General features: G+C 37.9%; 2 protein-coding genes across 2 annotated transcripts; both read right to left on the reverse strand.

The window, feature by feature from the left end:
- Positions 1 to 14,926: 14,926 nt before the first annotated feature.
- Positions 14,927 to 22,440, reverse strand: LOC140244817 (divergent protein kinase domain 2A-like). The gene is made up of 6 exons (XM_072324431.1): positions 22,291 to 22,440; positions 21,153 to 21,647; positions 19,671 to 19,811; positions 18,891 to 19,050; positions 16,757 to 16,903; positions 14,927 to 15,105 (listed from the first exon to the last, which is right to left on the reverse strand). The coding sequence occupies exons 1-6, from the start codon at positions 22,438 to 22,440 to the stop codon at positions 14,927 to 14,929; spliced, it is 1,272 nt and encodes a 423-aa protein (XP_072180532.1).
- A 6,206-nt stretch (positions 22,441 to 28,646) lies between these two features.
- Positions 28,647 to 39,554, reverse strand: LOC140244818 (G-protein coupled receptor GRL101-like). The gene is made up of 10 exons (XM_072324433.1): positions 39,507 to 39,554; positions 37,609 to 37,680; positions 37,017 to 37,088; positions 34,534 to 34,605; positions 34,065 to 34,136; positions 33,428 to 33,499; positions 32,584 to 32,655; positions 31,742 to 31,813; positions 30,959 to 31,030; positions 28,647 to 29,745 (listed from the first exon to the last, which is right to left on the reverse strand). The coding sequence occupies exons 2-10, from the start codon at positions 37,674 to 37,676 to the stop codon at positions 28,647 to 28,649; spliced, it is 1,671 nt and encodes a 556-aa protein (XP_072180534.1). The 5' UTR covers positions 37,677 to 37,680; positions 39,507 to 39,554.
- Between the last annotated feature and the right edge of the window lie 21,394 nt (positions 39,555 to 60,948).

A 60,948-nucleotide genomic window follows, 5' to 3' on the forward strand; every position in this document is an offset into this window, starting at 1 on the left:
TTATTGATTTGATAGTTGTTATACTACAATATGTCATCGATAAATGAAATAATATTCATGAACTTGTTGCCTGATTTTCCTCACTCTACAGTCACCTTTCTCGCAAATGTGTTCACCGAAAAGTGTTACGACATGAGCTCAGGGTTAATGTAGGGACTAATTGTTACTCACTCCTGTTAATGAATCTCCGTAGGCACACGCATAACGAATGAATAATTTTTCAAAAAATGCTACAAAATACACGAGAATGTCTTCCATATAAGAAACCATCCTGCATCTCTTCAATCTCGAAATTTGCAAATTAGTTTGCTTTGTTCACGTTCTCCGTCTCTTTAAACTTCCCTCACTGGCCCTTAACAACAACAAAAAAGAAAAAAAAAGCGGTTTCACCCCTCAAGAATCGCACCTTTTTTGTTTCTATACCGGTACCAACAAGTTTCTTCAAAATCATATCGTGGTCAGCTTTCAAACGAAGTTCTTTTTTTAGAGATATTCTTTTTCTGTTTTCCTTTTAGTAAGCCGATGTCAATAGTTTTTTGGGTTTTTTTTAATGTTCCAATTCATCTTAGCGTGATTGCAATGATAAAATGACTGGGGAGCAACTGATCGACAATTGCCCTATGATCGACGTAAGTAATGAATTTCATGAATGTGAATGACTGAGATGGGTCCATAGTGTAAAACATGTGGAGTAGATGGCTTTTCCAAAGGTCTTTTCATCTCCCGCTGAGCGTACACGTGTCATGTTCCTTGCGCAATCATTATCGGCAGAGTTCAATGTGCCTTTATAATGAGGCTACTACGGGTGAAACGGGTGAGGATCATCGTTATGTCTACATTTCAGCGTATTCATTATCCATCCGGGCGTGTATCTATCTATTTATCTATTCGCCTATCTACCATCGCAACTCTATCCCTATCTGTCTTTCTATATAAATGTTACCTTTGATCTTTAGCTTGCAGAACCACTGTTACTATTCAGTAGAGCACCGACGTGCAGATCAAAGTCAGATCTTCTTTCCAAATACCTTAAAACGACATTGAGTGCGTGAGAGAAAATCCAGCGGGATAGAAGCGGCGGAGAAACGGCGCTGCCATGGTAGTTTGTATAATGCGTCACGACGGCAAATTACCGCATAAATCCGATGTGTTTATCTGTCTGCAGTTGAAAATCAAACGAATTAATTTGGGCAAGTTTGGTCACATGGGTCGTCAGTAATCTTTTACATTCGTCCTGGCGTCTCTTTTGGACATTTCAGGAATCCTCTGCGATGCACATTCCTGTGTGAATGCTGTAATTACGTAATCAGGCAGTGAACACCGAAATAAACACCTTTTCGTATTTCTACCAGAAACAATGTCGACAGAGGTTTATAGCCAAAACTACACGTACATATACAATTTGAGCATGAAATGGATTTGAGCTGATGACAAAGAAAAGAGAAACCTCATACACGAACCCCACGACCACCATCGCTCACGTTTCTACGTGCCAGCAGATATCAAATACAGCAGATGCCATATAGGTAAGGTCGACGTAAAACCTGTCCGATATGATATTAAATCAATATGCTTAAGAAAGAACATCATCCAGCAATTTTTCAGTAACCATTGTAATGAGATTTAAACCCCTAGCTGTATCGATCGTCAGTAATTTAAAAAAACCTATTTTCATGATCATGAATATTTCTGTTCTTGCGATACCCACTACCATGATTACCAGTGTTTCTTTGTTTTGTTTGTATGTTTATTAAGTGTTTCCATGTCTTGAATTCATTGGCTTTGCGTAGTTAACTACTGCTAATTGTATTTTACTTCTATCTACTTTTCACTCATATCACTGGTTTCTCTACCTCTACTGCTCGTTCTCCAGCTCCCCCCCCCCCCCCCCCTCCGTTTGTTACACATCATTACATAGTAATCTTCATTATGGTTTTGTGATATACAGTTCCACCTCGATTATCCGGCCATGTCGGGACCGGCGCTCATCCGGATAAGCGAATTGGCCGGTTATGGGAGACACAATGTTAATTATAGCTGCCGTCCCAGTGCACTGGCGGATAGGCAGGTAGCGTACCCCGCAACAGTGGTGTAATCTATGCTAGCCTGCGCAAAATTGTAGTCCCTTCTTCACAAAAATAAAGTATATCTTTATGTGAAAATCATACATGTTTTACGTCATTAGATATTGAGAAACCTATCATGCACATCTTACGAAATTAGTGAAATAGATCTATGAAAAGATGAAAAAGTCACTGTTTTTCTCAATTTTTGGATGAAAAAAAAAGTCCTTCACTGCGTGAACGCGTCCGGATAATAGAGATTTCCGGATAAAAGGAGGCCGGATAATCGAGGTCGCTGTACATGTAATAGTATGTTTTATTTTCAACACAAACAGCATTTTCCGAAGACAGGTGTCACGTTGGAAGGTTGGTACAACCATTAAACGTTACTGGCCGCAAAGGCCGCTGATAATGTAATGTTGTCTTTTCTTTTCATCTTGTATGTATGTATGTATGTGTGTATGTATGTATATATATATATATATATACATGTATATATATATATATATATATATATATATATAACTTATTCATATTGTGTGAGATAGTGTATGAGGAAATAGAAAATTGTGTGTATTATATATTTTGTTATATACATAGGTAATATATATATATATATATATATATGTATATACAGTCAAACTCGGATACCTCGAATTCGTCGGGACTGAAGAAAATGGTTCGACGTACGCGAATTTCGAGGTACGCGTACGTCGAATTTTCTTCGACTTATCCGATGTTTATCGATGTTCGACGTTTATTGATGTTCAACATGGTGTCTGTTATAGTGCCTACTGATTGTTTGCATGTTTGTCAATTTGAATTGAATCAACTTTTATATGAATGAATTGAGTGAAAATCGGAAGTGAAATCAAAATTTCAGAAATAAAGATTTTGGTGGCCCGATCGCGCCACCAAAAAAAAAAAAAAAAAAATCGGATGTTTGCCTTTACTTTTGAAAATGAAAAGCGGTAACAATCGGCTACGTAAGATGCTAAAATAAATGTCAGTGGTTTGCGTTTAATTGTGGAAATGAATGACGGCAATATTCGACTCGGTATGATACTAAAATAAATGTCGGATGTTTGCTCATACTTTTGGAAATGAATAACGATAAGACTCAGCCCCGTATGGTGCTAAAACTAATGTTAGATATTTGATTTTGCGTTCGGAAATGAATAAGGATAACATTCGGCTCCGGAAGACGCTGAAATAAATGTCGAATTTTTGCTATGACGTTCGGAAATGAAAAACAATAACATTCAACTCCGAACGATGGTTAAATAAAATGTCGGATGTTTCCTCATACTTTCGAAAGTAAATGGCAATAGCATTCGGCTCCGGAAGATGCTAAAATAGATGTCAGATGATCGTTTTTATGTTCGGAAGAAAATAGCAGTAATATTCTGCTCCATCATGTCCATTGATGCTAAAATAACTGTCTGCTGTTTGCTTTTAAATTTCGAAATGAATAACAGTAACATTCAGCTGCGTTAAATGGTAAAATTAATGTTTGATGTTTGCTTTGGCGTTCGGAAAAGAGTAACAATAATATTCAACTCCTGACAATGATGAAATAAATGCTGGATGTTTGCTTTTACGTTCGAAAGTAAATTGCGATAACATTTAGCTCCGGAAGATGCTAAAATAAATGTCGAATGTTTGCTTTGATGTTCTGAAGTGAATAACAATAATATTCAACTCCGTACGCTGATAAAATAAATGCCGGATGTGTGCTTTTACGTTCGAAAGTAAATGTCAATAGCATTCAGCTCCGGAAGATGCTAAACATGTCGAATGATTGCTTTTACGTTTGGCATGTTTGGAAGTGAACAGCAGTAACATTCTGCCCCATACGATGATAAAAAAAAAATATTGGATATTTGCTACGGTACATTTCGAAATAAATATCAGTAACATTCAGCTATACGTTTCATGGTCCAAAATGTCTGATGTCTGCCTTGACGTTCAAAAATGAAAAACAGTAACATTCGGCTCCATGCGATGATAAAATAATTGTCAGATGATTCATTTCACTTTCGGAAGTGGACAGCAGTAACATTCGGCTCCGTTCGATAATGAAATATATGTCGGATGTTTGAAATGAATAACGGTAATATTCTGCTCCTTACGATGCAAGAATAAATAACAGATTGTTGCTTTAACATTTGGAAATGATTAATGGTATTAATCCGCTCAGTTAGATGCTAAAACAAATAGCGGATGTTTGCTTTCACGTTTGGAAATGGATTAGGATAGTATTCAGCTCCGTAAAATTCTAAAATGAATGTCGGTTGTTTGCTTTTACATTTAAAAATGAATAACGGTAACTTTCGGCTTTTTACAATGCTAAAACAAATGTCGGATGCTAACAAATGTCAGCAAATGCTCCCATTTTCTCATTTCAAACGTAAGTTTTGACCTCCTCAATATAATGGGCATCAACTTTTTAAATAATCTCTACGCCTATTTGTCAAATCTTTAAACACAGAGTAAGATGATTGAATTTTCTATTCATTTGTTTTAGACATGGGCATCTGTATCACTTCAATAATGCTTAATATTAATTTGTCTCTGTTTCGTAGGACCGATTTAGGTTTTGTAATGTTCTTCCTGATTTTTTTTTTTTTTTTTTTTTTTTAGTTACCAGATTTTACTTTCGACCACCAGAAAATAAAAATCAATGATATTGATGGCCCGATAAAACTTATAAGTGCGGAGCCCTGTGTATTCTATTCTTCATTGTGATCGGCCTATACTTCCAGATTTTCATAATCGCATTGCTGGGGGAAAAAAAGTTTCAGTGCTTGCGTTCTCGGGGAAGTAAACTTCGTGAAAGGCAAAAAAAAAAATAGTTTTAAAAAAGGCACTACGAGGGAGATTGATGTTTTGACAGTGGAGCGTGATTAATGGCAAAGATATAACTGTCAACGTAAGCAGGTGCGCCCCGACGGTTGAGAAATCTACGCGCACGGTATGACTGTCTCGATCAAAAATCAAAACACAGTGGTTAAAGAAAAGCAAATGATGGGCAGCGCGTAGTGCTATCGTAAAGCACTCCATTGGCACGGGTGCTATGTGCATACCATGTACGTGTGTTGGTAGGTGTTGGGGATTTTCCTTGTCAGCTGTGTATCGAGTATTTCTTCTTGGGCGCGCGATTGTTCTGGTCTCAGAATATTTACAATCGAGTGTGAAAACATTTGTGACATGTCTTCGCTGTCCACGCGCGCTTAATCGGAGATGCTGAGTGATGTTTGCAATTTCGATTCGAGCAACATGCTGGGAAAAACAATAAGTTAATTAAGATCGGGATATTAGATTTCCCTTCGAGGTAACCGAACTTCGAGTTATCTTTTTCGAGCTACGCGAATTTTAATACACGGAAACTCCATAGGAACAATCGGGACTTTCATTTTGCCCCCGAGGTAAGTGATATTCGGCTTATCCGACGTCGAGGTATCCGAGTTTGACTGTATATATATATATATGTATATATATATATATATATATATATATATATAGAGAGAGAGAGAGAGAGAGAGAGAGAGAGAGAGAGAGAGATAAACTATAAAGACCGGTAACTCGGTCGAAAGCTCGGGAAAATTAAAGGCTATCAGTGAACATACTGCAAGAGAGAGAGAGAGAGAGAGAGAGAGAGGGAAGAGAAATGGGAACATTTACATAGATAAATAGGTCGGCCGCCTACGTGAGGTGTGTGTGTGTGTGTGTGCGTATGTTGACCTTTATCTCAGTTCTTTGTGACAAAAGTAATCACTATCATCACGTAATCAAACCACACCTCTCTGGTCAAACTAAAGCAGTAATATCATGACACGTTCCACACAGGGAGATCGATTTATGGTATCATCACATAAATTTATGAGATTTAATGTAACGTTGTTAGATTACAAAATTCATAAATCAAGCAGAGTTTAGTTGTTCTATTTTTAACATGAAACAGCATGGAATGGAAAGCAACGTTGTGAAAATGACACAGTTCTCGTTTGAAGAAACCTGGGTATCTTGTCACTAGAAATTGAAATGTATGTATCGCTACTTCTACTTCTCCACTGGTACTCGACATACAGGATCCACCGCTATGAGTGTTTAGCGTTACTACTAATGCCCCATGAGGAGGTAAATGTAGGTATTAAATGGTTACCATAGCAACGATTATTCCCACAAATACAAAATTATGATTCACAAATTCATACATCGAGGGCATCTTATGTAGCTTATCATCGTCTAAAGAACAGAAGGACTGGAAACTATGCGAGAAGTATAGGTTCTCTTCAAGGTTTTGTAACCATGGTAACGGACAGACTAACAGACATATTATGATGAAAACCGATCAAGTAAACGTCAGCTCTCTTTAAACTTTCTTCGGAGGACATGATAATAATCAACAAGAGAAAGCAAGACTAAAGAGAATGCACAACAGCATCATGAAATTCACATGCCATATAGCTATTGACTTATATCAAAATAATACTTATAACCATAGATTTCTGTTACATTTACAACAGAGAATTTTCCTGTTCTGCAGAGTGATAGCAGATAGCTGTCAGTTGTTGCTGTTGTTGTTGCTTTGCAATCACACAAATTACATTTCCAGCGAGAACGTGTTACATTCTCCTCTGTGATATCAAATAACTATGCACATTATTATAATAAATCGTCTACAATTTATAGGGGGCTATGGCGAACCCGTACGATGAATTATTGCACGATCGTGCTTGGAATTAATCACACAATTAAATGCACAACAAGCTACAATAGCGAAGAAGGAAGACATGGCTTATCCAAACATAAAATATTATTTTTCTTTTCTTTCTTTCTTTTTTTTTTTTTTTTTTTGGGGGGGGGGGTCAACTGGCATCGTTGTGTTGGCGTGAAAGGGTTAAGTTTTCCGGTGTGTATGCTCAATGTGGCGTTCCATCATCAATACTTAAGAAGCAACCAGTAGGCATTACTCAGACGATCACACAGATTACGTGAAATACTAATAGAATGCATGATATCATAATTACTTGAAAGCAAATTTCCTCCATGAACAAAAGAAGTGATACCACACCACAAGTAAGACTTTATCACGAAATGTCAGATTCTGATTTTTTTACTATGGACCACTGGCCTTCGGTGGATGTAACCAAAACTAAAACAAAGACGTGTCTTACAATGGTCCATCCTTGAACTTCATAGAATCTATGAAGTCTCAAATTCCAGACGGTGAGCTTTGACCCCCTCCCCCCCCCCCCCTCACCTATCCTTGAATCAAACAATCAAACAAAAATAGTTACCAGCATCAGCCTCCAGAAAGGCATGTCAAATGAAGAGAAACCGTGTGAGTACAGCTCTAGACCTACAAACTGGCATGCATGCAGGCCTTTGCCATAATGCAAACAATGGACCTGCCCTGCCATAATTGCCACACCCTTGTTGCAATTTTAGCAAAACCTTGTCTGATGCTTCTTGGTTCCATGACAACTAACAAACAAAATCATTTACTTTACAAGATCTTGACCACTGACCGATGACGTAATGCCTCTTTATCATGACCAGGTCACCATGGCATACTATAGTCACAAAATCAATCTCAGTCTGGCTACAGTAGGTCATTTTCATGTGATTGTTGGAACAGGACATGAATATTCATGAGCTAATAAGCAACTCCATAACATACTTCTGACCAAATCAACAGAAATCTAGTCCATGACTTATGCAAATTACAATGCATAAATATGCGTGACACATCGCATAGGCCTATATGTCAACACTGGCAATAAATGCACGCTGGCATGCACACTCGACCATGCGCAATGTGCACTTATCAGTTTTGGGTGTGTGTGTGTTTTGGGTTTGTTTGTTTGTTTGTTTGTTTGTTTGTTTTCTCTCTCTCTCTCTCTCTCTCTCTCGTTTTAGTCCATGGATTAAGTTTGACACCATGGGCCAGAATTCACGAAGGTGGTACAAATGAAACCATGGTTTAAACCACGGACAAAAACTATGGAGCGCCAAGTGTCGCGTGGAATATATATTTCATTACGAAATCTGTCATTTCGTCGATGAAATGATTATTTTGTTACGAAATGACAACATTTTGTAACTAAATGAACGTTTTGTCCACGAAACGGTCATTTTGTCGACGAAATGACCAATTTCGTAACGAAATATTCCGTGTGACACTTGGCGCTCCATGGTTTTTATCCATGGTTTAAACCATGGTTTCATTTGTACCACCATCGTGAATTCGGGCCCATGGGTTTAATTTTAAAACGCTACCTTTGTGACTTCAGGCAGAGCTTGCGGTAGTAAGTGTGTTTGTACGATGAACAAGCAGGAGAGAAGTAAAAGTTGTTCAACAGCACGTTAAACCATATACCCGTTAAGTGATCACCATTTCTGAGTGGCTACACAATGTATTTCATGAGTTTCAACAGATCTACACATACATACTTTCTATGTAAAAAAGCACAATCAAAGGTAACTTATCTTGTTTGATAATGTATTAGAATGCAACATACAGTTTGGACAGAAGTTAGTTTCCATGTTAACCTTGAAGCGATTACATAACTATAATTTTACGGTGCCTCCAAATCTCATACACATGTCTCTAAATGAAGTAATTTACGACAGCATGCAGTTTGCTGGAGGCTTGCCCGACTTAGCAACAATCAATGTGTGCAATGTGTATCTCACTAGATTGAAACAAGGGAACTGCAATTCCATGTAACCATTGTATTAAGTTACAAACTGTATCATTTTTTTTTTCTTATCCTTCCTGATTTTGTGGAAAAGAAACACTGCACAGCGATAACTGTACTACCATGGGCCAGAAATATTCACCATGATTACAAATGCATCTAAGCTACCTAGTCAACTATAACATGTTGACTTTGTAATTTCCACACTAGTACACCCTACACCTGCAGAAATTGAAATAATGAAAGGCCACAAATTCTGTCACATCAGAATATTATGCATTGCACCTTGATTAGATGATTTAGTACTGATCAGAAATATACAACAGATAATCAGAAAATGTCAGATTTCTTTCGATAAGACACATATAATAATACTAGTATATATACACACAGATACAAAAACCAGGGCCATGCTCCCTTACACGAGGAATAACAGGTGCAAGAAGAACATTTTCGCCCTGCAGATTTACAAATACCGAGCAGAAATTCACAAGGTTCGTACATGGAACTGAATAATGCAATTTACATAGTGTAACTGTATGCGAATAAGTATGGGTGGTATGACAATGGTAGCTGTCATATCCGTGTATTACCTAAGGCACTTTCACTCAGCTGAAATCCACGTCAATAAACACATGACTCAGCAGTAGGTATATTTCAGCTAATCCTACACTTTAAGTACAAAATGACATACAGCATAACATAATCATGTTCCCTTCTCGGTGGTGTATGCAAGGCAAGCTCATATCAGGAAACTTTAAGTCTGTACTTATAGATAGGTGTCCAACATTTAAGGTTTCAAAACGCATAATAGCAAAAGGCTCAAAATTTTAAGTAAATGTCTGCAAAAAAAAAAAAAAAAATGAAAACTTCAGTCTTAAACAGAATGCAGTCATCATCTCCATGGAAATTAGAGTACTTCTACATTCACTCAAATTGAATGAGTCAGATGACATCACAATGCAGAAAACATAAGTGACAAAAAAAAAATTACAACGTACATGTATATCCACTATCATGATATACACTCAATCATGATTTTCCTCACCAATGGAAGTAGGTGTACAAAGCTCTTTTAAAAAAAGAACAACAAAACAAACAAAACAACTGTTTGGTGCCATGTGTACTCCAATCCTAACTGTGACTAAAAACTACACAGTAAACTTCAAATGCCTACAGTACAAACGTCTATACTGTTCTCATGTGGATCTACAAGGTAAACTGCAAATTTATGCTTGATTGCCCCCATTGGATCCATCGTGTAAAATAACAGTGCATCATACACAGGGGCGGGTCCAGGAATTCCGTAAAGGGGAGGCGCCTTTGCAAAATTAAAGGGGAGCGCACTCATCCCCTTTTTTTTCTTTTTATTTCTTCTTTTTTGAACATAGATAAAGAGGGGGGGTGCACCCCCCTCTGGATCCGCCACTGATACACATTTGATCATCTATGAGAGCTGACCCTTTTTAGTCCTGTAGTGAAATTCTTGCTGCAGAACTAATCGTCTCAGCATCACTAAACTGGCACCTCTGAATTTCATCATGTGCCTTACACCAGAGAAAATTTAAGATGGAATGGATTTCATTTGTTCAATCTGCACTGCATCAGAAAGAATTTAAAAGTAGAGTACTTTGACTGCCATGCAGTGGCCTTGGATTCCTCTACTTCTCATGCAGATGCGTGCTATACATGTGACTGTACATGGCCCTTCCTTTACACTCTGATTGAGTTCATTTATCTTGACCACCAATCATGGATTGACTTTTCACCCTCTCTGCACAAATGAAATAATTCAACTTTATTTTGATCCCCTTTACCTCATGAAATTTTGTCAGAAAGTGCCTTTTCACTTAATTTTGGTGACCTTTGACTTCAACCTTTGACCTCTAAATCCTAACAGGATTCCCTGCCATAATTATGGCTGGAATAATTACTTTTATCCCAGCTGAAGTACAGTGGCCTCTGACCTTGAACTCTGACCTTTCATCCCTGAGTGTTCACGAAAAAAAATGTCTAAATAATTGTTTTCACGACATGAACCAATTTCCATCACTGCTGGACATTCCTAACAGAAGTAATGGCATGTGCAGGAAATGACAGGTTTGTTTGTTTATTTGTTTGTTTGTGTGTTATTGTTTTATGGGGGGGGGGGGTTCCAAGAATGCAGCGACCTGTGGCATTGACCTTGAAAATCCTCCCTATCATTTCATACAGATAAATGTGTATCTATTTCTATCCTTCCTACCAAATCAATTCACCGCTAAACATTTCTAGATGAAGATTCAGCTTAAAAGTGCCAACTGCTGACAAAGATCAATGAAGGATCTTGCCAAAAATCTCAGCAGCACATCCACACCCCATGTAACATACCTGAGGCACCTAGTGAGAAAATGCATTGAGCCCTTTTCCGTGAATCTGTGATAACGAGCTGTGGGACAGACATTCAGACAGGTGGACAAACAGACAACACAAAAACATGCCTCCAGCATCTTTTGGGATGAGGGCATAAACATTTGCCATTTTGAGAGAAAGGCAGATGTTCTAATATTCAATACTGTGCTGCTCATTGAAGATTCAGTTATGAATTAAGTAATTATGAAGCTTTAGAAAATTATGCAACTGAAACAAACAATGATTATAAATATCAGCAAAAATGGGCTCAATGAAAGATATTTTTACTCTTCAATATGACACACTTACAACGAATAGTAAGTAGTATAAATAATTATATACCTCATAAATAGATTCCTCTCATCTGATTGGTTAAAAGTGGAGTCATGAAAATAGCTGTGCCCCATTTTTGATCAAAATGACGTCATGATTTACTATGCCCGGGGCATAGAATCAACTGTGCCCTGTAAATAGGTTTGGAGACAGTCGCAACCCCGTACACATAGATCACTCATATGTACGCACCAATGATACGACCGCCGCGCTGTCGATCAGCGTTGATTAAGAGTGCTGTAAAAGAGACCAGCATCTATATTTTCGGTATCTATATTTCGGAATCTATATTTTCGGTATATAAAACAAATAATGACAGCTTGATATTCGGGGCACAGTTAAAATTATGTAGGCCCTCGGTGATGTGAAAACCATAACTATGCCCTCAGCTTCGCTTCAGGCATAGTTATGGTTTTCACATCACCTTGGGCCCATAATTTCAACTGTGCCCCTCATAGCAGTCATTATTTGCATACTAGTATAACTAAAGGAGTGATAGTATACCTAATGAACACATCACCAAACCACAGAAATGTGGCTAATGGGAGTCTAGGGGGGAAGATCATGGCAACATAAGGTCGAACCAATCAGTGAGAAACGACAGATATGAGTCACAATAAAGGATAAACTGTACCATTATAGAGGCAGGTTCAAATCAACAAATAATAATGTCATGAAAACGGAATGTATGAAAAAGACATGTCAAGAGCATAAGTCATGAATCATATTTTCCTCTGTTCAGTAGACAAAATGCTCAGCGTCCAAAGATACGATATCAAAGGGAAATGAAACCCAAATATATTACAAGTCTGTGGATTGAGGGAATGCAGCAATGTGAGCAGACATATCCGCGAAGTTTGAGGCAAATTGGACAATCCTCTGTACAGTTTTACATTTTTAATATTTTCAGCACTGCCATGGCTGGATGAAGAAACTACTAACAATTTGTGACGCCACATATGGACATCATGATATAAGGTCTCAAAGTTCCCTTGCTATTGCATCTGATAATTACTGCAAGTAATGGTCACGGGGTAAACAGAAAACAGTCTTGCGTGTACGGGAGGGGCACAAACCAAGCACATGAATGACCCAATAACAGTCTTACACTCATAGCAAGCAATGTAGATATTATCGGAGAACTGGTCTCCAAATGCGTCCAAAAACAAACTCAATCTTTACAAAGGACATGGCAAACAAACAAGCCCCTGTTCTCAAATCCAAGCTGAGCAGTTAACATATTGGCAAACAAATTAAGCAGGTCACCTCACTGCATACATCAGAGGAAAATCTCTCGGGTACGTATCAATGATAGAGCAGAAAACATCATTGTCCTGTGGAGTGACGGCAGATTGGAAGAAATTAGCAAAAAAAAACCAAACAAATTTTATCCCTATTTTCTTTGGTCTGAACAGTGTGAGTTGATAATTTTGCAACAGTATTTATAATCCTGCATCACAAAACCCACAAAAAAGTCACCTGAAAAGATTTTGCAGTTATGATCAAATTATAATAGAAGGAATTCTCAGCTTTGAAAATGATACACAACTAATCAAAACTAAAATTTCCTTACAAACAAAAACAAAACAAAAACAAACAAGGCAAGTGCCAAAATGTGTCTTGCCCTTGTGGTGACCATCCACTCCCCAAGGGACATCTACCATCCAAGTTTGGTCACAAGCGGACCTATGGATCAAAAATTATGACCCATAATAGAAACGCGCCATAAAAACTTAACATTGGGCTCTAAAAGTTTGTTGACCCATGCTTGTGACCATTGACCTTGTGGTGACCACCCACTCCCCAAGGGACATCTACCATCCAAGTTTAGTCACAAATGGAGTTATGGATCAAAAGTTATGACCCATAATAGAAACACGCCATAAAAACTTAACATTGGGCTCTAAAAGTTCGTTGACCCATGCATGTGACCATTGACCTTGTGGTGACCATCCACTCCCCAAGGGACATCTACCATCCAAGTTTGATCACAAATGGAGTTATGGATCAAAAGTTATGACCCATAATAGAAATGCGCCATAAAAAAGATTGGGCCCTAAAGTTCATTGACCCCTGCCTGTGAGCTTTGACCTTGAGGTGACCTTCATATATGGTAAAATGTGAGACTTTGTATGACCCCTCTTCCCTCGAAGTTTGATTGCAATTGAAACCCAGAGTAAAGAGTTATTGAAGTTTTTGTAGTGTTACGGACAGACGACGACGGACGGACGGACGGACGACGGACGGACGATGGACGGACGACTGATGGACGACGGACGGACAGACGCCGCAGGCGATCCCTTAGTCTCCCCTCACCTCCGGTGGGCTCGACAAAAATCAATAGAAACTTGAATGTGTAGAAATGCTATTCTTCATGAGGGGGCTTTGTTAAGGGTTTATTCAAATGTAATTGGTCACCCTGTATTTCATCTGGAATAAAAAGGGGATTTGAAGCTGTATGTAAACAACGGTGACTATTATTACATTGGTCTATGACTTGCAAGTCATCAACTAAATTCCATTCACAACTCTGTCCACGTATCAAAGCTACAGCTGATTATTTTGAAATTTCTGTTGTTGTTTTTTTCAAAATCGATTTCATAATCATATCTCATGGATGGTAAATGGATTAAACTAATTCAAAGAGAAAAAAAAATGGTCAAAAAAAAAATGTTTATACACACTAATTATACTTTATTGTATGATTCTAGACTTTGTATTGAGGTGCAAAGATGGTGACTCTGTCAGACAAAGCCCAATGCCCAAAATCTGCCAATCTGGCCCGAAAAGTTATTTTCAGGAATGCTGGAAAAATCAACTGCTGCTACTCTCTGTGGGTCTCACTTTAACCCATTGAGGACGAGTCCTGAGTATACTCAAGCAGGTGTCTATGGGAGATATGTGTTGTAGCAAAATCAGCCCATCCTCAACAGGTAAATGATAGGATATTTCATCCTCACTTTGGCAGTGTCATGCTACTTTGCACACTTTACTATCACTTCAGCACAGGAAAGACCAAATGGGTTGTTTTCTTTTGCTTTGTTTTGTCTCTAGAGCACAGGAGCTTTACATCAGAATGAAAATATCAGAGAACATTGCAACGGTTAAGAAGAAGAACTAAAAAAGAACAACAAAAACACCTGTTTCACACCCAATACATTTACCTGCACATCACTATGACAACAAGTGACTGCTCATCACTCCAGAATGTAATGTCAACTTCTAAAGAAAACAAAGTTTTTGCAGGTCCCGCATCATGTGGATGAAAAAGAACATAAATAGAATAAGAGAGTGGTTCGGTCCTTGATCATAAGAATGGGGGATGTTTTCTACATCGCAAAAAAAGGAGCGTACAAAAAAGAAATAAAAACATACGTATATGAATGCTGTAAAGGGCGAACTCAGTTCACAAAATCTTGGAACTCTTCACGGTTACACAATAAGTTTTTTCAGTATTGATTTCAGCTGCTTAACCGCAACGAAGCGGCCCCCTTTTGACGCCGGAATACGGCACTCGGCTATGAGATCTTTCACCAGCGTCGTCATGCGGGGTGAAAGGTCAGCGGGAATGGAGTGAAGGAGGCCACCAGATCCATACTTTGGGTCGTCACCTGGACAGAGGGAAGAGGGTAATAACAGGTGGTTGGCAATGCAATGAGCTGTATGTAATCTCATGCGAATACAGTTTGACTTCTCCTATCCGGACATGTCGGGACTGGCGCTCATCCGAATTAGGGATTTGGCCGGACATGGGTAACTCAATGTTAAATAAACGCAGCTGCCTATCCAATGGTAGCTACACATGTACACTGTACTTCCCTGACTCTACATATACATGTAACCTATTGAAGGTAGCGTACACTGAAACTCTTTCTTTGATATCAGTGCAAAATTATGGGCATTTTTTTTTTTTATCAAAATGGAATCAATTTGTTGTGAATGATGTGTTATTCATGTGAGTTTGTGTAGGAATTTTGTTTGAGTTTAAAATCCCTTTCCCCCCATAATCATTAGATTGAAAAAAAAAAAAATCAAGCCAAGATCGCATCCAGATAATAGAGAGATCCAGATGAAGGTAGGCCAGATAGGAGAGGTGAGACTGTATTTGGTGCTGATATGTTAAGCATGTCCAGTGTAGGTCTCTGTATTTGAGTTGAATACATAAAATGTTTTGACACTCAATGAGAAACACACAGGTATACATGTAGTTGCTTGGCTGCATCCCATTGGGCAACAGAAATGGACGGTTGGCGTGAGCTCATGCATGTCACAGCAGTGCTTATTTGTGTCAACTGGGGTATATCAAATTGCAAGGCTGAACATGTTATACGTAACCCACTGCTCAGGGGGAACGATGTGATACATGTATCAAATCTATGAGCAATCTTTCACAACAGTTTTGTTTTGTAACACTTTGTAAATCACTTGCCAGAAAATCATTTGCCAGAAAATCTCAGCATGAGATGAAAACAAAAAGTCAGTGAAGGACTTCACCTGATTGTATCACTCTGAGATTCTTTTAGTAGGTCGCAGTTCGTGCTTCTATTTTGTAACCTCCCTTGTCTGTTTTTGCTTTGTACATACAGCCTTCTTGAATATTGTAGAAATACATGAAATGAAATTATTATAAAGTTATGCTTTTAAAGAAGAGAAGAATTTGAACCTTTGAGGGTCAAATGGACCAGAAAATCCCATAGTATTATATACACTGTCCAAAGTCCATGGCATAGAATGGGTTAAGTGCATGAAATCAAAGACAAAATGACCAGTAGAGAAGCTTCTGCTATGAAGCATACTGTTAAAACCAGAAAAATATTCATGGCATAAAACTTTCACGATTCTTTTTTGGAAGGGGCAGCCATTTCAGCAGCATGAAACTTTCATGAACTTGCCTTCAATGCATTGTGTGGAACTATTTTTTTTCAATTCATGTGCATTTTACTTTCGCTACTCTTGGCTCCTCACGAAATTCACGAAAGTTTCATGCACAAGAAAATTTTTGGTTGCACACAAGTAGTTTTGCTGAAGGCAGGCTAACCTTAAGCACAGAGACTAGGCAAATAAAACGCTGCCTGACCATTGAAGGAAACCAAACAGTACAATTAATCAGAGTGAGACTTGACGCTCTCATGTTTCCATGTCAATAAATCGCAGACACTGTGTGACAGTCATTAATTTACCATGTGGTTTAGAAAATAACAATTCGTCAGTTTTGATGGGGAAACAAAAGGAATGGGGGGAAAAAAAGGACTGTATATCTACCAAAGAGCCCCTGGCAGATGGCGTAGTAGTTGTGGTCACTGCTGTAATGATTGCACAGATCCGTGTGTGAGAATATGAGACATTCTTTCCTGCTACCGCATCCAGTGTGCTCCGACTGATGCTGTACATCCCAACCAGGCTTGGCCTCTGTAAATGTACACATATCACCAGAAAATGGTTATCAACTCCTTCCTAATCAAATTCAGTCAAACAGAATATTGCTGATTCATATGCATTTTTTTTTTCGCACAATAGCACACGCATCTATGCACACATGAGCAAGTTACATCAGTAATGTCTATACACATCACACATGAAAATACAATATTATTCAAATATATATACTGTACATTCAAATGCTACTATCAAATTTGATTATCAACTGCATATTGCATATATGTGAATTAAAGAGAGATATTGAAAGTTCATCTGACCCTTAATTAGGTTCAGCTTGGTTAACTCCCCTCATCTACTGTATATATCAAGCTTCAATGATTAAAAGGCTGTGTTCTAAACCCATTATATACCCATCAAGTTTTCAGTAAGTGCATTATAGTACCAGCTAACAGAACACCATTTATTTGGTATATTTGTTGACTCCAGCAAAACATCTCATGAGGCACACAAGTGAACTCAACCCATTGAGGACAAGTCCCGAGTATACTCGGACAAGCATCTATGGGAAATGTATGTTCTAGCAAAATCAGCCCATCCTCAGCGGGTTAAACAATGAAAATAGTTGTGCCCCTGGTGCAATCCAACTAGTGAATTATCAGTTTAAGACACTGGCTGTACGTTACAAGTGTATGGGTATGCTGACCCAGGATTCAAGAGGGCGCTGTTGCATGGACCAGACATCCAAAGTAAATCCATTTTTATGGTATGTCAAAAATGGTCAAAATCATGTCCATCTCAGATCATCTCTTGACTTGACCATTGTTCCTTGGCTGGTTCTGCCCACATATCGATCCCTCAAAGACAAAGATTGATTCCTAGCTTGCCGCAGTAACTTGTGCGTAAATTAGATTCATTGACAACTATCCAGCTTTACATTATTGATCTTTTTAACCCATTGTGGACAGGGTAATTTTGGAATAACACACATTTCCACGAGACGCCTGCCCAAATAAACTTGGGACTAGTATTCGATGGGTCAATGAAGATGGCAGCAATCATCACACCATCCATCAGTCATGGGACTGTATACCTTCAAGAGTCAGTAAACACAACCATGGCACATAGTGCTGATTAGCATACATACACCGGGTTACATTTTTACGTACAATCTCAATAAAAGTTCTGGGATGGAGATCTCAACAGAGGTTACCCTTTCTGCTCTTTCCTCCCCAATCAGAACAGATGTTGGAAAACTGTTGATTAAGTACAGATTACCTAATCCCTCTAATCCCTATTGTGTCACTATGGCCCTCATGTTGGACTAATGCCCCAGTCACATAAAAACACGGATGCTCAAGGATCTACACGGTGATCAGGGGACGTCCGGGGAGATCCGGGGAGATCCGGGATTTTGGTATGACTGTACACACGGTATCAACACGGCAACTACACTGATAAGGTCGAAAGAGCGCGGCATGTACACCGATAATCACGGCATCTACACGGATCAACACGGCAGCTACACAGCAGCCACACAGACCACCCCGGATTGCTCTGCCAACACGGCAATCCCCGGATGACGCCGGATGTTTTTGACCCCCAAAAGTTGCCGTGTTGGCCTCCCGGCGTCAACACGGATCTCTCCCCGGATCAGATCCGGGGTGGTCCGGGATGATCCGGGATGTCTATGTGACTGGGGCATTAGGCATATCGCTATACCTTAGTGGGCTTGCTAATTTTACAAGTAGGTCAATTTTGGCTGGATAACTGAATTTGATGCTAACGAAAATGTCTGGACATCCAAGCTAAATGCCAGAGTACATAAGAAGTAGTAAAGGGGGATGGGGGTGTCAATGAATTAATAGTACAAAGTTTTTGCGAGACAGATGCGCAATGAAAAACTCTAGCACTGGATGAGGTGAATAGCATTAAATGACGAATGACAATACACAGAAAGCTCAATGAAGAACCGTACAACAAAATCAGGAACAAAAGACAAGCTGAATACTTCACTCACCTTCACGTATTCTTCTCCTATCAACAACTATGATATTCTCGGCATCTATGATGAGAAGTTCGCCTTTATTGGAGACGGAAAAGTTATCAGAGGACACGTCGGTGAGGTAGAGTGCAAAGTCCTCTCTGTTCTCGGACAGCTCAGTGGCAATGTTCAGGGCCTGCAACATAGGGTCAAGATGACGCAGAGGTGATTAATGCGCAGCAGTTTTCTACAATAGCAACGGTCACACTATGCACAACTATGCATAGTTTCGACACTAAAGAACACTAAAGACATTCATACAAGGTGGTATATGCTAGCTATCATTTTTTTTTTCTCCAATGAAATGTACTTGTTTACTACATTGTGAAAAATATGGAACTACTCCTATTGAAGGTTTTCTTGTATGACTGTTCCATGTTAATATCTTGTTTTTCTTCAGAGAGGTGCCTACCATGTTACAGATCACTGAGAAATTGATGTGCCCTGTCAAGACAAAATTGTTATGCTGCCCTCTCAAGTCTGTTCTTGTATTCATTCACAACAGCCTCTGACTACATCTCTGTAATGGTTATGAACTAATCATATTTATGATGCAATAAAGCAGACATATGATTAATCAGAACCAGAAATGATAACTTACAAGATATCTATTTGACAATGTCATTTGTAAAAATGATTAAGTTTGAGGGGGAAAAATGCTTAGTTTAACTACTTTACTTATCTATCATTTCATTAAGATTTTTGTCTGCACAGAATAAAACACACCAAGTCCTCAAATTTTCTGGAGGAGCTTACCTGAACAGCTAGGGCTGCTCGTGTGCCAAACTTGAAGCTGTAGAAATGGCTGAGTGTTTGCCCACCGTACTCTTGGACTGTGAACCTGCCACAAGCCCCCAAGTAGACTGGGAAGGGCCAGCCCTCTCCGTTGGGAAAGATCTGTGTGGGAGGTAGGAGTATTTATTGAACTACAGTGCACTCCCATTATAATGAATTCCAGTTACAACGAAGTAAAAATTCAGGCCGAAAAATTATCTGCTCTTTGTTCTTTATTACCTCCGCCAAGGGAGGAGGTTATGTTTTCGTTACCGTTGGTTTATGTGTTTGTTAGTTAGTTAATTAGTTTGTCCATGTGCAAAATAACACAAAAAGTAGTTAACAGATTAGGATGAAACTTGCAGGAAAGGTTGAGAATGACACAAGTAACAAACAGTTAACTTTTGGTAGTGATCAAGAATTTTGGGGGAATTTATGAAGGATTTTTGATATTTTGGCAGGTAGGGTCAATGAACTTGGGAGTTCAGGCTGCGCGTATTTGAGGTTTGCATGCCCGCACTAAAGTGCATGCTCTAGTTTCTGCTAAGCGAGGCGCGCCGTGCAGCTTAGGGTTTATGATGTAACAACGGCTTCTATATTGGGAAATCGGGCGACTTTCAGCACACTATAAACACTGTCAGCATGCTATAAGTACGTGTGGGTGGAAATCACTGATATCTCTATGGAAGAACAAGATCAGTGGTGGAAATGAGCTGCATGCTTGGTGGAGGTCTGCGCTCTCAGACGCTTCTCTAGTTGTTTATTTGTTCGGTTATAACGAAAGTTCGATATAACGAAAGAAAATTGCCTGTCCCAAGAATTTTGTTATAACAGGAGCCCTCTGTATTGAGTTCCGAGGTAATTTTGTTCCAGGAATAATCATTTTGTCATACCTGAATTGGCACCTCTAAATTTCGCTGCATACCTTCAACTGAGAAAGATTAGCCAGAAGTGGTTATTCGTGGCACAAAACATTGCAAATTGGAGCTGATGGCCTTTTATGCTGCATGACACTGTCGTGAATTGCCACTGATATTCAATGCATTGTGCAGACAAAAAAATTTCCTGTGCATTATACTTTTACAAATCTTGAATTTCTATAAAATTCATGAAAGTTTCATGCATGCAAAAAATGTCTGATTTCTATAGTATTTTGCACAAAATCACAGAAAGAAATCTACCACTTGTTACTGCCCAAGTATGAGCAATTTGCCGAGAGAAACAGAAATTTTGAGCTTCTAAAATGAGATTTAGATTTACCGATTAAGATGCTTATGAAAATTCTGCAACAAACACAGACAATAAAATATAAAAACACAGAGCTCAAAACGAAAGAGGATCTTTCACACTACCTTATGAAATATGAACATTACAAAATGAAAATTAATGATAAAAAGATATGAAATGAAGTTGCATGTGTTTCTCTGACTTAGTGGCTTCTAATGCAAGTCTTCATTCCTTCACCTTGAAAATGATGGGCTCTGGGTTGAAGGCAAGTGTGGTGGCAAGCATCAGTTTGTTGTCCCTGCCCAGCTTGCCGTCCATCTTCCGCTCGCCGTACCGGTCCCAGATGCGGTCCAGCAGCCGCCGGGACGGGCAGCGCACCAAGTCTGACAGACCCATCACGTCCGTCTCCAGCAGGCTCTCCCGGTAGCTGATGTCCGACAACTTGGACTGATACACCTGCTGCGCGACGTCACACCTCTTCCCCGGCTGCCCCTTGTCATGCGTGCACAGGTCCCTGTCCAGCTGACGGTGCTCGTCATTGTGGCCAAGCTTCTTTAGAACTACTGGCTTGCGGTCCAGGAATGTGGCAAAGTAGACGTTTTTGAGATTGACGTAGTCCAGGAGACGAATGGAGGAGTAGGAGTGAAAGCGATACTCTCCTCGACTGAAACGATCACACAGGCTTGTTCCGAAACATGCAGGACACTTGTCAACTTCCGTAAAATATTCATTCTGAAGGGGCACAGGAATGAAAGTATCACAAAGAGATGAATATGGAATGAATATCTTCAAATTGTACTCTTACTTGTCCATCAGTAGTGTTATTCTAGCCAATTATCCATTGCACTTTCGCCAGCACTTCTTAACCCGTTGAGGACGAGTCCCGAGTATACTCGGGCAGGTGTCTATGGGAAATGCGTGTTGTAGCAAAATCAGTCCGTCCTCAATGGGTTAAAAAAGGAAATTACAGCTCATTGCACAGGCATTTTTTCCCCTATGACATGATAAATGAAATTGTGTGAAGTACAGGAATATCTGACCTCTTTACTGTATTCTGTTTATATCGTTTCAGCCAACAAAACAGCAGTTTGCTAACAAAAGCTGATGTTAACACGTACATTTACTTCCACCAACACTAGACGAATACGATTTGAGATTGCAGACCTCCCAACTTTTCTGAGATAAAAAAAAAAAGGGATGATTTGGCTCACAAGAAGGAAAAAAAGAGCATGGTGAGTAGTAAATTTATCAAGAAAGATAGGAAATTCCTATTGAAAGAAGAGCTGGGAATGGTCAAAATTCAGATTCTTTCCTTTAAATTCAGAATGATTGGGAGGTCTGAGATTGTAAGTCAGAATACAACTGGCTATCACACCTGGAGATGGTTGACGGTAAATTGCTGGTAGAGGTGGTAGTAGACAAAGAGGCAGGCTGTGGCTAAAACTGCCAGCCAGCACAACTGTTGTCCAGTTGTGGCGCAGCAGCGGTTTCCAAACTGATGCATCAATCGTCGCATTGTTGCCATGGCACTGCCCATCCAGACCAGGTGACATTGGCTCTGTGTCAATAAGGTGTTGATAGTGCCTGCAAAAATGACGATCAAAAAAATAAAAAATATGTGTATTCTACAATATCCCTAACCTCACGGTACATCACGAAAGAAAAGAATATCTAATACAATGTACATGTATGTGCCATATGTTTAATGATAATATTTCTACTATTTTCCTTCAGATTACTAAGATACATACAAAAAAAAAAACAACAACTTCCAAACCCATTTCTGCCAGTGACATCATCTGTCAATCACTCCTAAAGTAGTAATATGACTAATAAAAGACAATGGAATGCATCTTCCACTACATCATGTACAATTGCTTGCTTGCTTCCCTGCACTATCTTTTGTTAAAGATATTGGTAATATGGAAACATGCAAGTAATTCTCAATGTGTATCCGAGTAATCTACAGTAAAGGAAAATAGTGGAAAAACCACATAAGTAATGTTGAAGGTATAAAAAAATCAACACAAGTCAACATGCATTTTGCATTATATAGTTCCTTTAAACACAGAAACTCTCACCATCTGCAACCTATTACACTACTCAGCCCCTGGCAAACAAACAGTGCTTCATCCCTTCAATTACCCACTGGTTATCAACTGGCACCATGTGAACTGATACAATTACTGATGTACTGTACAGGTAATTGCTCACACACTTTGCATGATATCACGCATGGTAAGTCTTCCCTATGTCCCTCCACTATACCCTACCACTTGCCAATTTAATGTGTGCGCATGTGTGAACCTGTACATTTTAAGCTAACAAGGATAAGGTAGTGTGAAGTGGTATGGCAAAATTAAAGGAAACCCTAGTCAAAATAAATGTGGATTGACTAAATGCAGCAATATTAGTAGAAAATTATTGGCAATGAAAGTTTTAGGAAAATTTGGCAATCAGTTCATAAGTTATGAATTTTTAGAGCTTTGGTACAGGCATCACTGGAAAAGGAGACTACTACATGTACACTTAATGACATCACTTTCAACAGCAATATAAAATAAAAGATGAGGAGGATTCCACAAAATCTCATTTTTCATTAAAACTGCGCATTCCATCCTCTTGTTAATGGCATGGATAATCCATTATCTGAAAGAGTGCTCTTTCATCATGACTAAAAAGTGAAAATATGTTGAATTATATCTATATTTCTTTATAAAAAGTTGTTGCCAAAATGACATCACAAAGTGTGGTTTCCTTTACCAGAAACAACAGCACCAAAACTTTAACTATTTGTAGCTTTTGAATCGATTGCCAGATTTTTCTCAAACTTTAACTATGTGTTCTGCCAATATTGCTGCTTTCACTTGACTCACATTTTGAATTTTGGTCACCGTTAAGAGGGAGGGGGTGGAATGTAAGAAAGTCGTTCCTCAAACACAATTACTGTCACAGTATCAAAATACAAATGGTGAAACCTTTATGTCTTTTATACTGGGTGCGGACAGTATACTAGTAAATTTTCCCTTGAAACAATAAAAAAAGGCCATGTGCTGTACCCGGTATTAAACCTTTGAACAGTAGAAACTGTAGTCAGTGGATATAAAAACATGCCACAACATCAATCATGATAATGAGCATATTTTTTAAACACCAATTTTAACCAGTAAACTTTACTAATGCATGTACTTAATAGAACTTTAGAAGAGTGAAGAGCACTACTATCAGGACGCAGGATGACATGCACACAGTAACTTAGCTAGTTGCTTTGGTGTGGCTTTACGATTGAAATAAAGTCATAATGAGTTTCACATTCATTAGAAAAGAAGCTTGCTCATGGACCTTGTCAAGTGTCCCAGGCCCAGCCAGACCCAGTGGCATCACTAACCATCAGTATTTATGGCAGTGCCAGGGCAGTATAGTGGCACATCAACAAACCCCATCAGATCAGGCACATGGTAGTGGTAATTGCCTATGGCAGAATTAGAAGTAACTGCGACCAGCAGCCCCATGCGCATACGATATGCGTATGCACTATTAATGGGGCTGCTGGTCGCAGTTATGACAGAAGCAACTTACCAAGCACCTAGAAGAACAAAGCTCGCAAAGCAATGTAGGCCGCTGTTGATGATTCCCTCAGACACTCTTGGAAGCTGTTTTCCATTTCAACTGTCTGGTGAGAAACTGACAGTTAAACAATACGTAAGAACGAGGCTCTACACTAGACTCGCAATACTTTCACTCACACAGAATAACACGTATGGGACTAAGATAGCTGTTGCAAACTTACAGGACCATTCCAGCCTTGATATCCTTCTCGTTCATGTTCTGTATCAGAAGGTATTTAGCAGGATAAACTTCATCTTACTAGGTGTCCCTTAACTGATATCAGATACTAGTAAACGGTTCTACTTGTGAAATTTGTTTCCTGTGACCTTACCTTCTCTACCGTTTCACGTTGTTCGTAGATGAGTGAGAATGCTGATGCTCGCTCGGTTGACTTGGGGCCGGTACGTGGGCTGTGGGGGGGGGGGGGGGGGGAGGGGGCTGGTAGGGGGTCGTGATTGATGCGCGTTTTGCACTTGTTGTTTGAATGAATGGTGCGGAGGGCCCATAGAGCTGTATTGATGTAAATACAGCTCTGTGGGAGGGCCCTACTTTCTTTTTTCTTTCTTTCATTCTTTCTTTCTTTCTTTCTTTCCTTCTTTCTTTCTTTCTTTCTTTCCTTCTTTCTTTCTTTCAATCGTGTCGCTGCCGCTTGGGTTAAGTGTGCCTATATGATTCATTGTACAATGTATACTTGTACCAGACACCAGTCCCGATTATTGTAAACCAAACATACCATTACGAGGGAAATATAAATGCGCGAGGCAAGTTAATAAGTAACCCATACATTCTAACCCCCATGCGCTGATTGGAGAAAACCTAACTGATTGATCCACGTTGGAACTTCGGTATGCGTTGAAAATGACTCAGGCCGTACCATATTATGAATGAATCATGGCATGAAAAGAGAGGAAAAATTAAGGCGCTTTCCCAGGCCCCATCAACCATGATCCGCTCCTAAACACAATGAAAAAATAATAATAATAATAATAAAATCTTCCTGGTTGACATAACTGAGGTGTTGTGGTCTAGTGGAATGCGCACTTCGTCGGAAGGATACCAGGTTCGAGCCCTGATACAACAGTTAAATCGGCTGAGCAAAATATGGGCCCATCCATCCGTCACGTAGGCCAACATTCCAGTTCCGATCGAGTGACGGTACAGTATAATAAAATAATTATGTACAGTGACGGATCCAGAAGGTGCGCAACCGACGCACGCCCCCCCCCCCCTTATTTTCTGTTAAAAACAAAAAAAAAAAGAAAAAAAAAAGAAATGAAACCCGGAAGTGACACCAGAAATATTAGTTGCGCCACCCCCCCCCCCTTTACAGAATTCCTGGATCCGCCCCTAATGTAGGCAGGCCTATAATGAACGTGTAATTGATAGCATTTGGCATGAAAATGTAACCCAAGTAGTGACTATACACAGCCCTGTCGCACGGCGTCAGGTCGGGCTACCTGAGTACATAGTATATAGTATGATAAAATAATTGATCATACTCTCTCATGATACAGGTTGGGTTATAATAGAGTGAGTTCTCTGCGAATATGATTTGAATTCCGATGATGATTATGATGATGGTGTTGATGATGATTTGATGAAAAGCATATATATATATATATATATATATATATGTATGATAAAAACCTAAAATTATCACGCTTCGCCTAATCTAGATTATACTGCAAGAAGTATCCTAACATCGCATGCCTATGATCTGTGCATGATTATGTTACAACGCAAATATTTATTTCTATGCTTCATGGGAATTATCTTCAAGTTATGAGAACATGCTCACTTGCATCCGTTATTGTATCACAAACACTCAGTAGCAAATTTATAGCGAATACCTGAAAGACACTAAATAATCGATGCACACAAATCCATCAAGATTGCAGCGTTAACAGTTTAATAGTGACACCACTTTAATACAGAGACAAACCTTAGTTAGTGTCTGAATTCGTAATTGTACGTCCCGTCAAACTCATCATAATCGCTCTTTTGTTCGGGAACAGACAAAGTTGCGGTTTAAAAGGGAAAAAGGACTTTCAAAGAGTTCTAGAAAGTCGGCATAACATAATGTTGAAGTAAATACATGAATTGATTAATTACAGATAGCTATCTAAAGTGGAATGTTACTCCAATCTGATTGACTTTGACAGTTTGATAACAGAATACCAGGTGAAGTAAAATTTCTGCCTTTCTTTGAAATCGGTCATGACATTATAAAAACAACAACAGTTACTAAATTTTCATCTTTTCACGTTTTTCCATATGACAACTATGCATAGTCGGGCCTCATGCCAATAAGTATATGATATTAAAAAGTATTACATATTGATAGGCAGATAATTCAGAAATTATAGCTTCTATATCAAAAAATTAATGACCACAAGGTGATTTGAAGATGTCGTGATCATCCAAATCTGAGAAAAAAATGTCACAAGACACATTATATAAATGTATCTGCTGCAATTTGATTTTAAACATGCTTCGCTTCTTTTGACATTCTAGGCTTACAATCACAGACATATCCACACAAAGACCCACAGAAAACTTCAGTGTAATTTAAAGACTTTAATACAACACGATTGTTAAGTTACATCAGTCAAACACGCTTTATGAACGTATGGAAATACATGCAGGTATTCAACGTTTAAATTCTTAACATTTGAACAGCTAGTGCTGCAGCATTTTGTTATACTCCTTGATTGCGAAAGATATTATTTAAGCAGTAGTCATGATATTCAGAAATTCTTCGCACAACACACATTTGAGGCAAGAACGCCTAGGTCGAGATATTAACGACTGTCTTGAATTAAAAGTTGGGGTTTAGAAATGATGAAACTATATGATATATTACTGATCATAGTTTCATAATTTCCAACCCGAATTCTTTAATGATTTCAAGATATATTATGATCATATTATAAGATAATTTCAATCAGTATTCATATCCAAGAAAAAAGAATGATCATTTATAACTTAATTCAAAGCTTAAAACATCAGGTCTTTTTGATATTTTTTAATATAAATAAACATCATTCAGACCTAGACGACTTGTACGCTTTACACAAAAACAGCAACGATATACTCCCAAGACCTTGCAAACATCACAATATCAAGGTGAAATAATGCAACTACAATATAATGCATGCCATAAACCCGTAGATCGTGGTAAAATTGTAATAAATAAAGTGGTGCAGAATAGTATACATCGGGCGAGGCTAATGCATGGAATCAGCAGCGCAAGGGTTGGGCTTGATTTGACATTTGCTCACGATATAAACGAATAGTCATATCTTCAGTTAAGTTAATTAGCAGCACTCGGAAATTTAACTAAAAGCTGCATCATTATAAAATATAAATTTGTATGCAGTCAAACCAATGCAGCAATGATGTTTTGTTGTTGTTATAAAGAACGAAAGGAGAGGGAGAGAAAATGGGGCCCTATACAAATAATTTGCCCCAGACAGATAAACATTATAAATCTTAAAGAGATATAAACAAGAATATTAAATATATACCAAGTCTCCACGAGGGAGCTCATATCATCTCCACAAAGGAGCTCATTACGTCTCCACGAGGGAGCTTATATTATGATATTGATGAATACCTCATTGATATTGATGAATATTCATATTGATAAATACTGCAGCAATGACACAAATGTAACAGCCGAGATAAAATTCGACCGATATAAGAAAATAAAGTGCATGACCAGCATTGTGGCCTAGTGAATGGGGTACAGACACCACTTTTTTTTTCTCTATTTTCCTTTTACTCATGTTTATGCTCTCATCTCTTATATCTTTGTGATTCAAGGTAAGGTGGAAAAAAATATCCTATGCACGTATGCACAAAATTTAGATAGATGAAGATACCTACAATGGTGATATTATAAGTACTATTGATTTGAAGCTTAAAATGAACCATAAAATTAAAACCGGGACGCCTTCTAGGGCCTCTAAGGTAATTTCTGGCAAGAATCTTAGAACCAAGGGGGGTGAAATGGGGTGGGGTGGGGAGGATGGTGACGTTACTCTAGGAGTGTTTTGTTTCACATGTTTTATGAGGGATAATTGTGTGTGTCGGGGGGGGGGGGTGGTATGATGGTCACTATCACATTTTCGTACTTATTGTTTGATCCGAATTCGACGTTGTTTTTTGTTTCCCGATGTAGGTGACGATAGTATAAAGGTACGGATTCAGCGATGCGTTGATAGGCAGAATGAAGACCGCACACCAGGCGTAGAGGGCGACAGGTAACTGGACGAGTCCGGTCTGGCTTAGGATCCCCATGATGATGACCGGCATCCAACAGCAGAAGTCGGTCCCGATGATGACGGCCATCTTGGCAGCCATTTTGGCCTCCTGGTCTCGGGAGGATTCATGTGTATGACGAGCGCTCCCTACGGCCTTCGCAGACCTTTTAACCTTGATGAATATCACAATGTAGCACACCAAGATGAAGAGGAAAAGGATGAGGTTTATTCCCAGAAACAACGCAATAGAGTAGATCCAGGCAGGTTGCACGCTTCCCATACCCGATGTCACAAAAGACCCAGACCCGGTTGCGTGGGACCATACATAAATCCTCTCTGCAGTCGACTCGGTACTCAGCGGCAAACCAATGCAGACATCGGACAGACCGTAGAAGTTCGGCACAAAAATCCCAACAATCAATGGCGTCATACTCAGGATGGCAGTTGACAGCCACGTGATCGCGGCCGAAATCCTGGCGGAAGAGGAGTGAAATTTGAAGCGACTGAAAGGAAAGACGACGCAGACGAAACGATCTAGAGTGATGACGGCGAGAAAGAACACCGAACTCTCGCTGGACCAGACGGCAAGGAATCCCGCGAATGCGCAGAGAGGGGACGAGCGCCATTGCGGGGCGCGAAGGTAGTAGTAGGGTCCGAAGTAAATGTCGGCTGACGCGATCATTATCATAAAGACGCCCATGAGCCAGTCCGCTATGGCAAGATTGGTGATGAAGAACGACTGCTCCCGGTTCCTCCTCTCGTGTCTGCCACGCCACCTGATCACCAGGACCATAGAATTGCCGATGAGGGCGCTGAATCCCAGAATCCACATGAATATCCGCAGGACCTGGTTGGGCATCAGCCTATTGCAGGAGTCAAGCGATGTAACCATTCCTTCAGTGCAGGTGATGTTGTAAGACATGAACAGACAGCAAAGCCGGTTGTCATCGGCTGACCTACAGTGAAATAGGGTAGACAATACACGTGTGTTTTATACGCCTGACAGAGCATAACGCAATGCTGTGAAATAAATCGTTAATACCTCAAAGAAGACTTTATCTAACATAGTCCTCTACGGTGAGCTCGCCTCTGGCAAAAGATCTACTGGCCGCCCCCAGTTGAGGTATAAGGATGTTTGCAAGCGTGACCTGAAAGCCCTGGACATTAATACCAACAGTTGGGAGGACATATCAGCAGACCGCAACAGATGGCGCAGTACGCTTCAGAGGCAACTCAAAGCAGGTGAAGCAAGGATCCTGAGCCTTGCAGATGAAAAGAGAGCCAGACGGAAAACACAAGCACGCGGAGAAAACCCTGCGACTACCCACACTTGTCACAGATGTGGTAGAGACTGCCATTCGCGAATTGGACTTGTGAGCCACAGCCGACGCTGTGGCACCAGTGGAAGGATTAACACCAGAACTTGACAACTCCTAGAGCGCATTACCTATGGTCCACACTGACCGACAGAGGCCTAGTAGTAGTAAGAGGAGAGTACAGAAAACATCCTGCTCCTCTGAGATTAGTTCAGAACCGAACAAGTAGGCCTATGCTCTAGCTAGTAACAGAGATGAACTCCCAAGTATGGACAATGTATAGACCACTAGAAATGTTGAAGGATAATCCATGGTCTCTTCTTCAGTAATACATTCCTTCAGAACTTCTACTTGAATATTCCTCCACCCTATCCATCTCATTCACAATATGATCGGAACCTTTTTGCAGCGAGACCGTCATTTTTCTTCTCAACTAATATTGTCATTAAACTATCGTCTAATAGCTCTTTCGTTTCTCAACTTTTCACCGTTTCTTTCAGAACTCTCTGCTACTATCTGTCCTATAGCTTTGCTCGATGCCAAGTTTGCAGCCAACGATTAAAGACCCGTTCTTTCTCTTCTGTGCTCACATGACCCATTTTGATAAGTGCTTTTAACACCACCATCCACGTGGTGTTACCCACATACAGTAACTGTAACTGTAGTGGATGTTGGCGTGATTAATTTGGCAACCCAGACTGAGACACTCATTCAGGCAAGATACGAATGGACAGTGTACAGTCCTCGGAATACCTCCCACCCCACCCCACTCTCTTTCTAAAGATGTCCGATCGACTAACATTCAAAAGTATTAATCACTGTGGTGTTCGATTTACAACTCATGATTACTTACAATCTTTCGAGTTTGGTTAAGCCGCGAAACATGTCGGGATGTAGGTTATCAAGTTCAGTCTGTAAGAGTCCCCTTCAGGAGGCGATGGAGAGAGAAAGTAAAACAAATACATTATAATGCCTGTACATACATAAATGGAAATTTTGATTATAATTTTTTTTTTTCAGAGAAATGACATGTCGTCTAGACATAGAAGAAAATGTTTGTGCATGATATGACATAAAAAGAGTTGCCTATAGACAGCTGGAACTTAGCCCGACTCATCTCATACCATCCGTCTCCGTGGTGTGGCTGTATATGGAGGGTATCCATAACATTGTTATTGAAATTCAATTCAAAACATTCTCCTTATCATAGTTCAGTGAACACCATCACAAGCAAAACGATCACCTGTCGGTTATGTGGTCTAATCCCGTGGATTTTAACCCACAGCATCCCCGCCCCGCACCCCAATGAACTGGGTGTATGAATGGGCATCTTACAATGCTAATTGGGTATAGTGATGCAAATGAATGCTTACTGGAAGAGTATAGTGCTAAGACTGAAGAGGTTGTCCTAGGAAATACGATCAGAATATTATTGCCACGTCAGAGTAGTCACAGTAGTGCCTGTTCTCCCCTCTCCACCCAATGATCGTATACGAGCCGTTCAAAACAAAATCGTGTACAAACGCCTCGCCATCTCAGCCCTCATCGGACGAAGACCGCCCCGATCGACACGAATGCCATTCAGAAACGAGCGACACAGACAGTGACAGATCAATGGTTTCACGAACTCACTTACAGATAGGTGATTTCTGGAGTGTTGTCAAAGGTTCCAGGTTCGATATACGACAAGGGGTTACGTCTCAGAGACCTGAAGTCACAAACAAACAAAGGATTTACATAATATATACAATTTTCCTCATACATTGTCCAGATAAGTCAAGAAATCACGTTTTATTAGGTTTTTGATTAAAAAAAAAACTGTACCATAAATAGTTACGGTATACCTTCAGGTATCTATGCTGGGAAAAACCGTCTGTATTTTTTTAAAGAAGAGTGGAAATAGGCATTATCAAGCAATGCCGAACACATCACATGTAGTTGTTGTTTTTTTGTCAGTACGCTCTATAAACTAATGAGTTAACAGAGTCACTTTTTGAAAACTAATGAGTTTGAGAACAATAACTGACATTACACTGTATTCAACAATGCCTTAATTTCCCTTCCTTTGTATGCTTCATTCTGAGGTTTGTTTGTTTTTTAAGATGGTATGGGTTTAGGATAGATTTCAAGTCTAATACTTTCTTAACACCTGTTAGTAACTTGTTTTTTGAAATACTTTAATATTACTTTACACTCTGAGAAAAATAGGTTCAATGCTCCCCCTTTGTACCGAGAATAACGGTTGGATTTTTTTTCGGGGTCCGAATAAATTTGTTGGAAATCAATACTCCCCCCCCCCCCCCCTCCCCCTCCCCGTCGTAAAGAAGTCTCCGGTTTTATTATTCTGAGGAAAGGTCTGAATTGCATACATTAACAATAATAGTATATCAGATTATGAAAAGATGGGTCACATTTTCAGGCTTGGAAAAGTGACAGATGAACTTTAAACCCAAGGAATGAGAAACACAATAATCTCACATCCAGGACACAGACGATAAGCCATCTAACATCCCTTTCCGTAGTTCCTGGATGGAGTTATTTGTAAGGGATCTGAAATGAAATACAATGTAATAACATGATACATCGATTATTAATAGATGAGACTAAGCCTACAAATACCAACACACTTCCAGAGAAATATGTTTTTCCGACTCATTTGACAAAGCGTCAGTATCAATGTTTCTAAAGGAATAAGCCCAATATATTAAAAAAGTATTATGAATGAGTTTGGTTTTGCATCTATGGTACATACATTGTACACTACATTCCTCTTTCTACTTTCATCCCTCTCCCTTAAAGCGCATAGAGACACTATGGTAGTGATATGCGCTATATAAGCACTGTGTGTTAATATATATCTTTTCAGACAAAACATATAATATGCTATACAAACGTGATACACCTAAAAACGTGATATAACATGTATAAAGCAGATAATAACAGCGAAATGATGGAGTACTGTATATAAAAGAAATGGAGAAACACAGCATCTTTCCTTTTTTACTCAATAAACACAACATCACTCACCAGATTAATAAATATTATTGCTGAGTTTGATATTTTCCAATTTATTGGGCTGGTGTTCGCAAATGGGCTTAGAAGGATTTGTAGTCCTGGACCCAACATGTATATCTTCCGTCGTTGACGAAAAACATATTTTATTCATAGGTTGCTATTATTCAGTAAATTACTCTTCTAAAATCTTGTCATTATATCCGATGAAACTGCTTCATACACCATTGTACACTGTAACTTGCACAATGTTGCATGCAGGAAGGGACATACAATAGATGGTTAAGAAATACTTTCTACGATTACTTACATTCCCTTGACTTTGCCTAGACCCCTCATGGCTCCAACCTCAATATGACTTATCTTATTCTTCCGTAGTATCCTATCAGTGGAGAGAAACATAAACAGACCTTATTCAATTTTACGTTTTAGCAGAGAATTCCACGTGTTTCAGGTCTACATAGGGCACATCGTCCTCTTGTTTGAAATTGACTCTCATTTTGTTGGGATAAACATTCATAATCTTCGTCCACGTTGTATACATTCTACAATGCTTTGATTGCGTTGGAGACATAACTTTTTTTTTCATGTTGTCTGCATTTTAATCATTCACACGACAATCGTGATGAAGAGAAGCTACGAGATATTATGTAACCTTTGCTCTGAGAGTGTATGATCTCTATCTAGTTGATAAGTATTAGTCATTAACAACATCTACGCGTATTTGTGTCCTGAAAGGTTTTCAACATTAATTGTATTTGAATTCCCCCAGTCCCTTGACCGGTTTGCTCTATAATAGCGACATAAATTAACCTTCAAAAGAAGATCATAAGACAGTTGATCAGTCTGCTGCACAAGTTATGAGGACAAAGATGCCTATTTTTCAGATGTGTGATGCTACTTGAGCTGATGAATAAACGCACGTACAACTTCATGGGACTACTTACAAATCGGTGAGACTCGTCAGTTCTTCAAAAGTCCCGGATGTCAAAGTTGTGAGCTGATTGGAATCAAGGTCACTAAAAAAAAAAAAAAAAACAAAAAAACCAGAGTTCATTCTAATGAGTGCATTGTGCTGTATAAGCCCTATTCATTCTCTTATTTATCGTTACTACAGCGTAAAGAATTCGAGTCACGAGGGCGTGCAGTGCAGTGGCGCCGTGACCTCATTTCGGAGTCGCCTAAATCGCCTCGACACTGTAGAAATGAATTTTGTTGTTGTTGTTGCAGTCGTTCTGAGCCAGTTTACGTGAATTGAGGTAAATTACATGACTCTTGGATTTACCAAAGCCCCTGTTTCCTAATAAGTAAAACACGAATGCGGAAATTCCACAAAATCAAAGTACCGTGCAAATAAACGAAGTTACACAAACTTATAGAACTTATATCATTGAAAAGGAATGAAGAAACACTTACAGCCATTTCAGATTGCTTAAATCTTGAAACGTAGATCGTTCTATAACTTTTATGGAGTTAAAACCCAAATGCCTGCAGGAAGAGAAGATGATTAAAAGCAATTTTAAGCATTCGCAATAAGAGTACCACAAAGTAACAATATCCACTGTACAGCTGTACGGAAAGATCTAGCTTCATTTTCTTAATGATGATATCAATTTATTCATCATAAGATATCAAGATATTTGCATCTTTATTTATGCTCTTTGTGTGTGTTTGTATGTGTGTGTGTGCGTGTGTGTGTGCGTGTCTTCACACTGCATTCTTCACTATACATTGTGTTTCAACGACCGTGCACTTCACTGCGCTCAGTACGACTTTACTCTATAAAAAGGGATGTATAATTAATGAAAGCAGAAGAAGAAGAACGGAAACATGGTCTATTTCAGGTTGTTGACTATTTTGTCGTGAATTGATCTATTCAAGAAGAGAATCTTGAATCGAAATTTATAGTCACAAGTTCATTTGTTTTGAAAACGTTAAAAGAATTAAAAGCAAAATACTGAAGCAAAGAATATACCGTAATTGTTCAGTTACTACCACGAAAATGTACAAGTGTAACAATTCGAGGGGGCTTTGTCATTATATTCATGATAAAAATTACGAGGAGTATTGTATTATAAACTTTAATAAGCAGGCTTGACCATCGAAATATAGATCTTTGTATAACCTACTGCCACGTCGTTACGCTTCTTACACAAATGTAAGAAATTGAGATGTATGTGCAAAAGAACTCACAGTTCTTGCAATTGTGTAAGTCCTCTAAAAGCGCTCTCCTGCACGTAGCTGATATTGTTGTTAGATAACGTCCTGTGATTGAAAGGGGAGAAATAATTATGTTAATTGAATGTAATCCATGCCTCTATCCCATACAAGACGACAGCTTGTTCATTATTCATATTCATGTTCTGCCTGGTTTCTTAACAAAACAAACAAAACAAAAAAACTTTTTACATTATTGTTATCAGCTGGTGTCTGTCTCTTCCCGTTTTCATGAGGCAAGGAGGTTCAATACAGTTATCGAATGCAATCTATTATTTTCAACTTTCAGCCACTTCTAAAAGGCTGCTACTGATTTGCTGATTTTCAATTAGGAAAGATCGAGCTACTGACGCTACAACAGTTTACTGAGAGTGAAATACAGCTCTGTGTATGAGTTAATTATTAAAAGAAGAACAATAATGGATGCCATGTGTTGACTATACATTATTTTTTCAAAGCAGACATAAATAGAACGCTATGGAACTGCAAATTTTTCTCATGTTTCCGATAAACGGTAAATAAGGTTATTGGTCATAAGAAGTGTCTAGCTTTCGATTTTTTCGGTTCTACATTATGTATTAAAGGTAAGTTTAATGATCATGTAATGGCTATTTACTTGTGTCATTTATATATACTAATGAGGTAAGGCAATACTCACAAATACTGAAGCGAAGTAAGATGCAAAAACGTTTCCTCATTGAGACCATGGATTCTATTATTGGACAGGTCTCTGCATAAAGAGAGGGATGCAAATGATTACATGCAGATTTACAGATTTTGATTCTCTTCATTCTCATGTGCATCTTTAAGTTGATTTGAAAAGCAGATCAGATCAAGGGTGGTTCTTTTTTTTTCTTGTTTTTTACAAGACACGGGTTGGCAGGGTAAGTATGTACTGATTTGTGTGTACCATTTGGAATGACATTCAACACAGCTCTAGCCCACCAAAAACAAAAACAAAAACAAAACAAAAACAAAAACAAAAAACAAACAAACAAACAATAAAGTGAGTAAAATTTTTCCGTTTATATGAAAGATTTTCTACAATTGTCTACGTTTGCAATTCACAGTGAAATAAAAATAGCAGCAAGGAAGCAGTCACGAGAGGTGTGTTCTAACCATTCGTATCATAACATGATTATACAACTATGGAGGCCAGATTGAAAACGAGACATTAGTTCAAATTAAATTGTGTTCTCGAAACTGGAACACAGAAATAGGTAAAATCCCTAATTTCACTTGATTGGATCTACGTCCACAGTTATGTGACGATAGAAAAGAAAAACGAGCCAAGCTTGTTGAAAGTTTCTTTCATCCAAATTATATGACTGTTCGACGCTTATATCTACAAAAGGTGGCATCACTTACTGAGATAGGGGGCTGCATGCATCGGAGCATCATCCACACACAATAAAACAACATCTCACCATACTCACAACGTTTCACTTTCAGTGCAATCTGCGGCTGAGAAAGGTTTTAAAGCTTTTATGTCGGCAAATAGAAGTACTATAAGGAAGTAGTAAAAAGCATTTGTCTCCTTATTTTTGTTGAAAAACGTGACTAAATTGTGTATGATGATTCCAAAACCCTTTAAAACATTACTCCAAATTTGACATCCTTGCGTTAAAAGGAATACAAGAGTCGCATAGAATCCCTTCCCCATGATTTCCCACGGTACTCACAAGTTGATTAACTGTCCGAGTCCTGCGAACGAGTTGCTGTTTACATGGCCGATTTGGTTGTGAGATAAATCCCTACAGATTCAATGAGTGAAATATAATTGAGTTACTTCAAGTCAGGAGATAATATGTATCGTGGATTCAGATTCTTCGTATACCAACAAGCACAAAAACACAAACACATGCACACATAAATGTAACTTAATATGGGATCGTAACATCTGTTGTAAAAATGATGTCATGACAGAGAGAAAAAGAGAAAGAAATTGCATTTCACTTATTTTATCTATTCATTTTTATTTTAAAAAATATATAAATGTAGAAAACATATCATGCTAAAAAAAGTTATACATAATTTAAATACGTCAAAATAATAGTATAATTAATCAGAAGAAGCATAATGTCAAAATGTCATATACAATATATATATATATATATATATATATATATACCTCTATATTATATATATATATATATGGCATACAAAAACACTTCGTTGCATATCAAAGTTGAATCTTTCAAATCTTTTTGTGCATAATGAATGGTTCATGTTCGTAACAACCTGCCCTGCCCTGCTCAATGAAACTTTGCTTACAGTGTTCTCAGTGACGTCATATTGCTGAATACGAAATTTTCCAAATCGGTAAAGGTACTGAATGCCATGATTCTGCAATAAGAGTGTACAAAGAAAGAAAGAGAGGGGAGAGAAGGGAGACTTTTTCGTCATTATATGAACATTTAGTGATTTGAAATACTCAAATTGAAATCATAGGCCTTGTAATCCATGTGTTGGTATAATCATAATTATGATTATAATTATAATTATAATTATAATTACAATTATAATTATAATTATAATTATAATTATAATTATAATTATAATTATAATGTATGATCAACTCATTTATAGGACCGAAGAACAGAGCCTCAATCTACATGTGGGTTTGTTTGGTTCTGTTTTTTTTTTGGGGGGGGGGGTGGGGGCGACTTCGAAAGTAAGCCAAATAGGCCATATCATCATAGTTACGTTGGACCATGTAAACAATAAAGAAATTTTGCACACACAAAGAAAGGAGGGGACTGTACATCAGATGATAATAATGGTTCACGCTAGATACTTCTGAAATCAGCTGGGCTCCAAAACAAGTACAATTGCCCTGGAGATCAAAAATCGTAAAGGCTGATATCTTAAAGAAAATCAAATTCAAAATTCGTAAAAACTTTTTAAACATTTTCGAATGTAATGCCTGTCCATCAATGCAGATTACAAGTTTGGATGTATGAAGACCATCTTTGGACTAAAGAAAAATACCGATAGCACTCTGTCATTAAAAATGTCTCATCACATGAATAGCATGGACTGCTATGGCATCTTAGACTTATCATTCTCTTCCTTATCGCCACTATCATAATTATCATCAACATCATCGTCACCATCATAATCATCATCACCATCATCTCTATCAATATTGTCATCATCATTATAATCATCATCATCATTATCATCACCATCATCATCGCCATCATTATGAATTATACCAGTGAGGTGGGAGGAATATGATTATGCATATCATATGTCTATATACAGTCATTATTTACGGGCCGGTTTTGTCCATTTTGATTTCCCCCTTTGTATTGTTGAAATATGTATATTTATAGGATTCATATCTTTGCATATGTATTTATCATTATGTATATTTTGTCGTTTTTTTCTGCAACAATGGATGTGAAATAATTATTTCATTTTATTGAGCAGATTTAATGTAATTTATTGGTAATGAATTTCGCGAATGAGTTATTTTGTGTGTTTCTTAGGTTAAGTATATGCTGATATAAGTTCATTTTTTGTAAGTTTTTTTTTTCGTCTTGAAACAGCTGTTCATGTATCATGTTTGTGTGTAAATGTACTTGTATACTTGTATATATTTGTGTCAATGTCAATAACCATTATTGCGGTGTGATGGACTGGGTCCACTGTATTTTTTTCCTTGTACGTACCTGCCTGTGGGCAGGTAGTATCCTAGGATTATTTATCACATGCTTTAATTTGCAATGGAAATAAAGTATGCTATACACAATATATATATATATATATATATATATATATATATATATATATATATATATAATATATATATAACTGAATGAACTATATATATATATATATATATATATATATATTTTTTTTTTTTTTACTGATAAGAAAATAACATGAAGATTAACATAGGAGGACTTATAGTTTTCATTAGTTTTCTCCATATTATGACACCCTGGCAGTAATTTCGAGGGAAAAACAAACAAACAAAATAATTAACACGCAAACAAACAATTTTGCAATGGGCACAATTTTAGATATAATATTATCTTCTAATCTATATCATATGGATAAAATTAACTGAATGAACTAGATTCAATCAGGTCATCCCAAAGTCACTTTAAACACACAGAACGATTTACATTTTGCTAGCTCTCATCTCGTTGTCATTTACTTACAATCTGGTGAGAAGAACATACTCCCCAGAGCGGTCAAGAAACCCATCGGTCAAGGATTCGATTCCAGTCAGCTTCCTGTCGAGAAGTAACGTTGAATCAAACTTATCGATACATGTGTCTCTGAAGAACAGCTTTGGAGATTTAGTTTGTTTAGTAATGTAGATTGATTTTTATCCAGCATAGAGAAGTCTTATACACACACTTCCATAAAGAAGTAAGAGGCATATATATATATATATATAGTATTATATTTCGAAGTAATTTCTCCTGTTTAGGCACTCAATTTGTAACAGTGAATTCAACGATGATTTGTTCATTTCACACAACCCATTCTCTCGTTTTTAAGAATCTATCGAACATCGTGAAGTGTCTAACATCTGTTGGGTTTTTTTCTAACATGAGGTATAAAACTTTGCGTGTTGTGTCGTGATGATTTTGTTTGATTTAAAGGACACACACGAACGGCATCCTCTGGTTAGAGACAGTGGTGATGGCAAGTTAAAATAAACCCAATAAAGTCAACACATTTTGATGGAGAGACTAGTTGTCGCCATAGTTTCCTGTCTCTTACGCTCGTTGGCGGCGACGAACACCGCATCTCTCGCTACATTCAATCGTGGTCATGGATTGATGACAGCGCAAATTTATTCTAGCAAAATGTAACCAATTTATATTGAGCGGAAAACGCACAACGACGGGACCGACTGATGGTAGTGTATTACCTAGCGCGCCTCGAATAATAATATTGAAAACCAAAATGATCGATATCTCTCTGAAGTTCTCTGAAGTTCGGCGTTAAACATGTTAAAGATGGTGTTTGAAGTATCCAACTTTTTTCTTAATGATGATCTTTTGAGATAATGAGAAACCTCTTATCAAATATAAAAGAGTATATAATGCTAAGAAGAATTCAAAGTTTATTTGATGAAAATTGGTTTTGAAATGGCTGAGATATCCAAAACAAAGCTATCAACTGATAAAAGGTGGGATCCACCCTTTATTAACGTCGCTTTGTTTTAATTTGTTTTTGTTTTTGTTCTGTTTTTTGACATCTCAGTCATTTCAAAACTGATTTTCATCAAATAAAGTTTGAATTCCTCTTAGAAATGTTTGCCCTTTAACATTTCATAAAGTGATTTCTAAGTATCCGGTAAAAAGCTAAAAGCTGAATTCTCATCGAAATCAACACTATACCATCCTTTAAAAAAAAAACAGATAAAATCACTGGCGTGTTGGAATGAAAAAAAAAAATCAATACTCTGTAAAATAGCAATACAGTATTCATCGCATAATCGGGACAGGTTGGGAGTAGCAAACACGGCCCCTTTAAGCGAGGTGCCCGATTTCGCGATGAGTACTCACCATACACTAACGGCATACGACATGTACATGTAGTAGGCCTACACACACACACACACACACACATGCATACTGACGTACTGTACATGTACATGAATACACAACCACGCTACCCCTCGGCACGACCCTCTAGCTCTCCCTGCACATGGCTTTGCTTATATGTAGGGGAGAAGAATGTTCGCGAAAGCATGTGTTTCGCAATGGCATGGATACTTATACACGGCGCTTTTGTGGCTATGCATATACGTGTACTGGATGGACGGAGGTCAAAACACACCAGTCCGAAGCTTGCTTTGTAAGTTCGATGTAAACGACAACTGATAGGGAATCTTTGAAATATTGTTGTGGTATTTTGGTAGATTTTTTGTGTAAAATATCAACAAAATCAAAGATCGCTTGAAGAAAAATTGTCCCATTTATCAGAGGTCCCCGCCCGATTATCCAGTGAAAATAACATGCATTGGAAATGTTTCTGGGAAGCGTATGTCATTTAAGCGAGGTTCCCGATTATCAGATGCCCGATTATGCGATGAATACTGTACAATGTACTAATAATATGGTCTTCTGTATCCAGGGTGTAAGCCTCTTCACTGCTGTCACTGCTCTTACTAATGGGCCCTGCAATTATTATTACTGTCTGGTACCCATTTCTATATATGGGTCGAGATGGACATTGTTTGTAAAGACATCTTGTTTCAAGGGCGTAGGCACTTGATTGGTATTGAACTGTGGATTACTTCCGATTGAGCGTCAGCAGTCTTATCTTGATAAGTTTGATTGGCATCACACTAAAAATACATCGAGGAACATAAACTGTCATCAAAGACTACCAAAAAATGGATGATAAGCGATGTCCAAACATTTTTCTAAATTAATGGGCTACCTCGTACATGAATATTACAGCTGTTTGTTTTTTTTTTTTTCCTTGCAATTTTCTTTATGACGTAAATGCACTTACAAGAATCGCACTTGTGTTGGTAGCTCCAACGCGTGCTTCTTATCTCGGTCTGTAAGATCACATATAGCCCCAAGAGTAAAGCACGTGGAACAAAAGCTATCACAGTCCGCCGATTCTGTTACAAGAGACGAGAAAGAAATTGACCAAATCTATATACCAAAAAAAAAAAAAAGGAATGAACAAAAGAACAAAATTACCATTCACCAGTTCATTATGATAGTAATTATTCTTGCAATATTGCCCATAGTCATCAACGACATAATCCGTTTAGTACTTCAAAGAGCTTTCGTCCATCAATTCTTTTGCAGTTAACACGCACAGAAATTCTTTGAGTTTTGAAAACTTAAATTCCTACCACAAAACCGCGTGTCCGTCGCGTCGGCACACAGCGCCTCTGTACCATTGCAGAGGGCTGTAAGGGGGAAACACGTGTCGGTAGTATTCATACACCGAACAGTGTCAGCTGTGCAGGTTCCGTCGTCGTCTGCAGAAAGATGTAAAAACAGAAAACACTTAGTGTCAATTCTTTTTACACAAGCTGTACTACATTATTTTGATAAGGATTGACTGATGTTTGTTAGAGTGAAACTGTGTAAGTAGGAAACACGTGTTGGTAGTATTCATACACCGAACAGTGTCAGCTCCAGGTTCCGCTGTCGTCTGCAGAAAGGTGTACTAAAGCAGTACCATACATTATTTTCGTCCCCACTGGCATATTTATTACCCTGCATCAAACATAATATATTCATCTGAACACATAATACGTCATAATATTTCAAATAACATTATAATATTTCAAATAAAATACTTTGAGAAAAAAAAACAATTACGTATCGTGACTCAGATCATCATAATCAGGAAAACAGGTGTCTAAACAGACACATTTTTTTTTCTGAAACACTTGCAAATTATGATTACTTCTTGCAATAAATTTTTCTTTATCATAGTATCCCCTTATACTATCTTTACATAAATCAAAACGAGGTATTATTCTTTTTATTTTACAAACATAAATTTCATATCTCACAAGCATAAGTAATACAATTCAATGCCGAATTGTTGATACCCCCTGAAACCATTTAACTTATTTTCCGTAGTAAATGTTATTTCTAACCGCGCGTTAGCATTAATCCATTTTCTTACTTCAACCCACAATCTACCAACATATTGACACTCACTTAAAAAAGTATTAAAGTCCCAACATACGCATTACAAAACGAACATTCTTGCCTTTCAACCAAACCAGTACCATACATTATTTTGATGAAACTTGACAGATGTTTGACTACAAGATATGTCACAGCACTGACAAAGGAGAAAGGTATGTCAGTTTTACATGATAGATTAGTTCGTTTGTTAAGGCAGTATGTCAACAAATCGAAAGTTATAGAGACGTAGGGAATACTCTTAAACATATTGAATATCAGAGATCTAAACTGCCAAGAGAGATAACATATAAAGTGCATTTTGTATAATTTAGCATGTTCATAAAAAAAAATCCTCTCTCTCTCTATCTCTCTCTCTTACAGCAAAAAGAAAAGTGTATAGCTGAACTTCTATGGTATCTTCTACACGAATATAATCAATGATAATTGATTTAAAGAGTAAAAATCCCTGGACTCTACAAGTCTGGAGAACATGTTTGTTATATTTTGTTTGTTTGTTTGTTTATCTGTTTATCTGTTTATTTGTTTATTTGTTTATTTGTTTATTTATTTATTTGTTGATTTGTTTGTTTATTTGGGGGTTTTGTTTGTTTATTTGTTTGTTTGTTTGGGTTTTTGTTTGTTTATTTACGGAAAACCTGAATTCTCCTGGACTCACCACACATGAATTCATCGTCTCCTTCCGGGCACAAGGAGTTCCCATCGCAGAGGTCTGATGTGCCGTAAGACAGGTCGCTCTTACTGCACATAAAGGGCATCTCCGGCAAAAAAGATGTCATCTGTATTACCTCAGCTTACACAAAATGAAATGATCATAGAAATAACATGACCATGCTATCTATGCAAAAGTAAACTGCGTATCCATTTAATCATACTAAGATTTATTGGATTTAGATTGAATTTACCAAAAACATTTCATATTCAAGAGGAACACTGCATCACTACGTGTCCCGGTTGACATACATCAGAAGAACCAGCATCCATCATCAAACTGCGTATCCATTTAATCATACTAAGATTTATTGGATTTAGATTGAATTTACCAAAAACATTCGATATTCAAGAGGAACACTCCATCACTACGTGTCCCGGTTGACATACATCAGAAGAACCAACATCCATCATCAAACTGCGTATCCATTTAATCATACTAAGATTTATTGGATTTAGATTGAATTTACCAAAAACATTCGATATTCAAGAGGAACACTCCATCACTACGTGTCCCGGTTGACATACATCAGAAGAACCAACATCCATCATCAAACTGCGTATCCATTGAATCATACTAAGATTTATTGGATTTAGATTGAATTTACCAAAAACATTTGATATTCAAGATGAACGCTCTATCACTACGTGTCCCCGTTGATATACATCAGAAGAACCGACATCCATCATTCAAATGGTAAAAACTATGACGTGAAATGAAAAGAAAAGGTTATGAATATTCGAACCTTTTGGGGTTTTCATTCAAAATTCAAAATAAGACAAAAAGATGACGTCACGATCTCACGTGACTTCTACTGTAGCTATGTGACGAGACGGCAGCTATGATATACAACCCTGTCGCGTCGATCGCCTGTCAATATCCCAAATCTGCGTGAAACGTTGGCGCTATATAGGAGCTCGTTTTCAAGATGTTGTTGTCATTGTTGTTTATAACACAAATATGAAAAGACAAATAAAAACATTCCAAAGAAATGAATACATTATCATAATAAATGCCAGCGTGTCACTACATACTAAGATAAAATCGTTTCTTGAGTCCATGATGTTGATGTTGTACCCAACTGAGGTTTAAAATATCATAGATATTCATACTTTTTTGTTCTTTTTGCTTACTTATCATAGCAGACGGATGAAAAGACAATTGGCACCGTGTGCAGTCTTGAATTACTTTAAGAATCCACACAAAGCAATATAGTTATGAGAAAGCAATATTAATATTTAAAACGAAATGAAACTTTACCTTCGAAGAGAACACGAACAATTTATGTACACCTATAAACACACTCTCACACACCCGGACATGCACTACGCAGAACATGAGCGTACGTGAGATAAATGCACATAGATCTCCATATCACCATAATCATGTTTTTAGTTATAATTTGTTTTTTAGTTATAAGCGATCATGCTTTGTAGTAATATGCTGGGAGCGCTGTGACATAGTCGATAAGACTCCCGACTCCATCTGTTCGGAGGAACCGAGTACGAATCCCGCCCAGTGCTTACGTCCTTGGACAAGATGTTTTTACCCACTATGTAATACCAGGCCCTCTGATAGAACAGTGGCAACACGTACTGAATAGACTACACCCTGGGTAAATAAGACCTTATCATTATCATTATTATGTATGAACCCTTCTATTTTTAGGAGAACCCCGATAACAACCTGATAAACAGTGAAGTACGTCTTTTCCTCGTATACTCGAGTCGATGATTGCAAATTTCTCTTCTATGCGGGATACCTCTATAAGGACGGATATTATGCATATTTCACGCAGTTGCACTGAAGGACTAACAGTGGGTTGAAACCAAACAAAGTTTTAAAAACATGCATGTACATCCGTCCCTCCTATCAACTATTCATTTGCAAGCAACAATCGGTGAACTTCTCATCATCATTAGGATTTGACGTAGTCCGAGTCTGGTGAATGTCGTTCCCATTATGAGCCCCACTTTGTAAAATGAGAAACGCGCCCACGGCGGATTATCGTGAATCTAAAAAAAAAAAAAAAGCAACCTTGGAGAGGACGCCAGCTCGAAATCCTAAAATCAAATGGTTGACGCCTTGGTGCACCATAAAATCTGATGAAACATTTCTTTTTTATTATGAACATAATCATGAACACTGTATTTTGTGTCAGTATATCCGAGATTTTTTCAGCATATATTCCCAAAAGCCAAATAGATAAATGAATAAATAAATAAATAAATAAATAAATAAATAAATAAATAAATAAATAAATAAATAAATAAATAAATAAATAAATAAATAAATAGACAAACAAACCCCCTCCCCCCCCCCCCAAAAAAAAAAAAAACTCTACTCACTGTGATTAGAGAACCTTTAAAGCTCTTTCTATAGTCTTGACTTCGTAACAGTCTTACATATGGATTAAGCAACACAAGGGGATGAAGATAGGTAAAGGTGACTGGAAGCCATGCCAAACCAAGGTCATCTTGACTATTACATCAGTTCTTAGCTTAGCTGAGGAGCTTCTTGATGCTGGTCACAAATACCATCTTACAGGTAGACTAACACAAAACAGTTTGGAAAATCTATTTTCAGTCATTCGCCTGAGGAAGCCAGTCCCATCCCCACTAGAATTCAAATTTGAACTGAAACTCATCAGCACTGCCCAGTTTCTCGCGCTGCCACATTCCAGTAGTTACAGCCAAGATGATGGCGAATTCCTCGCTGATTTCCTGCAACAGGACGTGCAGGTCCAAGAGGAGGTCGAAGTCTCGGGCATCATCCTGTCAGACAACCCCAATGTCAGTTGTCTTCCTACAGCAGAGCGTGCTAGCCTGTACAACCTTGCAGGATACTGTGCCAACGGTGTTAAAAAGAACGAGACAACTTGCAAAACTTGCATTCATAAGGTGACAGCTGACGACACATAAGACACATATCCTGATGCACAGTCCACCATGCTGAAAGAGTTCAAAACTGGATGCCTTCTTCGTGTGTCAGACAAGACATTCAATATGATATTGACTGTCGAAAAAACCGATGCTCCACGAGGCTGAAGACGAGCTCATGGGTGAATATAATGTGAAGAGGGTGAATATAATGTGAAGAGTGTGCTTCTAGAGCAAGCACAAAGGCAACTGAAGATGTGAAGTTTGTATGATGGAAATTCATTTTACTTTTATCACTTTAGCGACATGCAGATTTTTAAAATTGACATAAAATATGCTCAATGTTCAGCGCTTTTTGTGTAATTATTGTAATTATGCACAAAAAGGATTTTTGAATTGCATATAGGGCATAGAGAGAAATTATCTTTTAACTATGGAATAAGGTTTGCAAAAGGATTTCTAGTGCTCATCGGAAATGCGACAGATTTAGTATAAACCACGGCATGTATTGTGAAGATTATTTAGGTACTCATTCAGGTCTCGAAGGCAGTCTATAGCTAGTATGCTAGAATGCATGGGCAAATGCCCATTTTCACCGATCAGGCTTTCAATTTTAACTAGACTCGGAATTTGTCAAGACTGACAAATTAGGTGATCCGACTTTTTTTTTTTTTGATCAATGATTCGAGTCCTGATCGCAATAGGCATGACCATATAGGTTTCATCTGTGTTTAGAGACATTGGCCGTGTGATATTTGGATTCTCATTTAGAAAAGAGAGTCAGGTCTGCCATCTTTGGTACCAAATTCGGTATACACTATAACGAAGATACAGAATGAAGTATATTTGACCATTGACCCAACTTTGCACAGCCAAGATGGCATCTGAGCAAAAAGTGGTTATTTTGCGAAATGATTCTTGTAACATGGTCTTTGCGTGTGCAAAATATGGGAAAGATAGGACATGTATTCACCAAGCTACAGGTTGAAACATTTATGACCTTTGACCCTAATTTACATACCCAAGATGGTGTCTGATCAAGTAGTTGTTATTTTATGAAATAATGTACGTGACATGAACTAAACATGTGCAAAATATGGGGATGATAGGGGAGAATGTCATGTCAATTTTCATTTCCAGAAAAATTCCCTCCCATAGAGATAACACGTAAACTGGTTAAATTTGACAAGGTAACATTATATCCATTTTCACGAGGTGAAAACATCATCCGATTAAAACTTTGATGAACAAAACTTAAAGAGTATTAAATTGGCTACAACATACGAAAATCTGGAAGAAATTCACCAAAGGGTAAGTGAGCTAGTCGTCGATAAAGACAATCATGTCAATTTTCACATCTAGAAAAATTCCCTCCCATAGAGATAACACGTCATAACGAAGATACAGGAAGAAGTACATATGACCTTTGACCCCACTTTGCACAGACAAGATGGCCTCTGAGCCAAAAATGGTTATTTTGTGAAATGATCCTTGTAACATGGTCTTTACGTGTGCAAAATATGGGAAAGATAGGATATGTATTTACCAAGATACAGGATGAAACATTTATGACCTTTGACCCTAATTTACATACCCAAGATTGTGTCTGATCAAGTAGTTGTTATTTTGTGAAATAATGTACGTGACATGAACTAAACATGTGCAAAATATGGTGGTGATAGGGTCTGTTTTTCCTGAGTTATTGCACAGAAAGTTGCAGAAAGGAAGAAATATTACAATACATCGAAGATAAGCTTTAATTTCAACCAAGTTTTTGGACGTGATGCCGACTCCGTATGAAAAAACAAAGGGCACACTTACGATAGCCCAAAGTCTCAGCTACAACATACTAAAATATGGGAGAAATTCACCGAAGCATAAGTGAGCTAGTGCTCGATAAAGATAGTCATGTCAGTTTTCATTTCCAGAAAAACTGCACTCCCATAGAGATAACACGTAAACTGGTCAAATTTGACAATGTTACTTTTAATCCCTTTTTACAAGGTGATGCCGTCATCCAATCAAAATGTTGTTTTTATATGACTGAAAGACAATTAAATAAGCTACAATATATTGAAATTTGGACGATAATCGACAAAATAATAATCGAGATACGCTTGAGTGAACTTGAAATTTGATGACGTCATTTTGAAAATTTACTGTTTTTACTTTATTAGGAAATTTGATATTTTTTAATCATTTTTCCAGCATCGCCAACCCATGAAATGACATGTACAACTCATCAGCTTTCAGAATATGTAAAGAAAATGGGCGGTCACCGTCCATCCTGACGAGTAAAATCGGATTCAAAATTGGCGTTTTTTTTTTGCATTGTTGCACTGTATATCGCCATTGACGCGCGCGCGGAATTTCAACTTTGACGGGCCCGTGTGACGTCATATGGAGTCGGATTGACTTGAAACTTGGTAGAAATATTCCTTGACATTTTAAGCATCCAATAAGTGTGAAAAAACGGGAAATTTCTATTGCGTATGAGTTGGGCGTGCGTATATGTGCGCGCGCGTACGCGTGCGTCCAATTTTTTCAATTTTTCAAAAAATGCTCTAAATGGTCTGAAACGTGTGCAAAAAAAATTTGAGCTCGATTTGAGCATACAAATATTTCAACGCGCGCGTACGCGCACGTTATAAGGGAAAATATGAATTCTGAAAATATGAGTAGAATGCGCATAATTTGAAATATATGTGACGTAAATTTCATCGAAAAATTCCATTCCATTAATGACATATGATTGAGAATGTGTTTTCATATAATGACGTCATAGTGACGTCACGGTTGACTGATCACTTTGATTTTAGTTCGATTGCCGTCTTTGGGACATGATACATATATGGTATGATTTTGACATTGGTAGGAAGAGGACTTTCTGAGCTAATCCATACACAACTTTTGCGGAGAAAGAAGAAGAAAAAGAAGAAGAACAAAGAATCAGTACAGATACAGAAGGTGATCCGAGAGGATACTCGGATCACCTAATTAATGAATAGATTGCATAGGCGATGCAAATCTGCAGGCGCTTTCATCAACGAGAGGCATGTATTATTTTGGCAATGTTTACAGAGAAATTATTAGGTTATAATCAATTTCAGTGTCAGATAGGTCGTAAGATACAGTAGTATAATAGGATCAACGAATAAAGGTATACACAGGAATGAACAAAGTGACTGTCATGGCTGTGTATGATTCAAATTTGGATCAAATTTGATCCAAATCTGTGGTCATCTATAAGGGTCGAAAAAATCAGACACACTATTGAGATCAGTGTGTCGTTAGTCGACCTTTGTGTTTATTTTCAAATTTATCATTACTAGATGATTAGAATGAACTACAGAAAAAAATAGAGAAATGAATGTATGAAATATCCATGCGATCCCTCTTTGGATATCATGTCTTTAGTAGAAGATGATCTAAAATTTTACTGAGACTGTCACTAAGTACACTAATAGAGGTTAGACTGGTTAACCCTTCACCGCCAATCGATTTAGAAATAAAGACCGATAATTATGTACGGGGGAGACTGGGAAGGACATAACTATTAACTGTGCCATTGCTGGGATGCTAGGTAGGGCTGTAATTATTGTCTGAATAGCCACCATAGTGGTTGAGTTTATAATTACCTGTTACATTACAGTACGCGCATTACCTATTCTTTCTTTTTTTCCAGGAAAGGGCAAAAGTGCTATGGGTTCCCCACTTTATAGACATGGCGACGCAAATCCGTTGATAATAGGCCTACATACACAGGATTAAACCTGTTTGTTGTATATACATGTAATTTGAGTTAACAAGGAGTGAGGAGATCAGGGACTCAGAGCGGGCTCGCTAAAGAAGAACCGCAGAAAAAAAAAAAACCAGAAGCACAAACAAAACTCTGTCTTTGTGCTAAGCAGTTTCTCGCGTTGAAATCGTCCCATTAGGAGTGAAAAACACTAGCCGAAAATGCTGCAGCCCCTCAACTTTTGTGCGCCATACAACTGAATACATAAGGTGTCACTACTTTGCCCCCCCCCCCCCCCACACACACACACTTTTTTCTTTACCCCAGAAGTACGTAAGTGGCACTAGTGGCACGTAGACAGAAATAGATAGAAACCTTGAAGTATGAGCGCGGAAAGGTTTTGTGGTTTTTTTTTTTTTTTTGTTCTTTTTGCTTGTTAGCTGATGAAACCCGGAAGTGGCACCAGAAGTGTGAAGTGCCCTCCCCCCCCCCCCCCCACTTTTGGAAACGTATCGCAGGCCATGCGCTGTACTTTTACTCTTCTTTTTTTTTTCTTTCCCTTTTTTTTAACCCACTAATTGAACGAAAAAGAATAGATGTTTCATAAAACAGAATAGCGAACCTTATTTCCTTTTTGTTTTAAACTTACGAACCTTCAGAAAAACGCACCTTCGGAATAACGAACTGTAGCCAAATGGCCTTCTGAGGCGAGGATATTGTCTCATCATATAATTTCCATTGCTTGTCGTCGAGACCAATGTCACTGTTCGGTGAAAACATATCAAACTTTTATAGCCCATTTCGATCCAGACAAAAGACAACTCTTCTGTTCTATGTGTTTTATACTCAGTGCATCATTACAGTGAACTTGAACAAATCGTTAATGGCGCTTGACAGCAGGAACATCACAACAAACACCATGCGACATTATGTTGTGCAGAACTTCCGATTATTACGGCCGATTTTGATCCAAACAAAAGACAACTTGTCTATGTGTTTTACGTAACTCAATGCATCAATGCAGTGAACTTAATATGACGAGAAATGCGCTTGATAGCAGGAACACCACAGCAAACACCTTGAGACATTGTATGTTGTGCGGAACTGCCGATTATTCAATTTTGCTTCGGTTTATACTCTACCAACTAGCGGCGTTTTGTAAGGAATGAATGAATGAATGAATCAATCAATCAATCAATCAATCAATCAATCAATCAATCAATTTTAGTTAATCAATAAGAAAGCGAAAACCAATCTTGTAACTATAGATTATGTGATAACTAATGTTAGTCAGTGTATTCGCATTGTAAACTGTAATTAGATGTGAATCTCTCAAATGGAGGCTATACACAATAGGTGTATCAAACAAGAACGTGTATATCGTATGTGTGTGTATCCCCTCCTATATCTTAATACTTTGTATAAATGTAATGCATGTCATAAAGCTTTCATAGCGTTAATTAGTTTGTGTAGGTCATTAAATACGGCGAAAATTATGTTCACGTATAAAACAACGAAACATTCGCTTTTTAGATGTGATATCGCAGGGAAATTGTTGTGGATTATGTCATTATCAAGCCCTTATTGTTTCTGGGGTTTCCGATACCTGGGTATTATCGATATCGCTTACAAGGCTTCTTGGCGGGTGAAGCTCTAAAGTTTCAAAATTGAGTCCATTGTCTAAATCTTCAAATTTTCATTGCTGCGTTTATGTCTTTGGGCTTGTCCATGCACGTGTTAACATCACGACCATCAGGTGCACATAGTATTGGTCATAATGCGTGTGAGTGCGGCGTGGTTGAAATTTGCCAACTCTCATAATATCATGATTTCGCTCATCTCCTGGAAACAAATTGGCATGCAATGTTAATATCCTTTTCTTCATTACACTAAGTGCACCGCTTTTAATCAAATCAGAGAGAAATTGCATCTCCCCTCCTCCCCCCCCCCCCCCCCCCCCTCTCGATGGATAGATAGATAGATAGAAGTGTTCTGATAATTTTTTTCAGGGCGGGTCACACGTTGCTCGCTCCACCTTTTCCGCTTTGAATACCTCACACAATTGAAAAAAAAAAAAAGGCTTAAACTCACAATTCATTAAATTTGCTCGACTGTACTACGTTGTGACACGCTATCTGAATATCCAGTCTGACCTCGTTTATCCTACCCTGTCTTATTCAGACTTACAACTCCTCTAAAACTCTTCTATTTTACCTATGATATAACCTACAGAAACATATAATTATTGTGAAATTTACAGTAAAATATCAACATTTCATGGCCACAAATTATAGGCTATAGCAAATACTGTTGCGGTGTACTGTACCTATACGTAGCTTCCTAGGTCGGCAGCCTACTTGTACTCATATATTTAAACATAAACTTTGATTCTCCTGATATCCGTTCAAATTGCTTATACGGACGGGCGGCCGGTCCTGACAGAGCCGGATAATAGAGGTCGGAGTGTATAATTATAAACTAAGTTCATTATGTTGGGGTACTGTGCCCGTAAATTCTGTCAGTGGTATTGAGTCAAACGTCATTGCACTGTGCGCTTGTAATAAACACGTTTAAGATGGGATATATATGCCACTTTGCTGGTAATTTCTGTCAATGCATTTGAGACACAGGACAGTTTCAATATAGAAGATTAAAGAGAATCGCAAGCATAAATGTTGTCAATGCCAATCATCATTTCAAGTGAGTCTGTTATAAACATAGCGACTAACATCCAGCGATGAACTGTCACAAACTGCCTTTCTACCACGAGAATGCGAATTTCAGGCAAGCCTTTGGATCCACGTGACCCATTTAACATGCAGGTTGCTATTTCCATGTATTAACAGCTCTCTCGTTAAAATTTGTGATCCTTCAATTTTCTTTGTTAGTTTTTGTCAGGCAGTAGTAAGTACTGAATATTGTCAACTGACACTCTGATGATGATAATGACCTGACATTAAAGGGACTGTACAGTACTGGTTGAGGTGAGGATTCAGGTTTATAACATTTCTAAGTGAGATAATGAGAAACCTCTTATGAAATATGAAAGAGCATGCAATTTTAAGAAATGGCTGAGATATCAAAAAAAAAAAAGAAGATAATAATAAAAGGCGACAGGCCACGTCTTTTATCAGGATCTCTTTGTTTCACCTTGTTTTTGGATATATCAGCCATTTCAAAACCGATTTTCATCAAATACACTTTTGATTCCCCTTAGAATTGCATGTTCTTTGACATCTCATAGAATGGTTTCTGAATATCTCGCAAAACTTAAAAAGGTGAATCCTCACCTCTACCAGAACTGTACAGTCCCTTTAAACGCTCCTGATTGAACAACGACCTCCCCGGCCCTTTATTGTTCTATAAGCGTTTCTGTACGGAGAGATCCAGGTATACAGTCATGTTAATTGCTTTCATCACATTACATATTCACGGTGTTTTGTATTCCCAAGCCGACTTTGCCTATACATGTTTTCTTCACAATCACAGCCTTATACATGTAGAACCTCTCACTAGAAGTAAATAATCACGCCTTGTTGCCAGTAGAAAATGACAGGGTAGCATGTATAAAGGTGATCCCATCTTTATCTAAGATCACTCGCTGGAAAATTTGGGTGAATACTCTTTGTTGATTGATATGACGCGTTGAAAATGCTTTTATATTTTTTTCGCCGTGCGGAACACCGTAAACAGATATAAGCGATCTCAAAAACTGACACGCAATGAGGGACATTTCCAGTAAGATGCATACCAGTGTATGGAGGTGTATGTTTGTAATCTTTCATGGTTGAACGAAAGCCCTGAATAGCTTCAAATTACGTTGCCAAAAGGACAAATCAATGCGACAGTAGATAAAAACTCTGACGTACACATGCTATCACGTCACTAAAAAAAAATGGAAACGAAAAAGAACTAACTATACATGCACATTCGCAAAACACGATGCGACACTTACGAGCACGTGTACTGAAAAAAAAAAATCATGAAAATGATGGTAATTACAAAAGGTGAATGGTTAATGGTCAAAGTCCAAGTGAACATGATAAACTTCTTTTTTTTTCTCCATATCTCGAACAATATGGCTCAATTGAGCCATCTCCTGAAGTTTCGGCTAATAAGGTCAATTGGTCACAAGTCAAGTTGAAACGCTGAAATTACAATATTTTCAACATACCTTGGAAATGACTCGTACATTGTATACACTGATGACATCTTTGATAGGCCTATATACATGTAATGCCACAGTGAAAACTGGTTTATTATCAGATAAAGATTATTAGATTGCCAATTGTGCTGTGAAACTGTCCCCTGACATTGGCAAGACGTTCTATAGACTTATTGGGAAAACAATGCGACATGAGGCCCACCAGTTGCCATGGCGATGTGTGTAATTTTTCTTATAGGATGGTTTCACTAGAGTTTAAAAATTTCGTAAGAAGATGCTTACTTGCATTTTCCGTGTGGGATTCCGCCGAAGCATGGCGCCACAGAACAACCAGATATCCAGCAAGGAGGCATACAATGGCAGGATTCCATCGAGCCATCCTTCCGTCCTACCGCCGAACCGATGGCGACGCAATGCAAAAGCTACTGTATATCTTCCTCTGACGCACGATTCGACAGTGTACGTCGTCACAGCCTGCCAAAACTCGATCTGGGCCGGCACTTTTGGTACATGTGTCGTGTTTTCATCAAGAAGTTACTCAAACCATTTTGACGTTGATGGCGCATTTCATTTTAAATGCGCAAAAGGCTATCCGCATGGATACTTTAATAGTAATATTCATGAAAGTTCATTCTAATCCACCCAACAAAATCATCGCTATATATTATGATGCAGTTAATACTCCTGACTTGCTATTCCCTCTGAATACTGTGCCTCCTCGCCTTTATTACACTGACCACTGGAGGCTCATCCAATCACCCAAATGCAAAAATTTCAGCGTTCCGATGAGTTCCGATGAAATCTGATCCGACAAGCTCCAGGGCTCGCATCAAGGCTCACTGAGGGTGATACCAATGCCAGAAGACCCCCAGAACTAAGACTCAAGTTAACCAGTCCTGTCCGATGACTGTTAATCATCGGACACTCAACAGATTGCCATAGGACGTCGACTGGACACGCCTAACAACCGCACACGACGAATCTCACGCGCATGACTCAACTCGACACTTTAATACAGGACTGACTACACTCTTATCCGACACTGACTCGACATGCAACCGGATATGGCGACCGATGACGAGCTGGAGCACTGATCACAGAGCCACATAAGCTCTGAGCTTAGTTCCCTCGGTTGATCTTGCCTCATCGGATCACGACTGACACGACTGACATTGAACTGAAAGCCGACCAACACAGATCATCGGAAAAAACAAAAACAAAAACTTTGCTTCCGACGAGTGACCGATGAACAAAATGCCCTGTGGAAGCGCACACACCTACAATGACCACCTATACTAGTCCAAGCTGTTAGCTTCTTGAAAAATTACGTCATTAATCAGTGTGCTTGCTGGGTGACAGCACCTTCTTTTATTGTCAGCTGGTTGTTATTGTTGATGGTATACTCGGCAGTTCTAATAGTATATATGTATTATACATACAGTCACCACAGCTTGTCGTTAATTGATAGAAATCCTGTAGAAACACATCGTTGACTTTTTCAGGGGTTCTTAAAATCATGCACTTTGTTCAGTATCTTGATATACCGTAATTGGCACATAGACATACCATATAACATATGTCTTCCTTTAAGCCAATGCACTTCATTTTATCTATACTTGATATTATACTGCTATCACTAGTAGAAGGTTAAGACAATCCCATTCGTTTAAAGGAGCTATGCAGTGCAAATGTATATTAACTTGCATTTCCTCATGTTACCCCGATCATCACTGATATGTAGCCAAAAGAATGTCTATACATTTGCCATATATTTCATAACGACGTTTCTACTTCTTTTCTTCAGATTACTTCAATTCAATTCAATTCAACTTTATTTTCATTTTCATGAAATAAACAGGGAAAATTATATACAATGCATTAACAGAACATATTTGTAATAATTTCAAAAACGTACATTAACAAAATACATGCGATCATGAGTAACAACACAATTGCATTTATAAGGTATATATGTATGCATAGTGCAAGGATGGGAATGGAAATGGAGGGTCCCACTAAAAAGCCAAGCTTGTACGATATGGTTCCCTCAGAAATACATAAGAAAACGAATACTTACTTGGATAGACCCACAGAAGCCTTCTGCCAGTGACATCATCTGTCAATCATTGCCAAAGTGTAACGAAAGACATTAATATGCACTTTCCGCTATAGACGGAGCACAACTTGCAATGTTTCCCTGAAATGTTTTTTGTTAATCATAATCATATGGACAAATGCAAGTTATACTTAGCCCCTAACGAAAGGAGCAGTCCAGTTTCTTTTGTTAATCATATCAATATTTTAACAATGATTGATTTCAGGGGCAGAATCTGGCTTTGAAAGTTTTGTTCTTGTTGTTGTTGTTGTTGTTGTTGTTGTTGTTGTTGTTGTTGTTGTTGTGGACGTAAGGGTCCAAGTAATCTGAAGAAAAAGAATAATCCAAAAATTATCATTTAAAAAAAAGGCATGTATTTAGATATTCATTTGGCCTCACGAGGGATGTCGAAGGTATTATAAATCAACACAAGTCATGCATGCATTTGCATTGTAATATATATATATATATATATATATATATATATATATATATATATATATATATATATATATATATATATATATATATATATATATAGGTGCCAGGTAAAGATGTCAGAGACAATGTCAGAGACAAAACATTTTTACCTCTGACATTTTTTATCTCTGACATTATTACACCGAACCTATATGATTATATATACATATCAGGGTCTTAAAATATAACATCTTTATAGCTCTATTTTGCAGAAAACCCCTTTCAATTTGGTTAAGCGGTCACAGAGAAATGTGAAAAGTTGTAAAGCATATCATGAGTCTGATTCTTTCAAGTTTAGCACTTCGATGCTTTTGTGTGTGAATACAATAGACAGAACGTGGAGGGAAGAGATTCTTGACATCCTCTACAAAATTCCTAATTTCTCTTTGACCACTGAAGCAAATCGAATGGGCTTTTCTGTAAGATGTGGGCAATGAGTTATAGTTTCATACCCTGAATTTGCATTTGGATTGATTCGCTATTTTTAAAGGTATCATTGCGGAGGGTCCCGTTTCATTTTTATTTTTTGGACATACGGTATAGTATATGGAATATTATAATATTATATATACGATATATATACTACATTATAGTTCGGGTAAGATTGGACTCCATGTCCTACTCTTGTTTGTTGTATCCTTTCTTTCTTTTTGAGAGAGAGAGAAATCCTTGACAAGGTGTTTCGAATAAAATTAAACAAAGCGTCTCCATTCTGTAAGTCAGGCTTTGGGCAAAAGTTCCTCTCCTCATTTGTTAAATGCATGGGGGTTGCAAACCTGAATCGAGTGTACTGATACCTGCATCCTTTCAAATCTCGAGCTTCCTCCACGCACAATCAGTGGTAATGGACCAGAGAACGCAAGATATGTGGGCTATAAAGCCTAATTGAAGCCGAGCCTATTGTGGCCGAAAACTCTATCAATACGTTATCTCGTCCCACTAACAGGTGTAATTACAGGAGAAGTCGGGTTGCGAGAAGTAATTAAACCTCTACTGCAGCTCCATGGACAACAGAGTTCGGAGAGAGGGCAAAGTCATATATTTCGACCTCCATTTTTATAGCTGGACACGTTTACAGCACATCTGCCACTTGTCCACTTCCGGCTCGACCAACGAGTGTCTTATCAAAGTTATTGTTGTTGTTTTTTTCCCCCCATTTGACACTAATTTTGATACTAGGCCTATGTAGTGATTTTGCACAGTGGAAAATCATATCAACTTAAATAGATGTCAAAAATTAAACATATCGATATAGTCATGAATATATTGTATTCATGCCTATTGTGCAAGAGCATTTTCTTACCATTTGTTAGAAAATGCCCTTGCACAATAGGCATGATTACAAGAATGACTCTGATATCATTTGTTCTTGTATTAATATATTCACTTTAGTCAAACCTGTATTGTATTGTAGTATTACCAGTACACTCCCCTACCTTTTCCTCTGGCCGGCCATCTTTTCAAGCTATGCTTACAATGGCGGCCCTCTGCATTATCGCTCCATAATTATAATTGTTGTAATCCCCGCTGCATAGACATGCATACTGTATATTGTATCATTAATTACCTTTTATATCTTTGTTTACGCAAGTCAAACGACTCTGTTTTGAATCTATTTTGTATATTTTCCACATATTCATGATCATGTGCCTTATGTATATTGATTTGCTGATTGATCTGTTGATTTGCAGAAAATAAAGTATCTATTAAACAAACAAACCTGCTCTAGCAAACACCCGCCAGCGTTACCAATAGGCCTACGCTACTGGTGACGACAAATTTGTATAAAGTTTGACGACGAAAAGTGTATGCTGTACTATCCCAAATTGGCACTTGGAGACATAAATTCCACAAATATATTATTACATGGGACTATTGATTTATGTTCCACATGAAGTGAAATCATATAAATAGGTTGAAATGCCCCTGAACCTTTTGTGAAATCAAAGAATCGAGAAGAGAAGGGAACGTTGAATCATGTGGCGACTTCACTTCATGTTGTATAATCACCTTCGAGTATACATGTCTTTGAACAGTGTATGATGCACAAGATCCCTATATGCAATGAAATAGCTTGGTTTCATGTCACAGTCTGTGGCTAAGGTGAATCATTGCCGATGTTTATCTCCTTGGACATGTTTATAGCTTTAAAGAAAATTATTTGTTGTGTGAATCAACTTTTTTAGGTCTGTCGCATAAGCAGACTGTTTTAAAGCTTTTTCCCTACGAATTTGAAGTTTTAAACTTTTCATCATGCTTTCAATTCAATTTGACTCAATTACAATTTTCAGTTTTCTTCCACACAACATAATACAAGAAAGTTATAAAAAAAAAATGAACTTGGGTATACACTGATTGTCTGCAAGATGAAGATAAGTGGTAAAAGAAAAAAATATATCATAGCTTTTGCCTTCATAATATCTTATGTATTATTGATGTTAAATTTTAAGAGCAATTGCTTGGTTTCTGTCATTGCTGTCGGTATTAGTTCTATTCATTAATTTTTGCTATTCTCGCATTAACGAGAAAAGGTATTTACAAAGTAAGACAGTCTCAACAATATCTTCAGAATCATCAAGATATCACAAAGCAATGTCTTTCTGTGGGCAAATTCTTACGATTTTTTTTTTATTTTTTGTGCCAGAGCCAAAATCGTAAATGGCATCGGAGTGGACAGAAAGTACCATGAGCTGAAAAGAAAAGAAATCCATATCCATTAGGTAGAGTAAGGAATGTTGATAAAAGACGGCCATCAACAAGCGATCAATACTCATCCACTTTCCGTAGGAAAATTTAGGACACGTTCAATTCAATCTTTCTAAGTGTATTTGCTCTGTCAGAACCTAATGCGATCTGAAAATGATTTTCAATAGGAGAATAATACGCTCAGACAAATAATAACTCGTCGTGTCCTTAAAAATAATGTAAATGTAAGGTCATTTTGGCAGAGAATGCTTTTATGAGATGATAAGGAGAAAATAATAAAGTCAATAGTTATGTAAAATAAGAAAAAGTAGGCCTATACTAGTAAATGGTGTGTATCATTATTTTGTCAGGATTTTCCATTTTATCGTTTCATATGATTTATATTTTCTTTTATTGATTTAACTGAATCATTTAATCCAGTGTTAAATGATTTTTTAGTTATCTACGAAGTTTTTTTTTTTTTTTTTTTTTTTTTTTTTTTTTTTTTTTTTTTTTTATTATTGTTGCTTCATGCTATTCTAGTCCGGTGAATATCCGGACATTTACCTTCATAATCAACAATGTTTTGGTCCGGTAACTTCCGTTGAAGGGATATAGGATTCATTTTCTTTCTAACCGTTCTCTCTTTCTCCCCTTCATTTTTTGTTCCTTTATCTCTTTCGCTCTCTTGAAATTCCCTCTCCGCTCTCCCTTATAGTCCAGTCAAAATACGTCAAAACTTGATTCTATTCACAGCATGTCTTCATTTTTCAAGAAAATCAGGTAAACTTGAGTATACACGGTAGTAAATTGAATAGATTTATAAAATGTAAATTTATGCAGATCTTGAGCGACTTATTCCTGAGTGTACTACATTAATGATTCTTAGCAGTAGAATTAAGATCACAGACAACAAGGGGCCATTTACAAATGAAGATACGGGCTTTTCTGCGGGTTTTTATTCCAGATATACACGCATAAATAGGTAGTTTGGCGGCCATTTTGAATTTATGCAAATTAGGCACTGATCCACCACTCGAATTTTTGGGAACTTTTAATATGTTATTTTAGTAGCTCTTCCAGATCAAATGCAAGTGGAATCATTTCTGTTACAATATTAGTTGGGGGCCATTTCATATTTTGACTGGACTATTGCCCCCCCCCCCTATCTCTCGTTATCGTTTCTGATCAATGGATATCTTTA

The sequence above is a fragment of the Diadema setosum genome, chromosome 21 (genome assembly GCF_964275005.1).
Source record: "Diadema setosum chromosome 21, eeDiaSeto1, whole genome shotgun sequence".
In the NCBI taxonomy this organism is placed as follows: Eukaryota; Metazoa; Echinodermata; class Echinoidea; order Diadematoida; family Diadematidae; genus Diadema; species Diadema setosum.

Coding starts and splice junctions, on each gene's coding strand:
- LOC140244817 (XM_072324431.1), bottom strand. CDS start 22,440: ATGGCAACAATGCGACGATTGATGCATCAGTTTGGAAACCGCTGCTGC. Junction 21,648..22,290: donor TTACCGTCAACCATCTCCAG/GTGTGATAGCCA, acceptor GTGCCCCTTCAG/AATGAATATTTTACGGAAGT. Junction 15,106..16,756: donor CATCTGCCAGGGGCTCTTTG/GTAGATATACAG, acceptor CCCTCTGTCCAG/GTGACGACCCAAAGTATGGA.
- LOC140244818 (XM_072324433.1), bottom strand. CDS start 37,676: ATGGCATTCAGTACCTTTACCGATTTGGAAAATTTCGTATTCAGCAAT. Junction 34,606..37,016: donor CTCGGACAGTTAATCAACTT/GTGAGTACCGTG, acceptor CTCTTCCTGCAG/GCATTTGGGTTTTAACTCCA. Junction 29,746..30,958: donor TTAACCAAACTCGAAAGATT/GTAAGTAATCAT, acceptor ATTTCACTGTAG/GTCAGCCGATGACAACCGGC.